Below are 72089 nucleotides of genomic sequence, written 5' to 3' on the forward strand. Positions count from 1 at the left end.
TTTTATATATGTCTGCATGTATGGTATGTGAGGAGATTGCCTCGGGTGATAGTCGGGATTTCGGGTTGAGAGTGTGAAACTTGGGGATTTTTGGTGTTTGTGCCCGCTGTGGCGGCACTAGGACAGCAATGGCGGCACCGCTATAGCGGTGGTCATGCCGCAAAAATGGCCTAGTGTAGTCATTAGTTGACCGCTGCAGCGGTCTGAGGGAACGCTAAAGTGGGACCGCACAATGGTCTCATTGTTGCAGAAGCAGTATCGGGCAGTTAGATTCATTAAATGAGTGTTAAAAGCTCTAAGTTCCTCATTTATTACTATTCTAAAAACTGAGTTATTAGGAGTATTTCAAGGCATTTCTTAAGGGAAATTCATTGTGATAAGTAGGGGTGGGCGTTCGATATTCGGTTCGGTATTTCTAAATTTCGGGTTTGGTAATTTGGTAATCGGTAATTAAAAATAGATACCAAATACCGAACCAAAAAAAAGTTCGGTTCGGTTCGGTAAATTCCGGTACGGTATTCGGGATTTACCATTCAAAAGAGAATGATCAATAATCTACTATACTAATTTAAAATGAACTGTCCAATGCTACATGAAAAAAGCAATTCAATGCTTCGTACATAGTTTTGGAAGCAAAATATGTCATGCAAAAGTGCAGTGCTATCAATTGTAGTATGTCAAAGTACAACATCTCTTTAACAGCAGTAACTTACAGGGATAACACCCAACACCCCTACTTCAACTATACCAAAAACATTTCATTCCTGTATGGGCCTGTGGCTTTGGTAGACTTACAGTCATGATCAAGTTGTTTTGCAGCAACCATATATACCCTTTGGTCTATGGAAAACATTGTGAATTGATGGGAGGCCTAGCCTATTGGGCTTGAGTTGGACTAGTAATTTAATACAGTGGGCCTTTAGGCTTTATTGATATTTATTTCGGTATTAACTGAATTACCGAACGGTATAATTATAAATACCGAATACCGAAATCGAAATACCGAATTTTATACTTTCAGTCCCGAAAATCGAATCGAAAATTGAATTACCAAATACCGAAATAGCGGGTTCGGTTCGTTAATTCGGTCGTCGGTATTTTATGCCCAGCCCTAGTGATAAGTCCCTTAACTTTCCTTTCCATTCCATGATTACATTATCACCTTAGGAATCCTTTATCATGCTAGTTTCATTAAGAGCTTGAGGATTAAAAGAGGGTTCAATAGGTTCATCATGTTAGACTATTAAATCTTGATTTATTGATTGGGTTAGCTTCATTAATCATGGAATTGATGATTAGGATCTATTATTGCATGATTCTTTCCTAATTAGTGGCTAATTTATGAAATTGGAAGTTAGGGTTCATACCCAAATTTGAGGGCTTTGCCTAGAATCCGAATTTAAGTATTTTGTTAGTCCTCTTAGCTTATTATTGATGAGAATTGATCACCTAGAAATTTAATTTCATATTGAGGCCTATAGATTTCTAATTTCGTCCTTCTAGTTCATAAAACTCATTTCATAGGTTGGGGATTTGGGTCTTGAATAGAAGTAGGATTTGAATGATGTTCTTCTTGATTCTAATTTCATGATTCGGATAAGTTTAGACTTTCATTATCTCGAGGCTAAAAGGAAGGGGAAGACTAAGATTTGATTTGGAGACCTTGTTATTCGGCTCTCCAGATAGGTTACGGTTTACCTTATGGTGAGACTTTGACTAGCGAAGTGTATGTTAGATGATATTGCCAGAGAATGCATGTAAGCCTTTGGGTATGAAATTGGGTTGGATATTGTCTTAGGTTGGGCCTTGTTGTATGATTTGGGGGCTAGCCACCCCGTTGTGTTGTTGACTTATCTTGATCTATTTACTTGTTGGCTCGTTGGCACGTTGAAACATCGGGTATTTGTGACTATTGATATATCATGGCTATGATATTGCGGTACTTTACTTGATTTATATCGAGATGAGAATTGTGACTCTATTGTGGCTTGTTGTGTAGGCTTATTATTGATATTACTTGTGTGCCCGGTGTGGTACTATTTGGTATTGAATTGGTTGTTGATATTAAATTGCATCATATTCATACTCTTTCCATGATTCATTGATATTGCATGGTTATGGTACTGATGATGATAAGTGAGAGAGTATAGCCTCCGAGGTTTCTGTCGGAGAGTGTAAAAGAAAGATGAGAGTCCGATGCCCGAGGTCTTTGTCGGGATCGTGAGAGTGTCCGATGCCCTAAGTCTTTTCCGGGATCGTGAGAGTGTTCGATGCTCGAGGTCTTTGCCTGGATCGTGAGAGTGGTACATGGACTTCGCGGGTCCCTCATGGGTTGTGCTGTCGAGATGTGATATTCCATCATCGAAGTACATGTGTTTACATTGCATATGCATTGCATTCATCATACATACATTTGTTGCATTGCATTTTACCTTTGATTCTGATGACTTGTTGTGACACTATTGTGATATACTGGTTTAGATTGATTATACTGAGACTTGGCACAGTTGGGTTTAGATGCTATAACATAGGTGATGACTTGTACTTTGGATACACATTCGTGTTGACTTGTAATTATTCGTTTATATGTTTATATTGCTTTGTTATCTTTATATACGTTAGCTAGTCTTAGTCGGCGGCCTATGATACCTACCCGTACTTGTTGTTTGTATTGACCTGCACTTGCTGCATTCTTTTGTGAATGCAAAGTTCTAGATGGGATCGACCTCTACTCCTCACTGATAGTAGTCAAGGATTGTTGTTTCGAGTCTTACAGGGTGAGCATAAGGACGTTTGCCGCCTTGAAGACTTTTCTTTCATTATGTCTTTATTTCCATTCTGAGACATGACTTTTGAGACAATTAATGTATTACTATTATTCAGACTTGTAGTATTTAGTTAGACGCTCTTGTATGACCAGACCAGATACTGGGGTGTACTTCATAACTTCCGCATTTTCTTATATTATTATCGTAAGACTTATGTTATTCTATCTTCTTCCGCTTATTTATTTATTTATTTATTTATTTATTTATTTATTCATGTTTTTATGATTGTTTAGGGTTCGCTTATCGAGATGGGAAAGGTAGGCGCCCGCACGACTTAGTGAAATTGAGTCATTACAGTATTCGACCAAGTTTATCCCTATAGTCGAGTATATCGTTAAAATCACCACCGAAATACTATAGGAGATTAGATTTGTCCTTCGGGGATTTCAATAGATTCCATGATACACGTTTTTGGTGCGTGCTTGTATAACCATAAAAACCTGTAAAACGAGATGTAGGAGTACCAGATACATGTACTTCTATGTCAATAAGCTGGTTGTGATAACTAATAAGAGAGAACGAGTTCTTTTCCTTCTAGAGAAGTGCTAGCCGCCCACTGGATCCACAACAAATAATCCTTCATAATTCAATTGAGCTTGAATTTCATTTGAAGTGGTCCAACCTGTCTTCGTCTTTTAGAGGAAAATGATACTAGGTTGTTTTGAAGAGACCATGTCCTTCAATTCCTGAATTATCTGTGGGTTCCCAAGCCCACAACAATTCCAACATAGCAAACTAATTGGGACTGGCGGGCCTGGGATCCAAAACCCGCCACTAATAAGTTTTTTGAATCATCCACAACAATCAAGGCACCCAACTCATCGATTTTCCTTTTTTTATCCAAAGGAATTAAGGCATTATTACCCAAATCTACTCCAATATTGTCGTTATCATCCTCATCAGTACCTTCTACCCAATCACCCTCGTAATTTGCTCTCCTACTTATTATCGTCTGCTTCTCCTACTTACTATCCCAGTTTCCCCCATTCTCCTTACGAGTACTCTCTCTTCCCTGATTTCCCAAATATTTTTCTCTCACAACTCCCTCATCTCTCGTATTTCCCTTCTCATTCACCTTTTTCCCAAATTCCCATGATTTTCTCCTCTCGTTTTCGGCATTGTATCAGCAACATCATGCGGAACTTCCGCCTTACCATATGTACCTTCCATATTTGCCGCCCCACTCCTCTCTACCCAATCCTCCGTCCGTATCTATCTGGATCCCCGCATACTCAGTGGCTGGCGTTTAGCTCGTAAAGAAATATCAAGTTGAAATTGTGATTTATCCAGTCCCCAAGCCTAAAAAAGCTTACGAATATACTTATCAGTATGGCCTAGCATACACTAATAGAAGCAGAAGGTTCCTAGCCGCTCATATTTAAACTTGACCGCAATGCACGTTCCTCCTGGTCGCCGAATCTTCATGTTATTCCTCAAGGGATTACGCACATCAATGCTAATCTTGACTCGCATATACTCCCGCCAAATTGAGTCATGGTTTTTTGAATCAGCAGAGACAAAAACTCCAATGGTATTCCCAATGTCTCAAACAACCTTTTCAGAACGCAGGCCACCTACTAAACCATGTATTTGCACCCAAATGTTCTATCACGCCCGGAACCATGGCCTAGACGTAACACGGCACTCGCTGCCTGACTGCATGTGACTGAGCGAACCACATGGCTTGCTGAATCAGCATGGGACATACACTGACGCGGAATATAAGTTAAAACATAAAAAGTCTGAATAAAGCAAAAAGTCTGAATAAAGCATGTGATATCATAATAATACTGAAAATACTTTTAAAACATAAGTGCGAAACATCATGAATATTTAGCCGAAAGGCTAACCACCGCTGAGTATCTGACATGACATGCTAAACCAGTCTATGAAACCTCTGACATGAATCTGAATACTAAACTGTTCATCGGGACAAGGCCCCCGGCATACCTCTACCGCATGACATAACATGAAAGTAAAATAAGGATAACACCCCGAATGAAATGGGGCTCACCAATGGCTAATACGTGTGAAGTCCTAACGAGAAGATCCACGTACTGTAAATCAACGCATGAATTGTGAAATGCAGGGCAAAAGGGACGTCAGTACATTTGAATTGTACTAGTATGTAAAGCAACTGAATGAATAAACATGGCACACATGAAATAATAGGAACTGAGACTGAATTGTTAACTCAACATGAGCATGAGTAAAATCTGACATGAATATATGTGTGTATATATATATATATATATATATATATATTGTCACGACTCAATTTCACTAAGTCGTGCGGGCACCTACCTTTCTCACCTCGGTAGGCAAACCCATATCCCAACAATCATAAACATAAGTAAAGCAGAAGAAAATAGAAATATTGTAAGTCTCACAATAATAATATAAGTGCGGAAAGTAGTGAAATACAACCCCAGTATCGTGGTCTGGTCAAGCAAGAGCTCTACTAAACTATAAGTCTGAATAATACATAAAAATCTCAATTCATGTCCCGAAACAAAAAGTGAGACAAAGTGATAATGAGGAGTCTTCGGGCAGCGAACGTCATCATGCTCATCCTGAATGGAATCAATAGCAAACTCGAAAATCAACCACGAGGAGATGAAGTGAAACCTGGCAAGTACTCTGCATCCTTAAAAGAATGCAGCAAGTGTAGGTCAGTACAAACAACAAGTACTGATAGTTATCACAGGCCGACTAAGACTAGCTAACATATATGAAGATAATAAAATAAGAAAAACACGTAAATAGTAAATTATAAATCATTACTAGACAAGTATCCACAATGCCCATCACAACCTACGTTATAGCATCTAAGCCCAAATGTTCCAAGCTGTAGTATAATCACGAAGACCAAACTATGACTACAATATCCCGTCCCCATTTAACAACATACAAAGATGCCTACACAATCCATATCCAATCCAACAACAATCCAAATCACGCTTAGCACATAAGAGAGACAACAAAACGCAATAGAAATATATGCCAAGTCTCAGTATATTAACTCTGAATCCATCCAACCCCAATTGTGCCAAGTCTTAGAGATTTCAATCACAAGTCCATATCATAATCAACCAAGAGTGGTGATAAGATGTAGTGCAAGATGTATATGATATGTATGCAATGCATATGCTCATACACACGTGCTCCGTCGACGGAACATCACGTCTCTGCTGCATAACCCATGGGGGACCCGCGAAGTCCATGTACCGGTCACTCCGCACAAAGCCCAGAGATGACTCAATATCCAATATGGGTCAGATAGATAAGTGTTTTCGTAATAGTCAAGCAGCACACAGCCAGAGAAGACATAATATCCAATATGTCTCGGAAGAATACCAGTTACTCCGCACACAACCCAGAGGTGACTCGTATCAATATGTCTCAATACATCTGTATTTCCTTCTCATTTCCCATCATCAGTACCATATCAAGGCAATATCAATATATCATGAAAATGAGTATGAATACGATGTAAGTGCAATATCAATATACCAAATCAACCCCAAACAGTACCAAACACGGGCACACAAGCAATATTATCAATAAGGCTACATAATAAGCCATAACAGAATCACAGTTCTTATCTCAATATCAACAAAGTAAGGTACCACAATATCATATTGACGATATATAACTAACCACCAATATCCTATATCTCAACGTAGCGACGAACCAACAAGTGCATAGAACAAATAAGTCAACAACGCAATGGGGTAGCTAGCCTCTAAATCACACAACAAGGCCCAACCTAAGGCAATATCCATCCCAAACTTCATACCCAAAGGTTTACATGCATTCTCCGACAATATCATCTAAACATACGCTTCGCTAATCGAAGTCTCACCATAAGATAAACCATAACCTACCTAGAAAGCCGAACAACAAACTCAAACGATCAAACCTTAGTCTTGCCCTTCTTTTATGCATTGTGATAGTGAAAGTCTAATCATATCCGAATAGGGAATTAGAATCAAGAAGAATCAATACTCACAACCTTATTTCTATTCAAGTCCCAAATCCTAACTCATGGAATGCGAAAACGAGCCTTTCAAGGGTAAAATAGGAAATTCGAAGGCTAAATATGAAATTCATACTCTAGGTGATCAATTCTCATCAACAATTAGCCAATTTAACTCATAGAATAGAGAAATTCGGATTCTAGAAGAAACCCTAACTTTGATTTCACAAATTAGGCACTAGAAATGGAGGATTCAAGTTAAAATAGTCATTACCCATCAATTCCATCCTTAGTCAAGCTAAATCCACCAATAAATCAAGGTTTTATAGTCACAAGTCCATTAGAGAAGAAACCTCAAAACCCACTTAGTTCTCATGATTTCGAAGGAGATTAACAATGTATTTAATGTTAAGCTAGTCAATAATGAATCATGATTAAGGAATGGTGTTAAACAAGACTTACCTCAAAGAGTTTTCCATCAAGAATCTCTAGAAAATCTCCCAAAATGCTCTTAGGCCGAATAAGGAAATGAATGGAGGACTTAAGGGTTTTATAAGAAATTATATGCGAATCGCCCCAACGCTCCGCGCTCATTGCGGAATTGTTATATTACGGTCCCGCTTTGAGGAATAATGGGTCCGCTTCCCCGACAGGAAACATAACACACCGCTATAACGGCAGGGCCAACGCTATAGCGTTACCGCTGCCGCGATACTGGTATCGCCATAGCGGCACACAGAACCATCAATATTCCCAACTTTCAAGAACTCAACCCGAAATCCCGACTATCACCCGAGACCATCGGTTCACAAATCAAATATGCAAATTTACATAAAAATGCGACACGCGAACGCACTCCTGGCCTCGAAATTCCCATCGGGATCTCATTGACCAAGTCAACTCCCGATACCTCAACACTAACTTTCCAACCTAAGTCCCAAAATGCACCCGAGTGCATTGGGACCCGAACTGAATATACACACTAGTTCTAAATGATTATCCGAACCTCTAGGAATCGATGAATTTTCGATAAAGGTCCGTTTACCTAAAAGTGAACTTCGAGCCAAACATTTTTCACTATAAGTCTAATTTCACAAAAACCAACCTATTTCGCATCCGATGACCTCGAAAATCGTACACCCTTTTCTGCAGGTCAAATATCAGTGGGTTCAAACTAGCCTTAACAACTAAACGGATCATTACATCATATACCAATTAAACAATCGCTCGTCCTCGAGCGACAAGAAAAAGATCGGGGAAAGATACCTGAGCCCACAACAACTGGGGATATCTTGAACACATATCGACCTTCTCCTACTAGGAAGGATTCTCATCGCTCAAAACTGAATCCCAATGAATGATACAGGAACCATCAGAATGATACTTCTTCAACATAAAACCATGGAAGACTTTATGACTACCTAACCGGTCTGGTGGGAAACTAACTTGTAAAACACAGGGTCAATACAACAGATAGTCTCAAATAGGCCGATACACCTCGAGCTCACTTGCCCTCCTTCCCAAATTGCATGACACCCTACATGGGTGTAACCTTCGGACCCAACTTTACCATACAATTCTCTAAACTTAGCTCAAGCTTCCATTCTCATATCTCCGTATTCGAATTTCCCCCACAACTGATCCGAGAATAAACGAATTGATTTTGCTTGAATTCTCTAATTTGATAAAATCGAAACTCTGAACGTGATCAATAGGTCCCACAAACACTTTCCCAAATCAATGCAATCCTTTGAAACATGGCTACAAACCATAGCCCATTCTGAACCAGGAAGATATTCTGATTCCGCTAACCTTTCCTTCGCACTTGCTAAAGCCGTTTTTCGCACTGCGATTTCTTAGAAACACATGAACACAAACACCACAAACATGAAACCATGACTTACTCTCTCTAGAAAGAATTCTTGATTCATCTGAGTTCTCTACGCAATTCCATCAAAACTGATCTTACTGATAGCTAACTTGGCTAGTTTCAAGTCTTCTTAAACCTTCAAATCAACAAGAACCATACCACTGAATATCTCACCTAGCAAAGTCCGTCAGAGCCCAACTGATCACTATAAAGTCCTCTCATACAACAGTTCCTCCTCAAATCTGTACTAAGCTCATCGTAAACAATTATTCCATCCAAGTAACGGTTCTCAAAAAATATCATCAATTCCACTAGGAAACCCTGACAAAGCTCGGTAAATCTACCATACCTCAAATCTGAGCCGAAAGCATTGAATAATATCTTCCTGGAAATATAAACATAAACCATTAAGGTTAACTCGAACAATGTTGACCCTGAATGAATGCACAATTCTCGAATACCACTAATAGTCTTTTGAACTGACTTCGAATTTCTGAAACCAATCACAGTCCTATCGTATATATGTGGCGGCCAATTCTACTCTTTTTCTCACACGTAACAAATCATGTCTGTCACCCCCGGCTCCAAAAGCTAAGTCCTATCCAAGCTGTCAACTTAGTACCGAAGAGCTATCGAAGAGCTATACCTTACGATTCCAATCTACATGTTTCTCAACTTTTACTCGATACGCAAATCTGATACACTTTGAACTTTTCGAGTAAAACCTGTAGCCTTATGTAATTCACCTTTAACCATCAGTCTCCCATAGTATCACCTCGATATGCCCGTAAATTTTTCAAAAGTATCCAATCTTACAACTACCGCTCTAAATCTCATGCAACAATCCCAAGTCTTTAATAACCAAAGGCGCTTACCCAAACTGTCTAGTCAATATTACTTGCAACATAATATATTACCACGAGTACGGTCTCATCTCGAGAATATAACTCTAGCCCTCACATAATAGGGATTTCCACAATTTCTTTCTCTTAAGCCATACTTCTCATCTACTGAAGAGTGTGATGAAGTTACCCAACTGTGTACTACACAAGCCACTTCCATAAGTATTAACATGTTGGTTACCTGAAACTTGTTTCCCACTAATCGCTTATCACAAATCCTCATGAGACCTCGTCATATCGCTTGGTCCATTTCTGTAGATATCCTTCTCTAAGTGTATTCAACAATCATACTCATCTAAAACGTGTAGGATAACATCACCACCATCTATACTGACCTAAGTAGTCTAAAAAATGTACCTTATTCTTACCGATTCTCGATCAAATATGCCTTTTCTTAACTCTTTAGTTCCTTAATTTCCATCAGATCGCAATCACTGCCACAGTCCAATCATCACTTGAACCCATCTAATATCCTATAGCATAATCTCAAGTCTCGCACACCAGCTGTCCATCCTGGAGATAATAGTAGGCCACACACTCTATATATTATAGTTTCCTTAACTCACTCAACTACAAACTGAACACTCTCTAAATCCAGCGTATCACATAACGGTCTTACAAATATCCTCATGTCTCCCACTGAATCGTTTTTGCCCGAATTGTCTTACTAAATCTCCGAAATGTTATCCTGAACTTAACCCTGTTAACCCATCATTGATCTACCATTTTAAGCATCCTTGTTTACTAACCCCTTACTCAAACTCCTTAACGGTGCTAGCCCTCGAAGAATTACCTCATTTATCGAATCTAAACACCTCTAACCACTTGCACGACTATCCCTTTTATTCAATCACATAAGCCGAGTAATAACACCACCAGAACGAGATCTAGTCAAATTTACACAATGAATACAAGGCCCTTAACCTTAGTCCAACATTAGGTGCAACACCTGATTAACCCTCCCAAGTACTAAACTTTTAAACTGGCCCAACACTGATAATCGTTCCATTAGTCAATCACTGGCCCTATTAGTTCATGACACAATTGAAATTCCAACTCATCCTTAAACTCTCAAGCCCACTCTATACTGAACAATCACAACCAAACTCTCACATCACTAATTCTTGTTTTAATGATTTCCTTTATGCCCTTAATGTCGAAGACACCAATCAACATCATTGGTCATACCTTTTACTGAAGGTTATTATATAATGCCCCATGAATCCACACATGACTCAAGTACCCATACTACCTCACCTCAAGTCTTACGAACCTTGATCCCCTGAACCAGATAGCAAGATGCCTCATTGTAACCCTTCAGTTCCCGTATTTCATTTCAGATCACTTTTATCACTGTCAACCAACAAACACTCAAATCCACTCGATCCTCTAAAATAATCATCCCTCTAAGTCAAACGAACCACCAACAATATTAATATTTCCCCTCAAATCTAAGTTAAACAACCAGTAACTCCTCAAGTCATTAACTCTTCGCTTCGCCCATAATTGAAGTCATTTTCATCAGTCGATTATTAGCTCCTTAGAATCCTATAACTCAGTCAAATTTACCGATCAAACGATGTGCCTATAACATTCACTTAACAATAGATTAGTCCTTTAACATCTATTAGTTAATAACAAGAATGAGTCCTTAGCAAAGATATCCCTGAGATATTGCGTGAACCTGTAAGTACAGCTGCTACCGAACCCTGCCTAATTATTCCCACGAAATTCAATCCTCTATAGTAACTATAGTCAGTCGAGCACTCCCATCAGTACCATTCTGTCACGCCGAAACCCGCTTACCCTTCCACAATCGAATACAAAATCCGCCCTCGTACATCCCACAACCCTATCCTGACGAACGCGGCAGATACTAATTTTTCCCTTTCTAAACCGATCATATCATCGAGCAAACCACTATTGTTAAGCCTTCAATGCACTTGTCACTTCCACTGAAGCATGGAGATCATGTAACCCTCTGAACTATCTTTCTCATTTCTCACAAACCCCTCACAATAAACGAGTCTAATCGCGACTCCACACAATCGAATCCTTGGGCCATAACTAGAGACTGAACTTGATCACATGTCCGAATCTAAATAACATATCTTGTACCATACCACAACACGTCATAAATCAACCATTCGCATCAGAATTTAATGACGAATTTTCATCTTCCGAGATGATTAAGATAAGACAGTTCAGCTACTAATTAAAATCAACCAGATACTAATTTGAATGAAGTCGCACGAGAGAATGAAAGAATTGGAACTTTCCTAAATGTCTTATAGCCTCTCGCAGAAAAATACGAAGCTCATCGTACCGATCCGCGAGACTCTACTAGACATGCTCTTGTATTATAGACCGGATAACCTAGGGCTCTAATAACAAACATGTCAAGCCCCAATTTCACTAAGTCGTGCGGTCAACTATCTTTCCCACCTCGATAGGCGAACCCTTATCCTAACAATTATAAACATAAGTAAAGCGGAAGAACATAGAAATATTGTAAGTCTCATAAAAATATTATAAAGTGCGAAAAGTAGTGAAATACAACCCCAGTACCGTATTCTGGTCATACAAGAGCTCTACCAAACTATAAGTCTAAATAATACATAAAAATCTCAGTTCATGTCTCGGAACAGGAAGTGAGACAAAGTGATAAAGAGGAGTCTTTCGGCAGCGAATGTCATTATGTGAACCCTGAATGGACTCAATAACAAAATCGAAAATCAACCACGAGGAGATGAAGTGAAACCTGGCAAGTACTCTACATCCATAAAAGAATGCAGCAAGTGTAAGTCAGTACAAACAATAAGTACTGGTAGGTATCATAGGCCGACTAAGACTAGCTAACGTATATGAAGACAATAAAATAAGAATAACACGTAAACAGTAAAGTACAAGTCATTACTAGAAAAGTATCCATAATGCCCATCACAACCTACGCTGTAGCATGTGAGCCCAAATATTCCAAGCTTTAGTATAATCACTAAGACAAACTATGACTACAGTATCCCGTCCCCATTTAGCCACATACAAAGATCCCTACACAATCCATATCCAATCTTACAACAATCCAAATCACGCTTAGCACATAAGAGAGACAACAAAATGCAATATAAATATATGCCAAGTCTCAGTATATCAACTTTGAATCCATCAATCACAACCATATCAAGCATCCAAACCCAATTGTGCCAAGTCTCAGAGATTTCAATCACAAGTCCATATCATAATCAACCAAGAGAGATGATAAGATGCAGTGTAAGATGTATATAATATGTATGCAATGCATATACTCGTACACCTGTACTCCGATAACGGAATATCATGTCTCGACAGCATAACTCATAGAGGACCCGTGAAGACCATGTACCGATCACTACGCACACGATGAATCGACAGTAGATGACTCAACGACTACACAATACCGCCACACACACACACGGCCAAGATGACTCAATATCCAATATGGGTCAGATAGATAAGTGTTTCCGTATCAGTCACTACGCACACAGCCCAAAGATGACTTAATATCTACTATAACTCAAAAGAATACCAGTCACTCCGCACACAGCCCAAAGGTGACTCGTATCAATATGTCTCAATGCAGCTTATTTCCTTCTCATTTCCCATCATTAGTACTTTATTAAGGCAATATCAATATATCATGGAAATGAGTATGAATACGATGCAAGTGTAATATCAATATACCAAATCAATTCCAAATAGTACTACATATAGCACACAAGTAATATTATCAATAAGGCTACATAATAAGCCACAACAAAATCACAGTTCTTATCTCAATATCAACAAAGTAAAGTACCACATTATCATATTCACGATATATAACTAACCACCAATATCCTATATCTCAACGTAGCGACGAACCAACAAGTGCATAGAACAAATAAGTCAACAACGCAACGGGGTAGCTAGCCCCCAAATCACACAACAAGGCCCAACCTAAGGCAATATCCATCCCAAACTTCATACCCGAAGGTTTACATGCATTCTCCGACAATATCATCTAAACATACGCTTCGCTAATTGAAATCTCACCATAAGATAAACCGTAACCTACCTGGAAAGTCGAACAGCAAACTCGAACGATCAAACCTTAGTCTTGCCCTTACTTTGTGTCTCGTGATAGTTAAAGTCTAATCATATCCGAATAGGGAATTAGAACTAAGAAGAATCAATACTCATAGCCTTATTTCTATTCAAGTCCCAAATCCTAACTCATGGAATGGGAAAACGAGCCTTTTAAGGGTAAAATAGGAAATTCGAAGGCTAAAGATGAAATTCATACTCTAGGTGATCAATCCTCATCAACAATTAGCTAATTTAACTCCTACATTAAAGAAATTCAGATTCTAGAAGAAACCCTCAATTTTGGGTATAAACCCTAACTTTGATTTCACAAATTAGGCACTAGAAATGGAGGATTCAAGTTAAAATAGTCATTATCTATCAATTCCATGCTTAATCAAGCTAAATCCACCAATAAATCAAGGTTTTATAATCACAAGCCCATTAGAGAAGGAAACCCCAAAACCCACTTAGTTCTCATGATTTTAGGGAGATTCTAGCATGAATTAATGTTAAACTAGGTGGAATAATGAATCATGATTAAGGAATGGTGTAAGACGGACTTACCTCAAAGAGTTTTCCCCGAGAATCTCTAGAAAATCTCCCAAAATATTATTAGGCCAAATAGGGAAATGAATTGAGGACTTAAGGGTTTTATAAGAAATTATATGTCGAACTGCCCGTCACCCGCTTCCTCGCTCACTCAACTGCTATAGCGGTCCCACTTTAGCGCTACTGGGATCGCTTCCATAATCCTTCGAGAAACATAACACACCGCTATAGTGGCACCGCTGCCGCGGTACTAGTGTCTCCATAGCGGCACGGCAGAACCACCAATATTCCCAACTTTCATGAAATCAACCCGAAATTTCGACTATCACCCGAGATCATCGGTTCACAAATCAAATATGCAACTTTACATAAAAACGCGCTACGAATGCACTCGTGGCCTCAGAATTCACATCGGGATCTCGTTGACCAAGTCAACTCCCGATACCTCAAAACTAACTTTCCAACCCAAGTCCCAAAATGCACCCGAGTGTATTGGAACCCGAACTGAATATACACACATGTTCTAAATGACCATCCGGACCTTTCGAAATCGATGAATTTTTTATAAAGGTCCGTTTACCCAAAAGTTAACTTCAAGCAAAACATTTTTTCACTTTAAGTCTAATTTCACAACTAACCTATTTCGCATCCGATCACCTCGAAAATCATACCACCTGTCCCGTGGGTCAAATATTCCCTGATAAAGCTCAGGAAAGGGTCAACGGGGTTAAACTAGCATAACGACCAAACGGATCGTTATATATATATATATATATATATATATATATATATATACGAGGTATTTCATGAACTGAAGTATGATTCTCAAACTCTGAGGAGAAATAAGGTTTCATGAATTAATGTGGCGTGGGGAAGAAAAACAATGTTATCACAAATAGATAAAATTCCTACATACCTATAGCTCTCCAATCTAACGAACTAAATTGCTTCTCTGATAAAGAACACCAAAACCCTTTGAATCGCTTGAGAAGGATTTACCTTGGAAATCCTATGTTTTGACTGAAAAATCATGAAGTAATGTTATAATTGCTTAGAAATTGTTAGAATGATCTTACCTTGACATTGGAGGATGAGGAAAGGAGAAAATCGGTTGCTTAGGGCCTTAGAACGAAGTTGGAATGTCAAAAACGATATAAAATCATCTAAGGGTCGCTTTTATAATCCGGGGGCGAAGTACCCATTGGCTCACTGAGCAAGCTCACACTTCGCTCTGGACCTCGCTGAGAGAGCTCTAGGGCGAGCTCAAGCCTCGCTTTGGCACTCACTAAGTGAGTTCCCAGCTCGCTTTGGGACCTGCCTGGTGCGCTTCAATAAAATGGTCATAACTCTATGTACAGAGCTTCGTTTGGGATCCACAATATATCGTTGGAATGGTATTGAAAAGGGATACAACTTTCATGCTGTAAGTTTTCTCAAATGCCCAACTGATATTCACGAAATCAGGCTGGAAGATAGACCTATCAAAAACTTAGCCGATTCTATCGAATCTTATACACCTCAGATGTGCCGCAGAAATACGGCACATTTGATGCCTTTTTAAGTACAATTTTACTTGTTTTTAAGTAACTTATTGTCATTTTTTATGTCTTTTGCCTCTTTGTAGGTATTTTAGTCATGTGATGGCAATTACGTGGAAAATAGCATAAAAAAGGCCCAAAATGTGAAGTTCAGGAAGGCAGATGCAGGAAGGAAATTTTACGGTGACTTCTACAGTCCGTAAAATATTCTACAGACCGCATTACTTGTCCCACACATCAACAAAAACCTGTTCAAAATAAGTCACAATACGGTGAGGATTTACGAACTGTGAAATATTTTACAGTTCGTGAAATCTACCGAAAAGCTGCAACAGGAACTATTGCATGAAGTGTCATTCTACGGTGGAAATCTATGGACCGTATTTCTGTTTTACAGTCCGTAAAAATGAAGCGTGAAAAGAAGACCTAATTTGAAGAATTCAGATTCTAAGGTGAAGGATGCAGATTTTACAGATCGTATCCTTGTTTTAGGGTCCGTATTTCTTTCGTCGAGGTAGTTTTGTCTAAAATTATTTTTCATGTTTGGACCACTTTAAATACATTTTTTAGGGTTTGTATTCATTATTCTGACTTTTACTCTTAGTCTTGGAGCATTCAATACATAGAATATTGGTTGTTGAACCTTTTAAGAAGGAATCTTGTGCTTTTGTCATCTTCTTCATTACATCTTTTTAAGCTTTATGAATACTTTATATACTATTGTCTTCTATTTTATGAATATGAGTAGCTAATCCCATTAGCTAAGGTTGTGGAAAAAAATGTGTTAATTATGTGATTGGGTTTTGCATTCAAATTTTATTAGTTGTTAATGGTGTCTTCTATTAACTCTTTAATTAAGCTTAAATGACTTTTAATGGTGGCCAACATTATTTGTTCCTAAATACTTAAGTTTGCTTGAAAAAGAAAGAAAAAGTTAGGAAAAGAGTTAAATAACAAGAATTTGGGGATTTAACCCCCATTTAGTAGCTTGAGCTAGGAATAGTAAAGCTAGCTTGAAACAAAAATGGGTGTCCACAAATTCTTCATTCTAAGTCTTGGAAAAGCTTAGAAATGATATTTATCAATTTGGTTGGAAAACCTTTGGTAAACAAAAGAAACCCATTGTTTATTACACCTAAACAAACTAATGAATTGAATTAATGCCAATTTGCATTACTTTCCTTTGGAACCACAACCTTAGTCCTTTTATCAATTGATTAAATTCACAACAAGATTTCTCTAGCAATTAGTGTGACGAACTTTAAATCAAACAATATTTATACCCCTTTCCTTAGAAATATAGACTAATAGTCTAGCATTACACTTTATAAGTATATTTCTTCGTCGTATTCCCCGTGGGATTTAACCCCAACGTCGTTGGGTTCTATATTTGACCAACGATCGTTTTACTCCTATTTTAAGGGTGTAATTTGGGCATATCAACCTCGCTTTCCGTCTTGATTCCGAGACAACTATTTCCACCCAAACTCATCCCGATTGGACTTCAAATGGCTAAAATGTCACACTAATACTCATTTAACAAATTCACACCTAACCCAGATTTACGGAGTGTTACATTATCTCCCTCTTGGGATCATTCATCCTCGAATGATGGGTGATGGTGCTCATGGTAACATGGTTGCATTAATTCTGGACTGAATGTTTGTTGAACTGAACGAATTTACTAGACTGATTGAATACTCAACTGAATGAGTAAGCTAAATGAGTATAGAACTGAATGAATACCGAGAGCGTATGAAATGCGGGGCGATGAGTATGGAACTGAATTGATACCAAACTGAATGAATGCTAAACTGATTGAGTACTAGGGATATGGAGATTATAGCTTAAAGTCTGAATACAGAGCTGACATGAATATGTAAGTGCTGAACTGACATGAATATCTGAGTACTAGATACATGCATGTCATAATATGAGATCTGAATACGGGAAACGTGAATATTATACCATGACACTGAGTGTATGGCGACCAACTCTAGTGGAAATTTTAGCTCGTAAGCCACTTGACCGGTTCTTCATAGGATCATGTATAGTCTAATAAATATAGGACTAAGCTTCCCTTTCTTCTCAAATCGCATGACATTTTTCATAGGCCAAACTTTCAAGAAACTCCCAATCGTTGCCATGAAACTTTGAATCTCTGCGGCGCACATCTGAATAGGACTCTTGGAGACTCTTAGCCGCTTTCAAACGCTCCTGAATTGATTTAACCTTTTTCCATAGCCGGATGGACCAAGTCTGGCCCTAGCAATTCTGTTTTGCTAACTTCATACCACTAATAGGTGATCTACAACTTTTCACATATAATGCTTTAAACGGTGCCATCTTGATATTGCCATGATATCTATTATTAGAAACAAACTCAATGAGGGGCAAATGATCATCTCAATTACCCTTAAAGTCTAGGACTCATGCACTCAACATATCTTCGAGCATCTGGATAGTGCACTTTGCCTGACTATTTGTCTGAGGATGAAAAACGGTATTGAGATTTACCTTGGTACCCAATCCTTTCTGAAAGGACTTCCAAAATTTTCTGTGAACTGGGCACCTTGATATGAAATAATGGACACTGGAGTCCCATGCAATCGGATAATTTCCTGAATTTACTACTTGGCGTAGTCTTCTGCTGAATCGGTGGTCTTCACTGGCAAGGGTATGCTTTCGATTTGGGTGATTATAGAGCCATATACTAAGTCCATATTTATCATCTCCAGTCAAGAATATCTGTATTCTGTGCTAAACCACGGGGCTTCTGATGCTCAGCTTTCACTTGCTTGCAATTTGGACCACTTGGCCACAAACTCTGCTACGTTCTTTTTCATGTCTTTCCACCAGTAAATCTCCTTAAGATCTTGATACATCTTGGTGCAACCTGGGTGAATAGAATACCTGGAATTGTGTGCTTCTGACATGATTCTCTCTCTAAGTCCATCCACACATGGAACACGTAACCTGCCGTGGTACCTTAACATACCATCATCTCCCCCTTGTTCGAACGCTGTCATCTTATGCTTGTGAATCCCCTCATTCAGGTGCAATAAGTAGGGATCACTATACTGTTTTTCTTCCACTTCCATTACTAAGGAGGATTCAACTCCGTTCTGAACAAAACTCCACCATCTTCTGAGTCCAAGAGTTGAACTCCAAGATTCTCTAAACAGTGAACTTCTGCACCATGATTTTCTTGTCTGTCTCAACATGATCTATATTCTTCATACTTGATTTTTTTTTACGAGACACTTCCCCAGGGCTCAACCCTAGACAGGCGGTAGAAGCTACCAAGCTGGAGTACGGTAGAGGCAGAGGGAATTTCTTAAATACTCATAGTATTGGTGCACATTAAGCCTTTGACCAGTACCCTAAAGATTATAGTCTCGTGCAATAGCACTACCCTTGTGACACGTAACGGGGCATGATCTTATGGTTTTTCTGTGATCGCTTAATTAAATATAACTGGTCTTGACACAAGTCGATCGACGATCATGCTATTCACTTCGTGTTTCTTTGTACATGCGAGGCACATTCCTTGTGGAGACTATCTCATTATGTCCTCGTTACTAAACTGATGTTCTTCATATCTCATGCTAACCTTTCGATTTTCAAATACTCAATTGGAATTACTAACGATGCATCCATCTCTCCCTTAGACCAAAGGTTAAGGTCTTATACTTGCGAACCTTCTCTCTTGTTGGGATCCAACCAATTTTCCTTATCTTCTGCAATTCTTTGCGCTTTACGTCACTGACGACTCATTTTTCAACTCACTTCTGAGCAACCTCCCTTACTAGGAAAAACTGAATTACTTACATGGACTGGGAACTAATGTATTATTAACTGGCATATTTCATCTTAACGACTTAACTTTGCTCCTACTATCAATCTTAGGGAAAACCCCTTTTTTTTTATAACTCTTAAAGACTATTCTTCTGTTGTTTGCTTTCTTAAAGTGTAGCTGATTTTCCTCTTCCACTTTCATGGTACTTCGGGTTTAACTTAAACTAGTTGGGTTCTAACATGTATTCGGTGTCTTCAAACTGTTACCTACTCACTAGTGTTAACCTGGTTAAGGATATCAAATCGTACCTATGCTAGCTCTGCCGAAATTGCTAATTCATTGTATCTACTCAATACTCACTATTCTTCTACTAACCACCTGCTAGCATCATGTTCTCTGATTTTGCTCTGAATACTAAAGTGAAGCATAATGTTATTTCTAACTTCCCTAATCATCTGACCCTATTCTACGATCGTACACTATCTTTCCTGAATGATAGACATGGATCAAACTTAGCGCAATTATGTCTCTCCTAAATAAAACATTGAAATACCTAACTCCAAACTTTCTATACACTTTAAAATCATGTCAAACTATACACATTTGGGGTAAATACTTAATCACATAACCTAAGAGAGAACTGTCAGATCTTCTTATCTCATAGTAATACCTACTTGTTGTAGTAACTTACTAACGTAGTACTTTCTATTCTGATCTCAATAAACTTGAACAAATTAAAATTATTACCTGAAATTCAAAATCGTCTGCTCTTGGTTCTCATGTCGTACACAATCTCTTCTTAGTCATGGGCATGAGTTGTACGACAAATATACATATTGGAAAAATCGAGACAATCTCGAATCATAGGTGATTTTCCCTTAGGCTCTATTCTGTTCAAAATCATAGTGATTGACCTATGCCCACTGCAGCTAAATTCATAACGGGCTTCCCCGTGGGGTCTTACATTTGCAAAGTTTATACATCTTTATACATTTTTATATAATATTATACACTTATTTATAACCAATGTATCAACCTTGTATAAGAGTATATAATAATAAAGTACAAGAAGTGTTTCATACACAATTTTACTATGTTATACAGAATTATGCAAAAACTAGGTTTTGTCTCATTCGAACTTCTAGCCTGTTTGGTCAAGCTTCTAAAAACAGCTTATTTTAAAAGTACTTTTGGCTAAAAGCAGTTTGTGTTTAGCCAATTAATTTAAAAAGTACTTTTGAGCAGCAATTAGTGTTTGGCCAAGCTTTTAAAAAGCGCTTCTATGTGTATTTTTCTCAAAAGTACTTTTCGAAAAAGTGCTTTTAGGCAAAAACTATTTTTTTAGCTTCTGAAAAACTGCTTCTGCTACTCTCCAAAAGCACTTATTTTCTCCCAAAAGCTTGGCCAAATACCTCACTTTTTAAAAAAAAAATAAGCACTTATTAAAAAAATAAGTACTTTTGGGGGGGAAAATAAGCTTGGCCAAATAGGCTATTCAGCTTACGAAACTCCATTCAAGTTGGGTCAAAAACATCACCAAATGGATCTCAAACTTTACGACGAGCTTCACCCAAAGAATTTCACAATATTAATCAACACTCATTCCATTTCCTTCAATGAATTTTCAGATTGTGAAACAACAATATTGTTTTTCATTTTCATACATTTTGGGCCAAAAAAATTCAACTCAACTTGCACAAATCGGTCTAGAATACAGCCCAACCTCAGCCCAACTTTCTTTTACTAAAAGAAAATTTGTAAAAGAAATTTGTTTTTTTTTTTTTTTTTTTTTTTTTTTTTGGGTAGGGAAATTTATTATTCTTCCACAGGCTTAGTAAAAGAAAATGGATAGAAGTTTCTTCGTGTACGTGAACTATATGCCCACGGGCAATGCAGGAGTTGACTTCTTCATTTTTTTTCCCTTTTCCAAGTTTTCCACCGATAGGCATTTGCCCAAGTTGCATTATTTTAAATTTATAAAAGAAAGATCGATTCCAACATCAATTCACGCAGTAAACAAAATGGAATATTATACTCGTTTTTGGCCTCTTGAGTGATTGAGTCAGCTTAGTGTTTATAAACGACGTGTTTTTGTTAATTGAAAATTCATCACAATCATTTTTATATATTCTGCTGTTAAGTATACACGGATCTCAAAATATTTCTCATGCAAAGTACTTTATTATAACCTGTCGGAGCTTAAATTTACCATGTTTGCTAGTAATTAAGTAAATAACCCAAAAAGAAACTTACTCGTATTAAGGTCTATGATCAGGTGACCAAAATGTTATTGGCAAATCTGTTGGATAGCGTGAATATGATCAAAGACAAGTATGACATAGTCATGTTTCATAGTTATATGGGGCAAATACTTATTTGCTAGCCATCGTTTATACCTGACCATATCAAATGATCACTTTTAGGTAATTCAACATTATAGATTATATCAATAATCTTGATTTAACTTAAAATAGTCTATTAGCGTACGTATCATGCATTTATTTGTGTGATATCAGAAGCGAAACTAGAATTTTGAGTTTATGAATTCTAGATTTTTAAAAAAGGATAATTTTTGGAATTTTTTGATTTTACATAAATACAAGCTTTGCGCCAAAACTACTGAGTTCTGTCAAACCCATAATCGAAATACTAGCACTGTGACTGTGTAATGGAAACACCATACGTGTCAGTTTCACCGTGATGTTGTAAACAGTTCAACAGTCAAGAAGCTATTATTTTCATACATCATGTGTGAATAATAGCCTGTTTGGCCAAGCTTTTGTGAGGTTAAAATCGTTTTATTTTTTGTTTTTTATTTTTCAATGAGGTGTTTGGCCAAGCTTTTGGGAGAAAATAAGTGTTTTTGGGAGTAGCAGAAACTGTTTGCAGAAGCTAAAAGAAGTATCTTCCCCCAAAAACACTTTTTTGAAAAGGCTTTTTGAAAGAAAAAAAAATACACTTAGAAGCATTTTCTAAAAGCTTGGTCAAACACTAATTGCTTCTCAAAAGTGGTTTTAAATTTTTTTTGGCCAAACACAAAGTGATTCTCACAAAAAAAAAAAAAAAAAAACTTTTTTGAAAGCACTCTTCAAAATAAGCTGATTTTCGAAGCTTGGCCAAACATAATATAAATGAGTAGGAAAACTAATCTACTAGCAATCTGCGAGTTCGATATGGAAAGAAATTATCTTTACGCCATGTTTCTATTTTTTTTTCTTATTATTACATTCTCAAGAATCAGGACTTATGGATTTTTTGGTAAGAGAATATGTTCTGGTGTGGCTGGTCTCATCTACATCTCTATGGGTTTTTATATTGTATCTAAAATCTAATGAAGAAAAGGTTGAATATTGTGGCCATGGGATCATGACTTAGAACTTTCTTGTTAGTTCACAATCACAGGATTTATGCAAATTTTTCTCCCCGACCACATTAGTTGGGACATGGATTCGCATAGCCAAAACGCGTAGCGAAAGTTACGGAGCAATTAATTAATTAATTACAAAATTCTGTCTGGCAAGTGTTGTTAATTTCTTATGTTTATTTATTCTCCTTCTTCATTTTTTCTTTTTCAAATATTTTAATAATAATAGATGTAGAAGAGGAAAATTAACCATTTGAACAAAGATTTAAGCACCAATTGTCAACAATCAAATCATTTCCATCCTCAGACAATAGTTTCAACCTTAAAAAATTCAAGAATTTTGGTGCTCTTCAAATTCTTTTTACTGAATTTATCAAAAACAATGTATAATAACTTTAAGACACTAAACAATATATCAAAAGCAATCAAAATAGCTTGGAAAAATTACAAAATCAAAGCTACATACACAAAAGAGGAAAATAATTACATATCAGAACTGTGGCGTGCAAATTTTGACATACCCACCCGACAACTTCATGATACTTTTCCAGTGAGTAATATGAATATATTCATACTTGATCCGTTTAAAACAAATTGCTTATTTCACCCGTTTATAATTGGACAGATAAGATGGATACTATTTTTGCTATTCACTTTGCCAGTACTATATACGCAAAAAAAAATTGAACAATAACGTATTAGTGACAATGCGCAATCAATTGACGTGTAGATATGTATATTTTTGGATTTTATAAATTAAATGAAAAAATAAATACAAAAAATTACTCTTGTATAAGTCAACTGAGATATGCATGCTGATACTTAGATTAATGCTTCTATATTGATCTTGAAGTAATATGCTATAAGATATACAAAACATCATTGAAGATCTTGAGAAAACTTTTGGAAATTCGAAATGGATCTCTTTAATTTCGTCGATCTTAGCATAAATTAATGTTTGATGATCGATTTTATTGTTGCTTGGAGCTTGTGGTTGAAAAGTTTACACTTTTGGAAGAGATTGATAGTGGGAAATGATAGAGAAGGAAGTGAGAGATAATAGAGAGGCTAGTGATGCTTGACAAGAAAAGAGACGGTTATGGGGAAAAAAAAAAGTGACAGGGTTTGGCTATAACTAATAATAGAATTTCAAAATTTATACAAATTAGATTAAAACTCGTAAGAACAAGAGATTTGGGCCAATTTTCTTTAAACTAGACTAGATGGCCGAGCGGTTTTGTGCTGTAATTTTCTCAAATTTCATGAATTGGCCTTCAAATAGCTGATCTTTCATTTTTGTCATTTGGTAATCCAACTTATGCATAGTAGGGTATAATTTTTTTAATCAAGCAACGTTTAAATTGTGAGATGTTATGATGCGAAAATATAAATTTATGTGCCGCAAAAAAATTGCGTACTTGTTATGGCGGTAAAAATTACATTTTTTGTGCATATTGGCCTTCAAAAGCATTGGTCTTTAATTTTTGCCCTTCGCCTAATACCCCAAGGTTCTGGGTTCGAACCCCAACTCAGTTAAAAAAAAAAAAAAAGAATTTCGCAAGGCAGAGTTTTGTATGCCTCAGGTAGAATTTTGAATGTAAAACTCTACCTGAATGCAGAGTTTTTGCATGCAAAACTCGATATTACACCCCGTATCTTCGAAGAAGCACTTATCAAATTTGAAACATAAGTACGTTGAGTTTTGGTTAAGTAAAACCACTTTGGAAAATAAGGAGCAAGCATTATTAAGTATATTTAATGAGTGAAGGATGTATATAAGGTACACCGGAAGGTTTTATAAGGAAATGAGTAGAAGAAATGGAGTAGTACGACTTTGGAGAAAGGATGGGAAAAATTTCTTGTGAAAATTTTGGTCCAACTTGAGTGAAAAATCTCTCTTAGCATATGAAGTGTTTTGAAGTGAAACAAAAGCCTAAAATGAAATTCGTCGAGTCTAGTTTCCAACGGAACAAACCGCTCATCGATAGGACATTGGATAATATAATTTATGGACGTTACAAGCTTGGCTGATAAAGCAGAAACGAGTGCTACGAATAGCGCTACAATAACCGACACACTTTCTGAAATCGCTACGGGACCCCGAATTTGGACCTTATAAAAGGGGCAAACCCCATTTTTTTCACCAAAAAAAAAAAAATCAGATTTTAGAGCAGCAACACAAAGGGCAATTTTGTCATAAAAAAAGTTGAGGGTTTGAGTGATTTTCAAGTGGCAAAGCGTTAATCAAGGCCCGGATAACGCATGGTTGTGATTCTAGTATTGTTTTGCGGTGGATTTTAGCATGGATTCAAGTGGATATCGAGGATATTGCTGTTTTAACAAGAATAAGATTGCGACACCGGAAATAGGTGGAAGAGCCGAGACGTGAATTTTCAGGTGCAGACACTCAATTTGGTGATCCGCCAGCCTAAGACTTCTGTCCAGCTGATTAGAGAGCTCCATTGTTCCGGAGCCTGAGTCATTTTGGTACAGATCCTTTGATATAGACTTATGCATATCCAGGGGTATGGCGGGGTCCTGTACCGTGATATTTCACTGTTATACTCTTAGAGGTCCATAGACATGTATGGGTTGTATATGTGTTTTAGTCAGCTATATCGACGTAGTTCGTTCTGGATATTCCCGTATATAGTGGCAACCTTGTCGGCTTGCATATCTTGTTATGTTTTGATTAACTGTGACTCCCCAGGAGATAGATTCATTTTGATATATGACCTTATGAGTCTACAGTATGCTTTTACAAATTTCCATATTGTCCTTAGTTTCAGTCTGATTATACCTAGCAGGTTCGTATACGAGTGTTCAGCTAGGGCATTAGTCATGGCCCATGGGTTTGGGTCACGACACTCTACCTGCATCCAAAGTTTTTGCATGCAAAACTCTACTTCACATGCAAAACTCTGCTTGCGGGTAGAGTTTTGCATTCAGGTATAAGGCAAAACTCTGTCTTAAGTTAAGTTTTGACATGCCTGAAGGCAAAACTCTACCTTAGCCTCAAAACTCTACTTGATCAGGCAGAGTTTGACTCAAACTTTACCTTGAGGGAGAGTTTCAAGCTCTGCCCGAAGGTAGCAAAATTCTGCTTGAGGGAGAGTTTTGCAAATCCAAACTCTACCTTGCGATTTTTTTTTTTTTAAAATTTTTGACTGAGTGGGGATTCGAATCCAAAACCAAAGGGTTCTAACAAGGACAAAAATTAAAGACCACCAATTTAATGGACAAAATTAATGACCACCAATTTAATGCACAAAAATTAAAGACCACCCCAAAAGAAGGGCAATCCGTGCAAAAAAATGCCCAAAAAATCTAAAAGACCAGTGCAAAATAGGGGCAGTGACCCAAAAGTCATCATTGTTGGGCTTCGACTTTTTTCCAAAGTTGCCTTTGTACCGCCTGGCCCAATGTACTCAACGTAAACAGAAGCAGCTAAGTACATTTTCTGTAGCAAGAGCAAGTAGCAGTGTTTCCCAGAAACAATGGTAGAACAGAATTTGCGAATTCAAACCTTCACCGATATTCCATCACCGGAGATATTTTCTTCTCAAATTGAACCAAAAAACGTTCCAGCGGTAACTTCTCTAACTGAAAAAAATATACATATGACAGTATACATATATTTGTTTGTTGCTGGTTTCCTCAACATTGTATATTTTGGATTAGGTCTTCAAGGGATGTATAAAGAATTGGAAGGCTTTCTCAAAATGGAACCCCTCGAACGGTGGCCTAATCTACTTGCAGGTCTTTTTTTTTTTTTATCTCGTTTCGTTGCTTTACATTTAATTAGGGAAAATTACGCTCTATGTCTGCTGGGAAGAATTATTTACGCCACGTAGCCCATGTTTGGAGTTTGTTACCTAGTTTAGCCTATATTTGTGTATAAACACCTTTTATACACCAATATACGTTTTTATTCAATATTGATACATTATGTATAATGCTTTCCCCCCAGGTATAACGATGTATAAGATTGTATAAACTGATAATATGGCTAATAGCGCAATATTTTATGTTGGGCTGTATATTTTTGAAAATTTCCCCCAATTATGCTGTTAGTAACCGCCTGATTCTGTTCAAAACATTAAGCTAACTAATAAAAGGATAATTAGAACAAAAAAGAAAAAGAAAACGCGGAGGGTTGTTGGAATTTACACGCAACTTTTAACTGACGCCCCCTAATGAACTGTAGAGCTGCCCGGTGTTGAGGTTCAGAGTTTTGCGTATAATTGCAAATCGTTGAAACTGAAATTGTTTGCCTCCGATGAAGGTTTCAAGTGTTAATTTGAATTGAGAGAACGTCAACTGCTTTTGTTGTTTGATCTACTGTTTATGAAAGTGAAATCAGTTAGCTTTTAGCATCTGGCCTTGTTGTACAAAAGCATTAATTAAAAATAGAAAAACTAGAAAAAAAGAGGGCACAAGAGGAAAAGTATCTGTATTGTTCCTAATGTCCATATCGACGTAATTAGTGGTCAACAAAGTGGGCTGAGCTCTGGTTCGAATCCCAGTAGAGCAGAGACAAAAAAACATTAGGTGAGTTCTTCCCATCTGTCCTAGCCTTGGTGGACAGAGTTACCTGGTACCTATTGCTTGTGGGAGGTGGCAGGTATCCCGTGGAATTAGTCCGGGTGCGCGCAAGTTGTCCCGAACACCACGGTTATCAATTTAAAAAAGCTTGAAACTCTCTCAAGCCCCGGAACCAGTCTGTTTGCTTAGTCAAATAATAAACTGAGTCCTCTCTCTCTCTCTCTCACATTTCACTTATAAAGCATAGATGGACATGCAGAGAAGCTCGAGAGCTTGAGTGGCAAGAAGCAAGTGATCGGATTGGAAGATAATTATTTTTTTAATTGAATATTTTAAGTTATATTCTCAAAGACCAGACAAGATTCGTATTGCAGAAACTTAGCATATAATCTCCCCCTCCTAAACTCTTTCTAAAGGTCATTATAATGAAATTATGTCAGATATATGTCTATAACATGAAGTTACACCAAGAGAAAGACTCGCATATTAGCAGAGGAGGAAAACATCAGATATGTGAAATCTGAATAAGTAAATTACTTTTTCTTCATAAGACTTAACATACTTGAGATGATTCTGGGACTATTGAAGGATTCTATGAAACCCATCAAATCTATTAACAGGTTGAGACTTGCCTCGTTCTGCTAAACTAGCCAAAAGAATAAAAAGATGATTTTATCTGTTCATACTAATTTTCTTGTCATCAAATGCCCTTCCTCTGCTCTCCGCTCGGTCCCTGTCGTTTAATAGATAGCATGTGCGATAGCCCTCCTTCACCTGATTCTGTTCGGTTTGGAGCACTTCCAAAAGTTGCAAGCTGACAAGCTGATAAACACTTGCCATGGTTTAGTTGCAAAACTACAGTGCTGTGGGAGGTGGAAACCTCTTCACTTTCCTCTTTACACATGAACGAGCTGACATATATTTACTTCTTCTCTGTCAGGCTCTTGCAGATAGAAACCTTAAATGCTTAAATTGATCCTATCCACGGTTAATTGTGCATGAATTGTTGGAGCAAACTTAAATAAGATCAATAATTTATTATGTAGTGACTAGAAGAAGCAAAGAGACAAACTTCAAAGGCATTTTTGAACAATTAACGCTGAAAGAGTAAAAGATAAATGATTATTTGCATAATAGAGGAGCTTTTCTATGCTACTCCCTCTTTTTCAAATTATGTGATACACTTTCCTTTTTAGTCTGTCCCAAAAAGAATGATACATTTCTATATTTGGAAATAATTTAACTTAAAACTTCTTTTTCTATCCTTAATGAAATGATTTACAGCCACACAAATATCTATAGCTTGTTTTAGACCACAAGTTTCAAAAGTCTTCATTTCTTTCTAAAACTCCGTGCCTAGTCAAACTATATCACATAAATCGGGACGGAAGGAGTATTTCTTATCAACTTTCTGGGCTCCCCCTGGCTCCAGGCCAGCATGGGAGACAAACTTCAAAGGCATTTTGGAATAATGAAAGAGTGAAAGATAAATGATTATTTGCATAATAGAGGAGCTTTTCTATGCTACTCCCTCTTTTCGAAATTATGTGATACACTTTCCTTTTTAGTCTGTCCCAAAAAGAATGATACATTTCTATACTTGGAAATAATTTAACTTAAAACTTCTGTTTCTACCGTTAATGAAATGAATTTTTTTTTTTTTTTGAGAAACTGGTACTGTAACCTTTAATGAAATCATTTACAGCCACATAAATATCTATGGCTTGTTTTAGACAATGTTATCAAAAGCGAAAAGCGCAAAAAAGCTCTAACGTCAGCGGGGGCTTTAAGCGCAAAGCGCAAATAAAGCATGGGCTTTAGTGAAAAAAAGCGCAATGGTGCAAAAGTACAAATATATATATGTTTAGTCCAAGACTAATAATAATAAGCATGAATTACAAATATATGGACAAAGAAATTGTAAAAACATTACGATAAAGGGAGATATCATTCATCTAGTGTCACCTCTTCAAGAGAGGCTCATTGGCAAGAAAAGTTATGTCTTAGAGCCTTGATGACAACACTGAAGCGCAAGCGCGCCTTTGACAACACTGGTTTTAGACCACAAGTTTCAAAAGCCTTCATTTCTTTCTAAAACACCGTGCCTAGTCAACTATATCACATAAATCGGGACGCAGGGAGTATTTCTTACCAGCTTTCTGGGCTTGTACGGGGCTCCAGGCAGCAGGGGAGGATTTAAATCATTGTATGGGGGTTCCCGGGAACCCCCAATACATTTGCGCGGATCCGATTTTTGTATTGAAAAATTCAGTGAACATATAAAAAATACAACTTGGGAACCTATTAACAAAGTGTGTTGTCAGTCTAGTGGCAGAGAAGGAACCCTTTAAGCTTTGCTTCTCTTGGTCAAGGGTTCAAATCAGAGGCGGATCTACAGCCTGTTGAGGGTGTTCACCCTAACACCCTCGGCAAAAAATTATACACTATATATAAGGTAGTTTTGTATTTTTTATGTACATATATAGATTTTGAATACCCTGAACACAAGAGTAGGGGTTGGTTTAGTGGTTTAGGGGGTTAAAAATTCACGTTGAGGTTCCAAGTTCAAACCTCAAGACACTATATTTTTATTTTTCGAACCCCCTCAGTGAAAATCCTAGATCTGCCACTTTCAAATCCCCTTGGTCACCATGTAAGGAAAGAAAGGAATTCAAGACATTTTGAGGATACTAGCAGTTCCGTTCAGAAAATCAGGATGGATTGTCTTAGTTTGTTCTTTTTTTGGTGTAAACAGAATTTGTGGGGGGATATATGAGAATTGGTAGATTTAATTGGCAATGTATAAGTTTTAGCTTTTGAATAGGGGCACTGACTTTTTGCTGTAAGTATGTTCTGTAAAGTTCTTAACTTAACATTTTTTAGGTGTCAAGTTATGGTTAATACAAATGGTTACCTTTGACTCAAAAAAATGTAGGCTTTTGTTTTGTTTTGTCTTTTTTTTCTTTTTCTTTTTTCATTTGAAACGGATGGGAACCCACAAGCTTAAAATCCTGGATCCGCCTCTGCCTGCACGCACCTCAACTAATTCCACGGGTTACCTGCTATCTCTCACCAAAGACAGGTACCGGGTAACTCTATCCACCAAGACTTGGACAGATGAGAAGAAATCACCTAGGTTTTTTTGTCTCCGCTGAGAATTGAACTTGAGACGTCATGGTTCGACCCACTTTATTAACCACGAGGCCACACCCTTGGGTGCAAAAAGTCTTTCATTCTCTTCACCAGTATTCTTTTTGGATGTGCTAGATGCCTCATCTGTACAATGCATCAGAAGAAGGAATGTTCTTAATCACATTCTGTTCTCCTGAAAGATAATTACTTGAACTCCTACATTATCAAAAAAAGAAAAAAAAAAAAAGAAAAAAAGAAAAGGAAAAAAAGAAAAAGGAAATAACTTGAAAAGTTTTTCTGTCTTGGAGATTCATGAAGCAGATGCTAGTGACGCTTACACTTATCTGATAGGCTTAAAACTTTCACATAATATTTTATGAGACTTTAACCGGATTCCATGCTCACACAGTTTTTTTTGCAGGACAGTAAAAATGCAATCATGTGAATGAGGAGTAGTATTTGTGTAATTCATATACTCCACATATATTTCTAAGATAATAGTGTCTGATGTGCTTTCTCTGGAACTTCCATTTACTTATTGTAGGAACGTGTAGGCTCAGTAGTCGTGGAAGCTATGCTGTCCAGATCTGCACCAGTCTTTTATGGTGATATTAGAAGTCATGAAAGGGTAAGTCTTTTGTTTTTAGGTATTTTAAGAGCATGAAATGCAAACATCGTACTCTTGAATGATCTGGTTCAGCTGACCCTTTAACTTATATCACCCTCCTCTTCAGGTCCCATTGAGCTTCTCTATCTTTATCAAATATTGCTTGTGCCTAATGGAAAATAGGGATGGAAGGCGAGACGATCGTTTGGAATCTCAGAAGCATAGTCTTGCAGTATCTGACGCTGAGCAAACTGATTTACTTTTTGGAGAAGCTCCTCAGCAATTTTATTTAGCACAGGTGACATTTTCGTTGGCGATAGGATATTGGGATGTGCCAATGGCTTGTGTTCTTTTAATATCTTGGCCTGATGATGACTGAGTAGTCTCATTGCTTTCTTTCTAACGAAGGCTACTGATCCTGGATAAAATCTTTTCTTGTTCAGGTACCAATTCTGAATTTTGAGAAAAAGGAACACATTCAACTGGAGTGCCTTGGAGAAGATATTCAAACGGTGTGAGAATGAATGCATTCCCTCTGCCTGATCAACCCTTTGCTTTCTGGGTGCAGTATTTCAATTTAACTGACATGTAAAGCTCTACGTTGCAGCCTGTACCTTTGGAGACCAAAAGCCTGGCTTCTGTTAATTTGTGGATGAACAGCATGAAGGCTAGATCTAGCACACACTACGATCCGCACCACAACCTCTTGTGCGTAGTATCTGGATGCAAGGAAGGTCAGATATTTCTGTATTTTACTGGAAAAAAGGTTCATTATCATGCTATGATATTCCTTCTTGTGGGAGGTTGTGGGAGCAATACCAGCACTGTCTGTCTGTCTGTCTGTCTGTCTGTCTGTCTGTCTGTCTGTCTTTCTTTGTCTCGCTCTCCTGAGTGTTGATGGGTGGACGGAAACAGATTAGCTATGTCAGTGTACTTCTTGGTGGAATATTCTGTGCTACCTTGCATTTCTGGGAGTTACAGATTGTAGTTTTAAAGAAGAAATGAAGAAAATAGGAAGATAATGGGCCCTTTTATTTGTTTTCCAAAATAAAGGATTACCTCTGGCTATTTGTTCTTGCCTGCTAGTTACAAGTACAGAAGTACTAGTCGAAGCTACCAAAGTTGTCAGTTTTTAGGATCTGGTTTTGATTTTATGGCTATTAATTATCCAAAATAAAGGATGCCTCTGCCTGTTTGTTCTTGCCTACTAGGTACCATTACTAGCAGGGGCTACCACAGTTATCTATTACATTATGATCCGTTAGCAATGAACTATTTGTTTCCCTCTTGTCTGTTTTGTCTGTATATCAACTACACCATAATATTTCCTTCCTGAGACTTTGTTGGATTATTCAAACTTACTCAAAAGTTTTATTTGGTTGGCAGTTACTTTATGGCCACCTTCTGCAACTCCTTACTTATATCCACTACCTCTGTATGGGGAGGCTTCAAATCACAGGTATTCAATTTCCTATGTGTAATCTATAAGTACTTTTTGTGCTCTTTTCATTTATGGATTACTATAACATGGACAATTCAGATGCATGCCAATTTGCAACTTTTATTCTTTGTTTCCTTGCAGCTCTGTTACTTTAGAAGAACCAGATCTTTCAGTCTACCCAAGGGCAGCGTGCCTAAATGGCTTTTCGCAAAAGGTTGTTCTTCATGCTGGTGATGCCCTGTTCATTCCTGAAGGATGGTAAGATATTACCCTGTCTTGTTTGTTGCTTAAATATGCATGATATGTTTGTTTCGTCTTTTCCCTCTCTCTGAATATTGTAAGCCTGCATTTCTCTGGGTATGGATTATATCATAAAAAAAGTGTTCATGCTATATGGTCTTAACTGGTCTAGGGAAGGAAATGTTCATCTAAGTCCATGGCATAAGTTCTGAGGCCAAGATGGGACTCTTGGATTTCTAGTAAACGTACAATTTTGACACTATTCACAAGATAATAACTTATTTTATGTTTGCTCCAATTCTAGATTACTCATTTTCGATAATTTCTCTGTTGCATCGGCCACATGTGTTCTGTAATTCTTCCTTGGATTTCTGTGTGTCTGCATGTTCTGAGGTTCCAATTTGTAGTTTGTACCTACTTATTCTGTCAATTAAGAACTGGATATATTAATAGTACTGTTTGGTGAACCTTGAAAGTACTGGAGTAGTGGAGTAGTAATTCTATTGAAGTGCTTTCCTACAGAAGCATAAGTTGCACCGAGTCTTCCCAATTGCTTTTCAGCATGTTCTGTAAATTGCTCCAACAGTTACACCTGGATTTCTGGTAGATTACTGGGGATGCGATTGATTTTAATCGTAGAATGATTTTGTTCTTCAAAAAAGATGTATTATATCTTTTGTTTACACTATTGTTGGATTTTAATCGTAGAATGATTTGTTCTTCAAAAAAGGTGTATTATATCTTTTGTTTACACTATTGTTGGAGATGGAAGCAGTATATACTGTGGGAAACTCTCCAATGTAACCGTATGTCTTCCGATGTTTTTTCTTTTGAGAAGGAACCATATGTCAGATGCTGGTCGCTAGATCTATCAACTCATTCTGGATGATGTGTATACGTGGTTGTGTTGCAGCCATTTTAACTTTCTCCTCTTTCTTTATCAATTATTGAATATGCCCAGTCATTATCGTTGATTCTCTAGGTTTCATCAAGTGGATAGTGAAGTTTTAACCATCGCTGTTAACTTTTGGTGGCGGTCCATGACAATATCTGGCATGTTGGAGCATATGGATGCATATTATTTGCGTAGAATATTAAAAAGGTAAGTTTTGTCCCCTCATCTCCTAGTTTGATCAGATTTATTTTTGGTTTTTCTGTGTTGTTCACGAAGAACAATAATAATTGTGCTCATTGTTGCTTTTTCACCTCTTCGCTGGAAACTGAAGATTGACTGATAAGGAAATGGTTAGTTTTCCTAATCTCTGTGTTTCATTTTTGAATTATGTGAATTCAAAAGTTTATTATTTCAGTGACAGAACACTTATATTAGTCTTTGTCACGTCACTTCATGTGCGACACAGATTATTTTGCTTTAGACGAAGCACATGGGAATTCTTTGATGATGAATGACGATGAGACTCGAATCTGGGACCTTTACTTGCATTTATACTATATTAAGTTTTGGAAGTACATCATCTAAAAGTTTGAACTGTTAACAGGAAGTATTTTTATTTATTTCTAATAAGGGAACAAGTCCAAAGTTGCCCCTCAACTATTCACTTTCACTTAACTACGCCCTCCTGTAGAAGTTGCCAACAAAAACACCCTCGCCGTTATAAAAATAGACCATTTGGGCTTTCACCTAACTCACCAATCGGAATCCTTGTTTTTATTCACCATCCTCCATGTAAACTGGCACATATCATCGAACATTGCTTTGACTCGATTCTGTTGCCCGTAGATTCATCTCATTTTGTACAATTTGTCTCACTGGCATTTTGTATATTGGGTCATGATGTGTCTCAGCTAGCTTATATGCCAATTTGACCATTATTAGACGATAATACGATTTCTTCCACTTCTGATCCCAAACAATTCAATTAGGGGTCAATACACAAAGATTAAAGGTCATTTCTTCAAATTGCTCTTCATTTCTAACTTCATACTCCATTGCATTCATGGTAGCTTCGTCTATGTTACCTATCAAATAAAAGGCCCGTTCAGAAAGACCGTCTGATTATCCAGAAAAGGATCAATTGAAATCCTCTAATTGTTGGAATTTGTTTCTTTTTATGCCTTACTTTCTCACCACATTTCCCCCCTACAGCCAACTAACGTCCTCTACTCCAGTACACAACACACGTCATTCTTTGCTAAAATAAATTTAGTAAGTTTTTGGCAAATTTACCTTTCATAAAAAAATTAGGCTGCAAAGTCTTTACCTTTGCCTTCTTTTCTTGCATTTGATCTCTTCTTCTCTGCATTTTCTTGTTTCGTTCCGTCAGCCATCTGTTTCTTTCCTTCTTCTTTCTCGTTATCCCTTTGCTTGGTTTTATATGTTCTCATTGGGGCCTCGAAGATGACGTGCTATTTTTATTGTCCCCTTCAGTGGGATTGACTCAAGAAATTCCTCCTAATTTTCTCCATCTTTGGCTCTCCCGCTGAGAACATGCCGATGAGGGTAAACTTACAATCTTCAATAATCTTGGCGAATTAATCCTGAGCTGAAAAAAAAAACATGGCGGGATTTACCCATTTGTTCCTTTTTTGATTTCAATCGACTTGAAATTTGAGCTCTCAGGCAGATTCACCTTGACAATTGCAGCAAAGGAGGGCTAGGGGGCTTCATTGTAGTCTGAGCAGGTCTAGTAGAGTACTGTATTCTTGTTTTTGTTGTTGGGTGATGGTCGAATTTTGTGGTCGGTGAGCTGGGTTGTTTTGTCCGGCTGAATTTTGTTGATTGGAGCTGGATTTGATCTGGAGATGTTTGGAGTTGGTTGAATGGTTTGAATTGGTCAAAAATGGCTGCGTGCTGCTGGACGGGGGTCATCTGAGACTGTTTGGGCTGGGTTTGGTAGGGTGGGTGGGGCCGGGTGTGTGTCATCCATGTGTTCTGACGTGTCAACATACATGGAGGAAAGTTAATGCCAACAAGGATCTCGTTTGATGAGTTGAAGACAAAAGGCATAAACGGTCACTTTCATAATGGGGATGGTGCATGACATCATCTTACGGAGGGCATAGTTAAGTGGAAGTCAATAGTTGAAGGGCAAATTTGGACCATCATTTTGGAATCAATGGTGTCAAGATGTTTCGGTACTTCATTTGTAGGGTGCAGAGTAGACTATGTTATTCCAGAATTAGATGAATCATATATCTTTGTGTTTGACATAAGTTCATGCTCAATGACTGGATTGCCATGAAAAGAGATGAATAGTATAGTACCATATATTGTTAGATTAAACCGGTTGCAAGTGAGAAGTAATACATTAAGCCTTTCATCGGCTTTAACTCCAATGGCCAGATGTTGGTCAAACAAAGGAATAAATAAAACCAGAACTTTGATTGGTATTTTGGTGGTTAAGACTTCAAAGAAATATTCAAGATTAACTTCATCAAAAAAGAAATATTCAAGCGTTAGAGATCCATCTGGATAAATATGAAATGCGTAATGCGAGGAGGACAGGATAAGCAAAAGAAAACTTTGATGAGTTGTAATAAGATAGTAAATCTGTGACTTGAGATAACATGGCAGACTATAGTCTGAGACCATGTTAATACCTCATGCCTAACACAACCACAAAAGTTAGTTCATGAGATGAGAACTTCTCAAATCATATCAAGATTACAACCGATATCTTCAAGTAATGTGGGAATCTGACAAACAAGAAGAAACTTTCAAGTGGGGAAGAGCTGTTTGGTAACATTTGAATACAGTTGGTGATGATAGAGGCTGATAAAGATTATGATTAAAGATGGATTAAAGGAAGCAATTCTTTCAACTTCAAAACAATTGATGTAGTATTATCAATTTCTTCGGAGAAATGTTGGCTTTCTTAGAAAAAATTTGGTTGTACTTTTAATTGGACTGAATTGTTAATGCAAAAGATGGATTTACCATGTTGTTGCATAACAAGTATATATGTGATTATTTTCATCTCTCCCTCTTTGGTGACCAGGACAGAATAAGATGCTGCATTTTCCTTCAGGCAGCATGGATGAAACTATGACCTCCCAGCCTCATAATGCATATAGAGGTAAATCATTTTCTCTATTTACCAGCTTTCAGTTTTCACTTTTGGGTCTTCTTTAATACCTATACAGAAGAAAGTTTTTGACATATATATGCTACTCCTGTGCTCTGAGTACTGTTCTTCTATTCACTAGATCACGGACACCAGGGAATCCGCACGAATTGTGGCAAAAAAAGTTCAAATGATGAGCTTAGGTCGAAAGTGATGCTACAAGATTTGGAGCCTAGTGCATCGCAGTCTCTGAATGAAGTTATTTCGTTGGTTCATGACCGTCTCAATCCAAGAAAGCTGACGGGATCTACAGATAATTCATGTGCTGGGGAGAATGATGAGACAAATAAAAGAAAAGAGGAGTCATGTGGCATCAACGATGATCCAGTTGCTAATCTTATTTTGACTCTTCATCCACTTACAATCCACAGTGTCTTTCTTGCAATGGCGGTGAGTTCATTCTTAACAATAGTTTTGATGAATCTTGGTTATCTTGGGCCCAATTTTATTTTTCTTAATAACTGCTTCTCTTTCCTTTCGACGTGACTATATTTATGTTTTATCTGCATCTTTTAATTATCAGAGGAGATGCATACACTATAGTCCAACTGGGTAAGACAAAAAGTTTGAGATGCTGTTCTGTTTCTTTGAGGTGAAAAGTAGGGGGAATGCTTGTAAGTAGAACCATCTTCTTGGCAGATTGATGATTAGTGGTTATTTGGTTTATACTACCTTTTCCTGGTAAATTGTGATTCAATCTATATCATTAGCATGCAATAGTACTAATGCTATAATTTAAGTTCTATTGTTGACATTTTTGCAAGCTTAAATGTGTTTGCATCCAGATCATAAACTTTCTATGGGTTTTGTCTTAAAGCTCCCACATAAGTAGGCTGGATTCCCCAGTGTGTATTAAAATCAAAATTGGTGGAATCTATCTTTAGCTATATTGGACAAATATTTCCTGCCCTTACTTGATGAGTGAGCCCTTATCCCTTAAATGCTTTAGCATCTGGAAGGTTGGACAAACTTTTGGAGTACGCGGTTTGTTTTTATCTTGCTCCTTTTTTCCTGAGACCACTTTGTTTTTTCTAGTCAGCTGTTGTTTTATTGAGGGTTTTTCAATGCGTTATTCATCTCAATCGCTTCAGCTCTCTGTGGTAGTTTCCATTTTCCCCTTCATTGCTTTAATGAAGCTAACTTCTCATTTCCAGAAAAATTTTCCAAGAACATTAGAGGCCTTGATGTTGCATGGACTGACTCCTGTTGGATCAGAGATCCTCACTCGAAAATTTGAAGAGATGGATCAGCTAATTTCAGGAGAAGACCAGTACGTTCCATCTGCATGCGTTTCTATGGACTATAAAATTTCTATTGCTTTTAATATCCTATTTAACTATGATGTGTACAGGAACCAATTCTACCAGGTCCTTTATGGCGTGTTTGATGACCAGTCTGCGGCTATGGATGCACTTCTGAATGGGAAGGAGTTATTTGCTCGTCAGGTGCGACTATTAAATCCTTATCTTTATGTGCTACTTATCTGCTATTCAACTCTTACATCTTTTTTGAGAAGATATTCAACTTTACATGCAAACTGTCACTTTGATTATTAAGGTATCCGTATTTCCTGGTGAAAGGAATGAAATCTATATTTATTCTCATGTATGTTGTTTTTCCTCTATGATGATATGAATAAATATCATTGTTGGACTCTTCATGTGTGATATTTATTTATGGACTTGTGCATACTGCATGAAGCAAAATGTCGGTTTTTTTCTAGCGTCAGCTTCATTTTTCTCTTACTTATGTATTTATATGTGACGTCAATGCCAACTGTTAAGGCTGGGTTTACTTCAAGAGTTCTCGTCATTAGTCACTGTAGCATGAGGAAGACTACAATGACTTAACCTTGCTTATCATGACATTTCAGGCATTTGAAAATGTGCTCGATCAGTACGTGGGAATTAATCTTGATGGACCAAAGCCACAAATCAAATAGATATCAACTGGCCCTTCAGTAAGAATATCGGCCCCTTTGGATTGGATGACCGACTTCTCCCTCTCCACCCTTCTCCTCTTCTTTTGGTACGGCACGTATGATGCTGCTGTAACCCTACATTACTGAGGCCCCTACTAATTTAGCTGCCATTTTATTGCGTGCTTTTGTAGACTCTGTCACATAATTTCACATTGATGTTTAGAATTCTTTTTGTTTGTATAGTATAATACCGATAATATTCTGGATTTGGGAGTTGCGTTGTTTAGAAGCGATTTTTACCAAGGGAGATTCTTGATATGGCAGTTTCTGTGTTTTCTTTCCGCTCAGGTTGAATGTAAGATTGTTCTAGTATATTTCAGCGTGGTGTTGGGGTAGGAGGGGAGGTTTTGCAAAAGGAGATTTAAGTGGCTTCAAGGTAGCTAATAGGCGATTCGCTTGCGTCAGTGAGTTAACAAGCTTCAAAAATATAGATTTGGCTCTCAACATAAAGAGAGTTTATGGGGTCAATACTTTATTAGGAATCATTCTTGACATTTTTGCCCAATTCATGTGAGAGTTGAGATAGCGCTTACTATGATTATTTAGAACTTTTTTGTAATATATGGAGAAGCTAATATCATTTTGACTCCAAAGCCAGGCAAGTAATGATATAGTTCTTTCCTCCCATGTTATTTTGTTCTCTGTAAATCTTTAGCAGCAAGGCAAAAGAAAGTTATGGATCATGCAGATTCTGGTGCTACTAAAGACCAAGTTGGAATTAGCCATGCATATGTGCATTGATTTTTTCTTTGGAAACATGTGTCATATACCTTTACCTTTTGCATGGTACTTAGGGGTTCTCTAGAAAAAAAGCACTTGCTTTGCATGGGGATTCGAAGTTCAATGGAAAAGAAACTATGGCATGGTAAAGAAGGTTTGGTAATTATTAGTTTTGCAAGGACGAAAGGAATAAAAGGTAAATGTTTAAAGATGGGATGGGTGGGGGATAGAATAGAAGCTTTTATATCTTGTTGTGACCTAGAGCAAAAGATGAAAAAAGAGAGTATCTTTTTTAGTAGGCAAACGGTATATAATTTACCTTAGAACTGCAACTTATATAACTTTCTAAAAGCTTGGATATACCATAATACCCTGTCACAACTTTTATTAATTCCTTAAGGCCCACTGATATATCTCCAGCTCCATGTGCCTTTGGATGCTGAATATACTTTTGTTGACACTAACTGTTTTTTCCCAAATGGAATGTGATTCTTTCGTCTTTTCTTTTGTGACGTTCATGTTTTTACTGGGTATGTCTTATTATGAAGTGTTGAGATTCATTAATCCTCGTAGCTTATCATTAAAGCATCAAGTTCCTGCCATGTTTCAGTTGGATGTCATTATATTTCCAGTCTTTAAACACAGATGATGCACTTAGCAAAAAATACAGAAATCCTTGGAGTCTGGAGTAGGATATATAGGAAGAGATAAAATTCGACGAGGCACTTGCTGCAAAATTAGATTCCAATTGATATTTGAGATAACGATCTGCCCAAAAATGACTAATTTTGCTTCGACTTGTTTGGTAGAATAGAATTCTCCTACTATGTCAACTATCCACAAAATTGGAGAACAAATATAATAACAACATACCCAGTGCATTGCCACGAGTGGTGTCTGGGGAGGATAGAGTGTACGCAGATCTTATCCCTGCTTCGTGGAGATAGAGAGACTGTTTCTGAAAGATCCTCGGCTCAAGTAACGGCATAACAAAATAATTTGAAAAGGAAAATACAAGAGTAAATAAGGCATTGCAAATGATAGGGAGAGCGTAACATAGCATAACAAGCGAAACAATGCAATAATTAAAGTACAAGAAACAACAGGTAATAATAGAGATGAAAAGCAAATATAAGATGTCTATTAATGTTTGTAATTGTAACAATTTGTTGTACCAGTTTAAGCTTAACTATAATCTATATTTCTTTTGATCTTGATATTGCTACAAGAAAATAAAGCCACAATTGAAAAAGAAAAAAGGGAAAAGAGGTCGCAGTTTTGGATCTTTTTCCTCGCATGATTTCGAAGTTATTGTTTAGTGGTCATAGAAAACGTAATAATTTTCTTGTCAGAATTGAGGAGCTAAAATAGAAAGGGGTGTAGAGTGTGCTGCACAAAAATAAAGAAAAAGAGTCTTGAATGGAAAAAAGAAAGAATCCTAATGGAATTAATGTGCCCACAAAGAGCCTCAAAGAGTTTTATGAAGACATAATCTTTATGAAAATCGTTGACATTTTGCTCTTCTTTTTAATTCAACAATTCCCTCTCTATCTCCATCTTTAGTTTTTAACCTTCTTTTCTTTATCTTTTGTTCTTTGTTTCTACCACTAATTCAAGGACCACCACTGTTACACACACAGGATCAACTAAGTGGCCTTTTATATTCACGCTTATACGCAGGTTTTTTACACCCTTTAGAAAAGGCCTACATCTTGCTTCGATTGCAACACTAATATGTTTTTTTTTGGGGGGGATATAGTTGAAGTTGTAGTTCTAGTTGTAAAATTGCATAGTACTCGTATGCATGGGAGTTCTACTTTAAACAAAAAGACTGATGCATGGGAAATAGGAAAATTTACAATAATTCCCAGAACTCAAAAGAGAGGGGTCCGCTGTTCCATATTTCCATCCCAACAATTTCCCAATTCCCACTACTTGCGTATATTTTTACCATTTCCAGCTTGGGGTAGATATTTGCTTTTCTTTAGGTTGCGTGGACAGTGACAGAATTTTCACTAAGGGAATACAAAATATAAAGAAATAAACACACGAAGAAGCCAATGAGATTCAACATATAGTATATGTACATAAAAAAATTTTGCTCAGTGTAATTTTTCGATTGACAAAGAAGTATCAATTGACTCCCTTGTTCATCGGTGGTTCACCATTAATTTGGATTCAAGAATTGTTTAGTAACTCCACTAAAGGTACATACTATACTTTGGATAGGTAGTTTTGTCCGAAAGCTCCTAATGAAAAGACGACTTAAAAATAACAAGATTTTGAAAGAAGACGAGGTTTGATTAAGACACCTAAAGCTAGGAATTGGTAGGTTAGAGTGACTAGTAATTCTTATATGAAAGCAATCAAGACAGCAAGGGACGTTGCAACTCAGTTGTTGGTTTCACGATGGGTTCTTTTTTCGAGTGTATCAACCTCCGGCTGATTAATTAGGTTAAGAGAAATATGATGCGATCTTATTAAAGAAAAGCATTAAGGATTTAACCGACTAAGCGTACCAAAGAATGATACAAGAGTGATGGCATTGAATATCTTGTTCAAAGATTGTTGCTCTGAAGTTGGATCGGTAAATAACAGAATTCATAAAGATTATTCATTAGTTCATTTGCAGAATGAACCTGTAAGCCTATTTACATATAGTTTACGTTGCTAATGCAGTCAATTTTGGGGTTAATTTTAAGGATATAATAATTATCTAACTTTTGCTTAACTGTACCGAAGTCATTAAATTATCTTTCTAACAAAAAATTCACTTAATTCTACCTAGGTATCATTAGTCACTAAATTAACTATTGTAATGCAACTATGACTCAACTATGCCTAAGTAGAAAAGAAAGTCACTAACTTGTAGGACATAACGTAGTCATTACAAAAAAATAATTTAGTAACTTTTGTGATACTTAAATAAAATCGAATAACGTTTTTGTTACAAAGAATAGTTTAGTAATCTTGGTGCGGAAAAATAAAAGTTAAGAGACATCCCTCAATTTTATGGCCAGTTCTCTGACATTCAAGTATCTTACTGAAGATACATAGTACGTATATCTTAAAAGTTTATCCCTAATTTAATGATGTTTAAAGTAACCTACGTACGGCCTCGTATTTGTTTTCTTTGGAGATAAAATTCATGACTTCAATCAGCAAATAAAGCTGATCACGTACCAAATTATCTCATGTATATGCCAGGGCAAGATAAACACTCCTTTGAAGTGTTTTGTCCCTTCTAAAATTGGAACTCGAACTTTTTATAATTTGAATGTGGTAAATCTTACTTCAACAGAAAAAGTGTAAAGTTGAGGATAAACCAAAAGTATACACAGCATGCGGAGTACAATTGCTTTTCCTCAACGAGTCATCTCTTACCAAAAGGTCCTAGTACTCACTGACTGTTTTTCTAGTGAAGAATATTCAATTTCAAAGCAGAGTCGGATTCGAAATTTTAAGTTTATGGATCTTGAATTCATATATATATATTTTTTTTTACTGAATACTGAATAATTTATTTATGTATTAAGTGAATTTTTTAACACAAATACAAAATGTACGTTAAAGTTATTGAATTCTGCCGAACTCTTTAACTTCAAGGGTAAATCAACCCCCATCTCCAAGCATGATTAATCCTTTGAATCCTCCCATACTTTCTTTTGGCAGGGGCAGAGACATGATAAAATTTATCTGTAATTGATATTTATATCAAAAGATATTAATTTATCATGATTAAGTAACAGAATTGAGTTTGAATGTGTATTTAAAGATAACAACGTACACAAAGGACACACATGTGTTTCATTAAATTGGTATAATATCATATGTGGTTAAATTTTCTCTGAGGACATAATCCTACTCTCGAAAAAGCTTGTCCTTTTTTTCAGACAAGTGATAGAAAATATTTACAATATTTTAACCAGTAATTTTGATACAAATAAAAAGTATTAATGTAGTAACTGGTAGTAACTTGCATTATCTAGCGCACACTAGTGGAGAGATTTCATCTTTCTTGTTAGTATTCAGGTGATTCTAACTCATTTCAATCTCATCACTTCTATCTTATGAATAATATATGTTTTGCAATAATGACGAGAGATATTTATGATAAATGCGCAACAGACGATTTTTAATTTCCTTTTTTTTACAAAAATATTATTTCAATTTGTGTTAATGCATCACGGTTATTATGTTTACTAGCAAACTATGCCCGTGCGATGCACGGGGCCCAACATGATTAATTTGGTTACTCACTTTAGTTAGTCTTTATGGTTTGTATATTTTGCAAATGGTACTGCGATTCTCCTTAGTGAGTCTCTAGATTTTTTTTCCTTTCCTCTTATTTTCCTCTCAATTTCTCAATTGTTGGTAAAATTTGTCTTATTTTGGTTATGTTCGCCTCTTTTTATATTTAGTAAGTTGACAATTCAAATATCCTACATGTTAAGTTTGTAATCACAAGATTCAAAGGATATTTTATTATATTATACACATTTTTAATTTAGAACCACAAGATTCAAAAGTCTATCTTTATTTCTTAAACTCCATGTCTAGTCAAACGTAGACACTTAAATTGAGACAGAGGGAGTATATGCCAAATGAAGGAAATGAAAGGACAATTGAGACACTGCGGACACGTGCGGACTTAAAAAGTAAACATGGGAACTTAAAAAGTAAACACACAAGAGGTAGTATTAATGTTAAACTTTTGAAATGTACACATGTTAGTCCCGACTCTTAGAGTGCAATTTCAGTTGCTTTTTGTACAACTTATTATTGTTGTGTTCGTCCACCTTGGGCGTTTGTTGTTAAATAAAAAAAATTGTCTTATTTTGGTTATGTCCGCCTCTTTTTATATTTAGCAAGTTGACAATTAAATTATCCTACATGTCAAGTTTATAATCACAAGATTCAAAGGATATTTCATTATATAATACACATTTTTTAATTTAGAACCACAAGATTTGAAAGTCTATCTTTATTTTGAACGTCGTGTCTAGTCAAACGTAGACACTTAAATTGAGACAGAGGGAGTATATGCCAAATGAAGAAAATGAAAGGACAATTAAGACACTGCGGACCTGTGGGGACTTAAAAAATAAACACACAAGAGATAGAATTAATGTTCAACTTCTGAAATGTACCCATGTTAGTTCTTGCTTAGAGTACAATTTTAGTTGCTTTTTGTACAACGTATTGTTGCTGTGTTAGTCCACCTTGGGCGTTTATATATAATAAAGAAAAATATAGAATAGAAAAATAGGCATATATTTTTAGTAATGTAGCCAAGTAATATGAGACGAAGGGAGTACTTCATTTATTAATTCTTAAAGAATGTGAAAAGTCGAGTATAGTAATTTGGCCAAGTAATATGGGACGAAGGGAGTACTTTACTTATTAATTAATTCTTAAAGAATGTGAAAAGTCAAGTATAGTAATGTGGCCAAGTAATATGAGACTAAGGGAATACTTCATTTATTAATTCTTAAAGAACGTCATGAAAAGTCAAGCAATGTGGCCAAGTAATATGGGATGGAGGGAGTACTTCATTTATTAATTCTTAAAGACCGTGAAAAGTCTAAAGTGAACATGTAAAAGTGCATGGGGGAAATAAATATGTGTCGGAGAATTAAAATTGAAGTGCATACATGTATACATGGGAAGAAAATAAATATTCAGCAAGAACGTGAAAAGTCAAAAGTGTACAAGTAAAAGTGCACGGAGGAAATAAATATGTGTCGAAGAATTAAAATTGAAGTGCAGACGTCTATACATGAGAAGAGAATAAATATTCAGCAAGAACGTGAAAAGTCAAAAGTGAACAAGTAAAAGTGCATGGAGGAAATAAATATGTGTTTGAAGTGCATACGTGTATACATGAGAAGAGAATAAATATTCAGTAATATGACATATATCCACGTGGGATTTATTAATTCTTAAAGAACGTGAAAAGTCAAAAGTGAACAAGTAAAAGTGCACGGAGGAAATAAATTTGTGTAGGAGAATTAAAATTGAACTGTATACGTCTATATATGAGAGGAGAATAAATATTCAGCAAGAACGTGAAAAGTCAAAAGTAAACAAGTAAAAGTGTATGGAGGAAATAAATGTGTCAGAGAATTAAAATTGAAGTGCATACGTCATGAGAAGGAAATAAATATTAAGTACTATGACATATGTCCACGTGGGATAAAAAAACAGTTAGGTAAAGTGTACAAGTTATATAGCTTATGGTACAAGCATTCATTGCGTGTACAATTTGTAAAGCTTACAATTTGGTGATGCTGTGTTAGTCCTCCTTAGCCGTTTATACATGGAGGAAATAAATGTGTCGGAGAATTAAAATTGAAATGCATACATCTATACGTGAGAAGGCAATAAATATTAAGGGGGAATTAAAATTGAAGTGCATACGTCTATACATGAAAAGGGAATAAATATTAAGTACTATGACATATGTTCACGTAGGATAAAAAAGTAGTTGTGTAAAGTGTACAAGTTATATAGCTTTTGGTACAAGCATTCATTGCATGTACAATTTGTAAAGCTTTTGGTACAAGCATTTGATGCGGTGTTAGTCCTCCTTAGCCACTTACATATAATAGAAAAATATTTGGTAGCAAAAAAGTCATGAGGATTTCCTCTTTCGGCCTTGGTTGATCCTAATACCATGTTTCTTCTCACACTAATTATGCAAAGTTGTGTTTTAGTAGGCGTTTGGACATGTGATTTCATGTCATGATTTCAAGTCATGAGATGAAATCAGCGTTTGGACATGCGATTTCATCTCACAAATCATCCAAAAAGACATGATTTCAAAAATTTTAAATGTAAAACTTGACCCATAAGTTTATATTTTGTAAAAAAAGACCCATAAGTTGGTAGGTACTTTTAACAATTACTCCCAACAACCATTTACCAACCGTTATTTATGTTCGTACCATTTGGAAGGATTATATTAAAGAGTAGTTTCATTACTATTCATGTTAAATTTTCTTTTTTATTGAACTAAAGTTTGATCAATTGATTTTGTATTTTTTAGAAAGGTTTTCTAGTAGAGTATTAATTTTGTTATGAACTATCACTTGCTCATTTGGTAAGGTTGTATAAGAATTGGAAAAGTTTTGATAGTTTTCACAACTTGTGAGGTTTTTATGTCTATAAGAAAAAATACAACTTAAGATATCCAAATTGCACGTACAAACATGATTTCACCTCATGATTTCAAATCATAATTTCAAATCATGTCCAAACGGCTTAGTATATGTCAAATCAAACAACTCAAGTTATGTTTTCTTTTCGACTGAGAATAATAGTATTAGATCAGAATACACATATAAAAAGATCAAAATATATAATTTGATGAAGACTTCAAAAGACATGTTATTAACTGTTCTTTTATCCCACAAAAAAAAAAAAAAAAAGGAATATAAAGGCAATAGGAATAGTAGTTGATATTTGGTCATATATGGAATTTAATTGACCCCCATCGCAATTTGTCAGTGTGTCACTGAGGAATATTCTCAGTTTCAGAAGAAGAGAGAAAAAATTCAAAAATTGCATCGACCTTAGAAGTTACATCCAAATACATATAGTCATATAGATTACACCCTCTACTTAAAATGGTTACTCTCGAAAAGGTGGAAGTATCTAGTCAAAGGAAGGAAAACAGCTACTTGGACCAATTTTTCAAACAAAAATTATTTCTCTTTAGCATCAGATGCTAAAAAGTTTTCATCCAATGCTACTTCAAGGAAGTTAAGAAGAGTACTTAAAACTTGAGTTGATTTTTTAGATGACCTTTCAACTGGTAGTTATTATATTAGAAAGTCACTTTTTTTATTGAAGAAAATTGGAATCAAGAAGAAAAATGACTTTGTAAGATTATAATTATTAGTTGAGTGACCATACGAGAAATCAACCCCTTAAAACTCTTGTCCTAACTGTAGAATACACTTGACAACCATTTGACTGAAAATTTTCGTTGCCTTCAGGTTCATTGATAGATTAGGAATTACTCACTTGGTTCAAGTTACGCGATGGAATTCATAGTACGCAAGTTGAAACATTAAATTTTAATTATGAACTCGAGTATAATTTTTTTTTTTTTTGAAAAGTTTATATATATTTAAAAATTATATAAAAAGTACAATAAATCAGCACAGTTGATGATTAAAAATAATTTTTTAAAATAAAATATTATAATGAAAGGATTTTTTTTTTGATTCCCAGAACATTATACCTTCACTTAAAATAGATCGGAGGAGTATTCATTTTTAGCCATGTAGTGTGGCGGCAATTGGCAATTGAGGAGGATGAAAATAATGGGCGAATATGTTCAAATTTAATTGAGATAAAAAAACCATTGTACTTAATTAGTTATTTCTTTTTATTTGCTTAACTTTTGATGGACAAAACTAATAGGAGGTTAGTACTCCCTCCGTTGTATTTATGTGACTTGATTCGGAATACGAGGGTCAAACTAACTTATTTAATTTCAGTGTGAATTTAGAGATTTCAAATTTTAAAATAAAGCTTACATATTTAGAAAGTACACAAAAAGTATTATAAATTACATAATTAATAATTTAAAATATCTAAAAAGTATTTAAAAAGATATCTTTTGATTCTCCTAATCTATACTATATTTAAAGCATGAACCCCTAAACTTAAAAGTTAAATTACTAAAATATCCTTCTTAAAACCATATCAAAAAGAGGAAAAGAACAATTGTTGCACGCAAACAACCCTTAACTGAACAGATGCATTCTTTCGAGAAAGAAAAGACATATCTATCAGTGTTTTAAGAGGCAGGGGCGCGAGGCGAGGCGTTTTACGCAGCACGGGGCGAGGCGAAAGCCCCGAGACACGGGGCGTATGTCTCATGTATCTTCAATTTTATAATTTTATTATTAAAAAATAAGCAAAAGTAAAGTTTTCATTAAAATTCTGCAAATAAATTCAAATAAATCACCAATAATAAGAATTATTATAAATATTATTTGAGAAAGGTAACAACACAAAAATGATAATAGCCTAGAAATTTTTTAAAATGAATTCTTCATTCACTTCATCATCGATCTGCAGATCTATTCGTCCTTCCCGACCTCAATTAATATTTGCACTGACTTTTATTTATATATTCAAATAAGCAGAAGGGCAAAAAGTGTAAGAGAAATGACAAAAAATGGTAAAGTTGCTTCAAGAACATAGTACTATGAAATCTCTATCATATCAATTTCAGGCGTAATCATCTAAAAAAAAAAACTATTTAGAGCAGTGCTATTTTCAATGAGAGTTGTTTTCTTTATTTATATATTTTAGGAAAAATCACTACAGCATGATAACATAAAGTATAAATATTATTATACTAATAATAAAAATCATAATCTATAGCAATAATACTTTTAAAACAATAAAAATTAAATTTAATGCCCAGGTCGTAGGCCTTTAAGCCAGGGGCTTACGCTTTTGCGCTCGGGACTTACGCCTCAAATTCTACGGCATATGCCCTATGGATCTACGTCTTTCATTTGCGTCCCGGAGCGTTTTTAGTACGCCCCGCCCGGAAACTCGCCCGGAAAATGCCTTTGAAAACACTGATATCTAGTATTTCATGTTTAATTTGATTTAAGTGGCTTTTATTAAAAGTTGAGTTTGTTCTTAACTTCTTATTAACAACTACACTTTCTATCTAAATTAGTTTTAACCGTTCTCTAAAATTAAAAGGTTCAATTACACTTAAATGCCCTTTTAAATATTTAAAACGTCATTTAATAATAAATACTTATTAAGAAGGAAAAAAAATAAATGTGATTGAAAGTGTCTATTCTAAAAAAGTGTGTCCTTTTAATCCTTTTAAAGTCTATGGAATCATTGGTTTTAGTAATAGTTTATATCTACTCAAATGTCAATGATGCCCTTTAACCGGATGCACACAACGCCCTCTTCAAAATTTTGGCTTTAATCCCTTCTGAATTATAATATTTCAACTTTTTTTCCCCTTCATAAACAACAAAAAAGGTTGTCCCCACTTTTTTGGTTTTGTAAAATGATTTGGAGAAATAAAGAAATAACAACGGTTAAAAAGCGATAGACCATGGCTTCTTAAAAGTGAACCATGCAAACAATGGAAATAAATTAAATAAAGAAAAATCTTTATATAAAAACTCATGTTCTTTTATTATCCGACATACAATACACAGTACATCAGAAATAAAGACTATACTAAAACATAATTTTGATTTTGGGACTATCTAACTATTTAATATTGTTTTATTTCCTTACAAGTGAAACAAACTGTGAACGAGATAAATTTTTGATGTTATATTTATCAAAAGAGTGTTATCGTTGGTGTGTCGATCTATATATCAAACTTAGAGTGCATTTGGATATAAATTGGTTAACATTTGAAAAAATTGTATTTAAAGTCAAGTTGAGAAAAACTATTTGAAAGTTGGAGTTGTGTTTCGATGTAAAAGCATAATTGAAGTTTTATCAGTGAAAACTTGAAAAACTCCTAAAATGTGATAAGCAGACACTTATCAGAAGTATTCTTCTAATATGTTTTCAAATTTCTGAAAAAAAAAGTTTTGTATGAACAAAGGGGTGCTTTCCTTTATATTAAAGCAATTTATGGTGGCAAGAGATTCAAAATTTGATTCATGTTGTTACTGATCAATTTGATCCATAATTTTGTAATACCTAAATGGTGTTTGGTTTCAAAGGGTATCTACCTATATTTACATATAAAGATAATTATTCAATCAAAAAAGATGTCAAAGTTAAATTCCACAACATAGGTATATTCAATTCTATATTTATCATCTATTTAGTTAAATAATTCACTATAAGTTTAAGACATGAAACATATAATCATGCATATTGACATTTAAATTAATGGTGTTGTTGAATATATAAAAAAACAAGGAAACAGTTGAACTTTTATCATTCAAACATTACTTTGTTGCATTTGAGTTTTATTCAACACAATATTACCAATATAATTTGTACAACAACGTACAGTGGTAAATCAAAAAATAAAAGTGAGAAAAAGTGATACCAACTCAGTTGATTGTGTACAATTACACACTAAAATGGTGACCGAAACTACTAAAGACACACTTTTCTGACCCAGATTTAAGCTGTGATTGTTCATCTCATTCATACAATATCCAATCATTTGGACATAGGTAAATAAGTCACTATATGAAACATTAATCATTTTTCTATCGGCAAACAAGTCACTATATGAAGATTGGATTTAAGAGATTTTTTCTCGAAAGTTTTCTAGGAATTTTTTTTTCCCGAGATTGTTTATTCTAGAGAGCAACATAAATAAATAAAAGGGGATACACTAGAAAGATCGTAAAGATCAATTATATAAACTTATGCTTAATTCTTTCGTGTATAATTAGTTACTAAAAAAGCTCTATTTCACTAGAATTGCTATTATTTTATAAAATAATAGACAACATAACTCGATGTACATGTGCAACGCACGTGACGAGAAAGTAGTAGTAATTAAAATACATAAATCAAAACGAAGGGAGTAAAAGATTATCGATAGAGTAATTGAAGTAACAACAATTTGGATATCACCGTTATAGAAGAAATAGAATTACTGCATATATTTTGTTCTATTGATCAGATTTCGAGCATCATCACATGCACCAAGATGAGAGAAGAAATGCAATTACGATAACAAAGTGCAGAACCCAATAAGAATTGTGGTGGAGCGGCAAACACTTCTTCATTCTTAATCATAATCAGAGGTCTCGACAAGTCTCTGGATACAGACTCGTCTTTGTTAGGAATCGCTTTGTCTCTAATGTGAAATTGTCCGGCACGAAATCCAAATTTAATCGAACTCCAATACAAATATCAGACGCACAAGGAAAATTTTAAAACCCATAACAAAGTGCACAAGTAATATAATTAAAAAAAAAAAAAAACTTTTTTTTTTTTTTAAAAGAACATGCATTACCAACACGAAAAAAGGTTTAACTAAAACAAGAATGATAAAACGGTTCTGCAAATACGAGAAAGGAAAAGATATTTTTACATTGTCTTTTTTCTTTTTTTTCTGTCCTCTTTTTCTACTTTTTTCATTGCTTCTTCTTGCTAGTCTCTTTCTTCTCTCTGTTCATGATAGAGATATCTCCCTAAAACTCCAACAGTGAATCTTTGAAAATTCACCCATTCATAGCAAGTTTCCTTCATCAGCAATTCCCCCATGTTCCTGTTGCAGCAAAACCAAAGCCCAATGGATGATGTTTCAACACTGAATTGTCACGCTCATAAAATGTTTCTTGATAGTCCTGCATCCCATACATCACCCCATTTCGTCCATTTCCATTAGCCATTAGGCTTCCACTACCACTAGCTGAAGACTCGTTATGATCATGATCTCCTGTTAATCCTAGAAAATCCCTAGTCAGATTTTCGCTTTTCTGCCAATGGGTCGACATATTTTCCGACCCAAAACCTAGATAATCCTCTGGAGACATAATCTTGGGTGTCACGTGACCAAGAGTGGTTCTGTTAAGGCGGGCCATGGTTGAATTTCCGTGACTCACAGTCGAGTGTGTACCTATTGAACAACGATAAATCAGACAATAAAAAGAACTATACTAAAATAAACATAATATTCTAGTATAACTAGATTATGGATGTCATTGTGTTGTGCATGAGAGAAAAAGATTTTCTACTTATAGAAGTTCAAAACTTCTCCTCCAACAAAATGATAAATATTTTTTTCCACCAAGAAAACTTTTTTGCAGTAAAACACAATTATGATAGTATTCAAATAAGATAAGAAATGCAGCACAAACCCTAACATACCAATACTAGCTGCTTTCTGGAGCAATGCTGTAGCAGAGAGTTGAGGGGGAGTAGGGATGGAGAAAGAACTCTTGTGAAACACTGGATGACGATCATGATCTTGGTAAAATGGCAGCGAAGATGAAATTGGGGTGTAAATGGATTCAGTCTTGATAGGAACAGGGTGGACAATGTGGTTATGATTATGATTTTCTTCATGAATAGTAGGGTTAGGGTTTAAGGGGATTTGTGGTTGTGGATCCCATGGGTTGAGGGTGATATGAGTTGTCACCGGTGAGACAACGGTGGTTGGTGGTGGTGGTGGAGGGTTAGCGAAATGGCGTTGGTTGGTGGGAAAAGGGAAGAGTGATGATTGGTTGAGATGGAAATTGGGTTCAATGGTGGTGGTTGAGTTTGAGATTGTGGAGGCAATGGTGGCTCTATGCATTAGAGCTGTGTTTGCTGAGACCCTGGCACTTTCTTCAGCCAAAGCATCGCAGAATGCTCTGTGTGTAACAAAGCTATCCTTCCTGCCAAATGCATTGCAATAATTAACACATCATTAGGGACTCATTTAAATTCATTACGTTTATCTCGAACTATATTCGAGTAAAAACAAAAATATTGGAACATTTATAAAGATCAACAAAACTCATTAGATTTAAATTCTGGATATTTCACCTGTGTCAACAATGTTGACAAGAGATAAAACTATTGTGAGGTAGAAGTAGAGATTTGATTCATTGTCGTACCTCAATATAAATTTTAAAATGTGCGTGTAAGTCAAATCTTTGTAAGATAATTCTATGTACCGTCAATATAAAAGAATTTTTACCTTCATTGTGCACATAGAAAAAATTATGAATGACATTTAGTAAAGGATTTACTACAATTTACTAAAAAATTACATTTCATCAAAAGTAAATTTCTATGGACAATTTAAACATATAAAGCTATGTACCCTACATAACTGTTTCCTTAAACTTAATCACAGTATACCCAACACAATTCTGTAATGACAAAAAGAATATTGATATTTAAAAATCTTAATAATGAACAGCCAAAAGCCCAAAAGTACGAACATATATAACCGATCCACAAAATTTGCAAACCATTTTCCGCTGAGATATATGCACCATAAAACTTTCCTGATTTAAGAGAAAAAGATAAAAAGTAAAAAAAAAAGTTTCGGGACAACTAATTAAAAATATTGTGCATGCGTTATGGGCGATGTCATAAATAAAGCTTGAATAAAAGGTAAAGAATTCACATAAAAATGGAGTCACGGAGGGTCAAAATTAAAAGTATGTTCGTGTGATAGAGTAATAGGTATGATTGTTGTGAGTGAGTGAGAAAGGGGATAGAGACAAGACAGTTGACTGATGTTTCAACAATTGCATGCAAAAGCAAACAGAAAAATAGTAATATTGGCAGGGATAACATAATAGCCTCACCTAAAAGCCTTCTTTGAAATCTGAGCTCTCATGCACGAACCCAACTCTAAGTCACACATGCACTAATCGTCTAATCCACCCAAGAATATACATAACCACTTTTCTTTTAATTGAATTTAATTAATCCATACTAGCAATATATAAACAGCATTATATATACAGAAATATGTTGCCAGTTTAATTTTTAAGGTTAGTAATTTAATCGCCAATTATATGTATTATAAAAGTTAAATTCTTTCAAATATTTTCTTTTCTTTTCTTGTCTTGTTCGTCATTTGTTTGTATTGGTATGTATATAGTAATTTTATTTGTACATACATCAATATACATTTTATCAGTAGCTATGATGACTTCAGAAGTACACAGGGTATCTGCAAGTGAATAATGATACCTTCCATTGAAAGTTTTGAAAAACAATGGAGTTTCAAGATTCTCAACCATGAGTCACAAGAAAGTATTCAACCTTTTTCTTTGATTGGTTTTTAGGATGTCATTCCATTAATTATTTATTATTTAACAAAATTGAACAAAAGTAGCTTTTGCAGCAAATATATCTAACCGGGGCATTATTTTTGGAGTGAAACAAACTTTGTCTCTTGCTTCTCTCTCCTATCCGCATTTCTTAATTCAATCCCCTTAAAGGACAACAAATTAGACTGGTAGTGTAAGAAAATTTACAGTATATGGTCATTTCATATAAATTAAATCCTTCCCAAAAAGGTACTAACATATAATCCAAATTTCTTGGTATTTTAAATGAAAATTAATCTTTTGGGTGCCAAGTAAATCAAAACCCCTGGCATGTTCAGAGGTATAATGCATTCAATTGTCCTTGTTAGATATCATCCTCTGTCAACAGTCAACAAGGACTAGTTGTATTTAATTGCATCCGTTGCTACACTAGCTACCTGCCACAACAATTTAAAATAAAAGAACAAAGAAAAACACACACTCCATTCCATGCAGTGTTCACACTGCTCTTGTGTAAGAACAGCCACAAAACAAAAACTAAGTACTGATAATAAAACAAACACAAACTGAGTATGTGACATCACAATTTTTGTAAAAACAAAAAAGATTTAAACTTAAAGACAAAAACATACACACTAAAAAAAATATAATGTAAATATTTTTTACACTAATCAACACGCATCTGTCGACATTTTTAAAGAATTCGAGCAATATAACTGTCACTATATGTAAATTAAATCGTGTGAAAATTACCTGGCGAAGACGGTTCCACAGTCACATCTATACTCTCTTGTACCACAGGTTTTAGAGTGAGCCTTCCAATCAGACTGAACAGCATAAATCTTGGAACACTTGTCACACTTCCATTTTTTCTCACCGTGTTTTCTACAATAATGTTTCTTAATTCCAGTGAGGTCACCAAGTGCCCTAGAAGGATGGTGATGAACACATGTAGGCTCAGGGCAAACATATGCTTTTTTTCTGTTCTCTTTACTGCTCCTTTGCTTCAATTTCCATGGAAGGTTATGACCTCTCCTATGAAGCTGAAGATTTTGATCCCTTTGAAATCCCTTGTTACAGATCTCACACACAAATCGATTTGTTGCTAAAAGGGTCTTTGGTGATAAAGCAATCACTTCAGCACCTGGATCTGTACATACCAAACGATCAGCACTGAAATTTGTAACACAAAATCATTAAAAAAAAAATATCAATCTAAGTTATATTCGTAATTTTTTTTTTTTTTTTGCACCTAGTGACAAAAATCATGGGATATCAAGATTTAAATCCCGAGACAAAAAAAAAAAAAATCAAATCTAGGTTATGTATGTAATCTTTTTCTTTTTTTGCACCTAGCGGTGAAAAATCATGAGATATCAAGATTTAAATCACAACTGAGACCAAAAAAACATTTAAAAAAAAATCAATCTAGGTTATGTATGTAATTTTTTTTATTCTTGTTTGCACCTAGCCGTGAAAAAACATGGGATATCAAGATTTAAATCGTAGCCGAGACCAAAAAGAAAAAGAAAAAAAATCAATCAAGGTTATGTATGTTATTTTTTCTTTTATGCACCTAGCGGTCAAAAATCATGGGATACCAAGATTTAAATCGCAATTGAGAAAAAAAAAATCAATCTAAGTTATGTATGTAATATTTTCTTGTTTTTTGCACCTAGCGGTGAAAAATCATGGGATATCAAGATTTAAATCGTAGCAGAGACTAAAAAGAAAAGGAGAGAGAAAAAAAAAAGCAATCTAGGTTATGTATGTAAATTTTTTTCTTTTATGCACCTAGCGGTGAAAAATCATGCGATATCAAGATTTAAATCCCAATTGAGACGAAAAAACAAAAAAGAAAACGTTAAATGGTTTCTTCATTTTTCTAAAAATTTGATAAGCAAACAAAGTTACTTGATACTTGTGCTGGTCTAGCCGATGAAATAATCGAGGTGCGCACCACAATTGTTAAAAAAGAAATGACTGTAAATTTAATTTTTTTTTTTTTTTTTGAGTACCAGGATTTCCAGGGAGGCTTCTCTTCTTCTTGATCTTTTGTGGCTGCTGCAGTTGCTGATTTGAGATGTTTTGAGCCATTGAAGAAACACTAGCTTCTTCAGGGAACATAACAGCTTGATGAGAGAGTACTGAAGAAGACTCCAATAAAGAAAAGCAACCGCTGTTGCTCTGGTGATATATTTGTTTGTTGCTCTCTTGTTGGTTCATACTTATAATAATAAATACAAATCTAACACCTACTTCTTGTAACAAACTTTGGTTTTAAGAACCAACAAGTGGAGCAAAAGCTAATTCAGATACAGAAAATCCAAATTATGGATTACAACACAACTAAGCATGGATTTTGTTTTGGAGTAAAAGTGCTACAAACAGGTGGCAATGACAATTAGCTACTAGTAATTTGTTAAGAGTAAAAACAACGCCAATAAAGAGAGGAAAAAAATAAAATAAAAAAATAATAGTAATAATAATAAAGAGAAGAAGAAAGAAAGAATAAAAGAATTGTCTTGTGAAGTATGAAGATGATGGGTGATTCTCGAAGTCACTATCTAACAATGGATATATAGCTTGTTCTGGCCAAAATTTGCAGTAGCAAAAATGTAAAGAAAGAGAGGAGAATGGACAATAGGTTGGGTTTATATGTAGCACTACTTGCTATATACTCTCTCTTTCAATTTATGCAATGGTGTTTGACTTAATTCAGTTAAAGAAAAAAAGAATTTTTAAAATTTATAGTTTAAAATGAGTCATTGTGGTTATAAATCATATTACTAATGATAAAATGAATATTTTAAAATTAAATTATTACATAATATAAAATGTGTTATTCTTTTCGGAATTGACAAAAAAAAAAAAAGGCCGTCACATAAATTATAACGGACCGAGTACATATTATACATCGACCCCACACTTTGGTTGTTTACCCTTACGACCCCACAAAGTTACGCAGTACTCCTCTTTTTGTAGCTATCAATCTATCTATATATGTAAATAAAGGGAACCATCAAAATTCATATATATCAGTATAGAAGGAAATTATCAACAGTAGATAGAAATTTTGTACAGTTTACAGAACGTGATGATTACTATGGCAGACTAAGTTTGAAGGGTTGGAAAATCATGAAGGTCAGAAAAAAGTTAGAAATTATAAAAATTGGATTTAACTTATATACGTCATTATACGCTAATGATTAAACTTTTTATGTGTATTTTAACAAGGTTTAGCAGATAATTTGTCTTATCTTTCAGGTTATCAATATTGCTTTTTATTCATGGTTCACGCCGTTATTTTTTAGGTGATACGATAGTTGTATAAAAGAATAAGAATTAGCTATAAAGTCCATCATGTTGTTGCTTAATAGCCCGTAGCTAACATAATTTTTGTAATCTATAGCTAATTTATATTAAATAGAATTAACAACATTCTTTTTATATTTAGCGGTCAAAATTGTTCATAGCTAAAATCGAGCTATTGCCTCCTCACCTGCATAATGGGGGACTACGAACAATTTTCCTAATTTTTTTATAGTTGTAAAAATATAAGATAAGATAAAACTATAAGATATTTAAAAAAATGTTAAGAAAAAAAATAAAAGGATTCTTCTCGAGAGTGGGGACAGAGAGAATCCCCTGTATTTTCTTTTTTCTAATTATCCAACTAAACGTTTTTCCTTCTAATTATTTTCCTGTTAACTTTGAGTCTGACATTTTCACTTTCTGTCTTTTCTTTTATATGCCTGTTATAAAACACCCAAATCCCAGAAAGAGTCTTGATTTTAACAATATAATGAACAGAATGATGATAAGTATTGTATAGTAAAAGGGAGGCTTAGGGCTTAGAAGAATGAGAAGCTTAAAAGCTTGAGAATATTGGGATATGCATATGGTGCTACAAAAAGCCTAAAGGCAAATTAAAGGTGATAGCAGCTAATAAAGTAAGCATCAAGATTATCTCGCGCACACACACAGATTTAAATAAATATTCTCCACATATCTTTTCTCTATAACCCACGGGCCACTAGGCTTAAATCATCATGATTGAAAATTACCAAAGACAAAAATCTTAAGTAAAGTTGCTCCGAGGTGTAGTAACTTTTTTTATTAGAGTAGTGTCCGAGTCACCCACGCACACCGATTAATTTCATCACATATTTGTTACCCTTCATCAACATAGATATTGCATAACTCTATCCATCAAGACTTGAACAGATGACAAAAGAAATTACCTAATATTTTTATTTTGAATTTAAGTGTGAAAACCTCCACTACGAAAAAATCACTATTTTCTTACTAAAAAATATTCAGTGGAAAATTCTCACTGAATGTTGGTGAGAAAAATCTAAATAGTAGTGTTTTCACACAGAAATATTAGGAGGTTTACACAGAAATATTAGGAAGTTTCCTTAACGTTTCAATGGAAACCTGTTTCCCATCATGCATTCTCCCAATGAGCTACTTCGGTGGGAATGAAGTGGAAAAATCATGTTTTATAGCATAAATTTCCCACTAAATATCGGTGGAAAATACCTACATTTGTAGTAGTGCTCATGATTCTCAATTACTCACTTCCTCACCCCTCTAGTCTCTCTCTGAATGGAAGTGTATAAATTGAAAAAAACACATAAAATAATTTAGGGAAAACATCACTAATTGCCCGCCCAACCCAAACTAATTACCTGCCCATGCACTCTCCCAAACTATTTTTGCTTCTGCCCAGCCGAACCCAAAATAATTACCCGACTTGCCCCCTTGCCCAAACTCCTTCCTCCATGATATCATCGCAAAGATATTTATATATCATGATGATATCATGAAAGACTAAGAGAAGGACCGAAGCAGTTCTCCATGATACCATCTCAGTATATTTATATACCACGATGGTATCATGGTCTTGAGGAGTGTCTCATTGAAGGACTGAAACAGTCCTCCATGATACCATCACAGTATATGTATATAAGCCGATGGTATCATAGAGGTTCTTTTTCGAGAAAAGTGTGTCTTTTTAAATAAATGAACATGATCATCCATAATACTATCTTAGTATATTTATATACCATGATGGTATTATAAAGGACTAAGAGAAGGACTGAAGCGGTCTTCGATGATATCATCTCAGTATATTTATACTCCCTCCGTTTCAATTTATATGAACCCATTTGACTAGGCACGACATTTAAGAAAGAGGGAAGACTTTTGAAACTTATGGTTCAAAATAAGCCTTGAAAATTTGTGTGGCTGTAAATCATTCATAAAGTGAATTTGTTTCCAAATTAGGAAAGAGGTCATTCATTTTGGCACGGACTAAAAAGGAAATAGGTTCAAACAAATTGAAACAGAGGGAGTATATCATGTTGGTATCATAATTTGGGGACATCTCGGGTAAATAGTTTTAATTTTTTATGGGGGTTACGAAAGTAACAGAGGTATAGGCGAATATTTATTTTTGTTTGAGGGGGCACACATGTTCTTTCCCCAATAATATATTACATTTAAAAGTAAGCGCAAATATTTAAGTAACAGGAATTGGGTGAAAATAATTTTCACCCCTCAACTTTGCTTTAAAAATCAAACTCCCCCCTCAGCTTTGAACAATAAACATTCTCCCCCCTTTATCCTATGCAATGACTTTTTCACCCTTGTTTTTTTAATCCTCTATTATGTAATACATTTTTAGATTATATATAATATTCATTTTTTTGATCTAGGTATTTATAGATTCTTATTTAAGTTCATTAACATTATAAGTAGAAAAATATTTTTATGAATTTGTGACAAAATCTAATGCTATTTTTTATGATTGTTATTTCAATATTATATGCAGTAAGTATGTATGTATGTACATGCATGTGTGTATATTTAAGTTTCACTTCTCTCTTATTCTCTAATGTTTATATAAATAAACAAGTTTTGGTCATCACTAATGAAATATTTCTTAAATATACAGTCAGCATCCGCATATAACAACACCTCTCTATAACAATCAAGTTTTTTCGGAACCGATTTTTTATGTTATATTTTGGTTCTCCATAACACAGATTTTACCTATAACAGCAACAACCAACTTTATAACAGTACGCTCTTTGTAAAATTACCCCTATATAACAACTATCTTTTTTTTTTGGTAATATAATAATTAACCATCTTTATAAAATAGAATATCTATGATTACTAATAATAAGTGTAGAGATTTTAACCAAATATTTGATCCTTTAATACACTATTTATGACAAAGAATATTATATGAATATATATATTTTCATCATTAAAAGATTTTCCTTCGTTATACAAAGTGTGATTAAGCTTAAAATTTGGCAATTAAAAATAAAAAATTATATTTTATGCATCTTTTTTGCCTATAATAGTGAAATATTATTTAAATGGCAATGCTGTTATAGGTGTATAACAGTCATTCTCTATAACAACCAAAATTTTTTGGAATCAACGATGCTGTTATAGAGAGGTTTTGACTGTGTTAAAATTCATTTACATTATAAATAGATAAATTTTAAAAATTTGCCTCTATTCTTTTAATTGTTTTTGCATCACCTGCATAGAAACATATTTATAAAGTTATTATGACATGTTATTTTTCATTTGTATAAATAAATATTAAAGTTTTGGTTTTTGTTATTAAAATTAATTTTTTGTTTATTCTGCTAATTTATTTTATTATAGAACATCATTAACTTATATACGCAACTAGTATTTCTCACTTTTTCATTCGCCTAGGAGATAATATTTATTTTTTATAAGAAATTTGTAACATGAATTAAAAAAATGAAAAATATCATGATATTAAAAAATTAAAAAAAGAAGACAAAAGTTGATAATGTAAGGGTAAAATAGGCATTTAAAAAATTTAATTAGGATAAAAGGGGGAGAATGTCTATTATTCAAAGTTAAGGGGGGAGTTTGATTACTAAAGCATAGTTGGGGTGTAAATAAATTTCACCCAATAGGAATTTGGTGAATATATATATAAACATTTTAATGCGAAGCTTTCAATATTTAAAAGGTGTCTCGGCCAAAATAAACGAAGTTGGGAGGTCTTTTTGCATTTTGCAAAGCTGTCCTTTTTTGTTTTAAGTGATTTTTTTTTTTTCAAATTTAAAAGTACTAGTATATGCTATTATGTATAAGTTAAATGCTTCATTCTCCATTGTCATGATCCTCCCTAGAAGTATATAAGCCAAAAAAAAAAAAAAAAGTTGGGCTACCCCAAATTTTTTTTTTTTTTTTTTTGGCTTATAAGACTTTTTTAAAATTTAAGCCAAAAAATGTAGCCCAATTATTTTTTTGCTTATTTTAAGCAAAAATGGCTTATAAGTTGGTAACCAAACACTCAAACAACTTATAAAAATTTGTTTTAAAGAACTTATAAGCTAAGCCAAACGTAGCCTCATAAACCATTTTTAGAACATAAGGTCTTTTTTAAGCCCATCCAAACAAGCTCATATCTATCAAGAAACAGTAATTAATATTCCTTCTAAAAGACTTGCACATTCTTGAATCATTATTTCTTGAGAGAAAATTAAGGTATTTGTAGAATCTTTACTATAGTACTCTCTCTCTCTGTCTGTGTTATTTAATTTCTTGTTTCCAATGATATATACTCGTGAAGCCTTTTTTTTTTTCCTTTTTATGTTGTGTCTTTTCATGTCTTTTTATTCATTTTATCCTCCTCGTAAAAAGCATGCATAGTTTCTTAAATTAATAAATCAACTTTCTTCTCTGTTATAAATATATATAGTTTAAAAATATTCAACTATATATACATTTCGAATCAAAGATACTGTATAGACAGTATATACTGACATTGAGTCAACATGTAATATAATAATTTTAAGGTCTCTGCTTTTTTCTATTGAACCTTTTTCTTATTCCAACCCGAATAGCAAAAATTGCTGTAGGAATATAATGAACCATCTTGATCATCCTCATCCTTCGAATTTTCAAAGCAGCACTATTAATTAAATCATGAAATTAGCATTCCCCAGAAATAGTATTGCTGCAAATGATGATTTCTTAGATTGGCAGAATTATTGATGAAGTTCCAAGTTAATGTGTTTTGCCTTTCTTTTCTTTGGATAAAAATCCAAATATACTTATGAATTATGCAAAATGATCATTTATGTCATCCTTCGATTTAAATGAGGTGATTTGTGGCGCTAATCATTGTATGTTAGTGGAAGATGACAAATGTAGGCCAGTTTGGTAACGACGGGAGCAATTTCTATTAAAAGAAGCACAAATAAATAATTTCGTATGATTCAGGAGCAAATTTACACCTTGACCGCTTAAACATTTTATACTTTTATCTTCTTCCTCATCTCCCCCCCCCCCCCCCCCCCTTTTTTTTTTGGTTCTCAAAGAAGATGGGGTGAGGAGATTTTTTAAAGAGTTAAAAGTACTCTTGTGAAGTTATGATTGCCATATCTCAAAATGCACTTTGACAAATATTGAAGAGGTTATGATTCCAATTGAGTATACACAAAAGGCGGGGGTGGGGGTAGATATCATACCTATTAATTATTTCTTCCGTCCCAATTTAAGTGTTTTAGTTTAACTTGACATAAAGTTTAAGGAATGAAAAGAGACTTTTGAATTCTGTAGTCCTAAATTAAAGATGTGTGTAATGTACTAAAATGTTATTTGAATCTTGTGATTTTACACTTGCCATATAGAATATTTGAATTATCAACTTACTAAATATAGAAAAAGACACTCTTTTTTTTTAGACAAACCAAAAATAAAAATAAGACACTTAAATTGGACGGAGGGAATAATTATCATATACTCCCTCCGTTCACTTTTACTTGTCACGTTTTGACTTTTACGCTGTTTAAGAAACAATGATTAAGATAAGTGTTTTACCACAATACCCCTATTAAGTGGCGTATAATTATATTGGAGTTGGGAAAATGATTTGAAATGAGTAATAAATGCGAAAGGTAAAACATAAATTTTTTTTTTGTCTTACCTTGATATGTGAAAATTGACAAGTAAAAATGAAAATTTATAAAGAAAATAGTGGACAAGTAAAAGTGAACGGAGAGAATATCATATTGATGGGCTAGAAAGAATAAGAGGAGAAGGGCCCATATTTGGTTCACGGGTTCTTCTATTACAAGATTCTCTCATGCAAGGGTCCTTGTTTCTTCCTTCTTTTTTCCTTATGCTCTCATGTAAAAAGACATTATTGCTCCATGCAGATGCACTTCATCTTTTTGCTTGACCTCTAATAAGCACAACACCAACACTTTTTCTTCTTTTTCATTTTTTTTTTTTAAAATGATATCGTACGAGTCCCATTTGCACGTACGTGAGCAGTTCTATCGGATAACTTTATTATGAAATGTGGATTCCGAATTTTAATAAGTTCTAATTTTAGGACATGACAAGTTGTTGAAGTTGTTGGACTCAAGTAATTTATATATATATATATATATATATATATATATATAAGTGAATTTCTTAATACAATTATAAAATTTATGTCAAAACTACTGAATTTTGCTGAACTCATAAATTATACTGTATTATACATCAGTCCTTTGTCGATTATCAAAGGCTTAAACATATGGGGTGGTTCATTGACTATTAATAGCTTATTTGATCAAGCTTCTAAAAAGTTAAAAGTGTTTTTTTTTAAATGCATACTTTAAAGATTTGAGGTGAAGCTTTTTTAAAAATGTGTTATTGAGTAATTAAAAAAATTGTTTTTTAGAGCCGAGAGAAGTATCTTTTCCCTAAAAACACTTATTAGAATTTTGGTCAACACAAATTGCTACTCCGATAAAGGCAGTAATGTTTTTAAAATTAATTATTTAAACACAAACTGTTATCTGTACAAATATCTTTTCGAAAAACACATTTTCAAGATAAATTGATCTTAAAAATTTGGCCAAACAGCCTATAAACCACATAGGTGCGAGTCCTCTTCTGTTTTGGATTGCATGGGGAAAAAAAGTGTCATTTGTCAATTTGAATTTCCAACTTCAATTACTTTGAGTTATTGAACTCTAATTGGAGCTACACGAGCTCAACATATCATTGAGAATCACAGAATATGAAGGACATATGTCCCCTCAGTTCATGTGAGTTTGGATCTATATATGGTAGGGACTTATCTAATCACAACTTTTGTAGGCCAACTTAATTATTTCCTTCTTTGAAAGAAATAATTATTTCCTTCCTTCAACTATACATATAATTTGAACTTTTGAAAGATTTAAAGTTGTTTTAGTTTCAGACATATTAACTTAAATCCTTGGTCTATCTCTGGCTGACCACACCAACAAAGTGACTTTAATTTTCCTTTATCAAAAGACACATACTCTACTTTGAATTAGTGTTGCAATTTTAATGGACTAATTGTAAAATCTTACCGCATTCTACTGTTTCTTTTTTCCTTTTTCAGATTTGGAGAAGAGTATTTACTGTAAGCCTCAACCTATTTATAAATAAAGTTCTGATGTACCAAAAAAGATAATCAAAATCAATTACTACTATTAAAAATGTTTCCATACACTCTACCCTCCTGACCCCACGTTGTGGGATTTCACTTCGTATGTTATTGCAAAAAGGAAAAAAAGGAGGTTCCAATATTACTTCAGTTGACCTTAAAAGTATTAAGTGGATTAACTACAATTTAAAGTCGTAATTAGGCTAGTGATTCTCCAGATTCGTTTCAAATTAAACTGGTCAAATTTTATTTTGGCTAAGTATAAAACCTTCTTTTAATCAAATCTAGTACAGGGAAAATGCATGCATGGACAAAGATGATGTGTGATGCATCTCTTGGTAAATTTTCCCAAACTTAACAGATGCTATCCATTAATTTAAACATAAATATTTCCTGAAAGATATTTTCAACTCATTGGAAAATATTTCAGAAACCCACTTATTCTATGTAAGCACTTCCCACGGAATATTCTTGTTTCATACCCAACATTATATTGTTCTCCTTTTTCCATCAGATATTATTTATCACTTTTTCCTTATAGTTAGATCAATTTGATCAACATTATCTAGAGCTAAATCTAACATTGGGTAATTTTATTTTTTAAAATAAAATATAATATTCAGAAACTATTTATGAACTATATAAAGTTACACAATTTTACTCATTTTATGATAATGACAAGCTAAATTTTGAGACGTAATGATAGGACTATGATTTATTCAGTTTTCCATAAATGTGACAGAGGAAATGAGATATTTTACCCTCTTATAATTTGAATAAAAGAAAACGGTCTTTTTAGATCTCTTATATATATTTTTTTTCATATTTCTTATGTGTAAAAATGAACATCTCTTATAAATATGTCGTAAAACTAAATAAAAATAAATAAAAATTGTAAAGGGCTATAAAATCATTTCTCCCAATGAGACAACTACTTTGGTGTGCTGTTCCATCCAACTCACAATTCAGTTCTTCAGCCCATTTAATTTAGAGTACAGTTTCTGCTATAAAAGACCGTCCAGATCTGCATATTCTTCTGAACATCAGCCCAGATATATTAAGTATATAAGACAGCCCAAATTCTTTGGACCACTGTAAAGCTCATTAACGGATTCGATGGCAGTGGCCATTCAATATGATGCCAAAGTTTTGCACAAAAATGACACTTCGTGGGCCGCTATTTAAGCTTTTCTTCCATCTGACTAACAATATTTATCCCGATTATCAATTTTCACAAACAGCTACCTTTTAGTTCCTTCTACCAACCTATAACTACATGTTCTACATTTACAATTTGTAGCTGGAGGACCTATATTTAGTTAGTAGACGCGTCGACTTAAATATAGGATAAATATATAAAATACACACGCCGAGAAAAAGCGAAAGTGCTATATTTATGGAAACAAAATCTATTCCAATTTAAATTAAAATCGAGTTTTTAATGTTCCACGATTCACGCAAATATCCTCCCATTCCATATCTGATCTCACATCTCATTCAAACAGCTAACAAATTAAAAAAAAATTGAATTCAAAAAGTACATTCATATTTTTAACCCAAAAAAAAAAAAGGTTCAAAAACTAGTTCATCAAAAAACTTTGAAAAATAACAATATCAAACCAGTGAACAGAGCTCGTTTTAAACGACGAATATATATTTGAATTCATCTATTGAAATATCGAATTCAAGTTGAGTTCATAATTGAGGTAACAACGTTTTCACTGCAACTTTTTTTTTTCCTGAAATTTTGAAAAATATAGTCAAAATATATGAAAAATATATCTAAAATGTAGTCAACAGAAACCAGAATAAGTAATATTGAACATAATAATCAAAATACAATTAAAATATAGCCAAAATATGAGATAATAGTCAAAATACCCCCCAACGTTTTACCAAAATGCCAACTACACACCGAACCTGCCGGGGTCCTATGCCCCGCAGACAAATTTTTTCGATGTAGAAAATGGCCGCACTTTTTTCTTTGATGTGGCGATCAATCTGCCAACCCCCAAATATTAAATGGCGGTTGTCCACACGCGCGCCGGCCCGCGTGCCACGTGTTTAATTTTGCCCCATTTTTTTATTAATTTCCCCCTCCATCCATCTACTCTTCTTCAAAAAAAAAAAAAAAATCTCTCAATTTTCCATACTCCATTTTTATTAAGGATACGAAAACCCATACCCATTCTCCTTCATCTTCATCAACATTATCATCATCATCATCATCATCTTCACTAGGAGTTGAAAAAAAAATCACACCAACTTGCTCAAATCTAATCCAAACAAACCCAAATGTGAAAGGAAGCTTCCTAACACCAAATAGAACAAAGTTCATCCATTAATTTGATTAAACAATGGGCAATTCGCGGAATTGCCCTTCTTTGGGGTGGTCTTTAAATTTTGCCCTCATATTTGCGGTCTTTAAATTTTGCCCTTCATATTTGTGGTCTTTAAGTTTTGCCCTTAGCTTGGATACACCGAGGTTTTGGGTTCGAACCCCCGCTCGAAGCATAAAATAAAGAAATAATTTCGCAAGGCGGGGGGTGGAGGGAGTGTACGCCCCCTCGCATAACTTCCTTAAGGAAAAACTAAAGTTATGCGGAGGGGGCATAACTTTCCTCAAGACATAGTTTAGTTATGCCTTATGGAGCAAAACTTTTCCTTAAGGAACTATGCCTTATGGGGCAGACTTTTAATTAAGGCATAACCAAAAGTATGCCTTAACTAAAAGTATGCCTTAACTAAAAGTGTGACTTGAAAAGTTAAAAAAAAAAAAAAAAGTCTCAAGGCAAAGTCTGCCCCCTCCGGCATAACTTCCTTAAGGAAAAACTAAAGTTATGCCGGAGGGGGCATAATTTAGTTTTGCCTTATGGGGCAAAACTTTTCCTTAAGGAATTATGCCTTATGGGGCAGACTTTTAATTAAGGCATAACCAAAAGTATGCCTTAAAAAAAAAAAAAATGTCTCAAGGCAAAGTCTGCCCCCTCCGGCATAACTTCCTTAAGGAAAAACTAAAGTTATGCCGGAGGGGGCATAACTTTTCCTCAAGGTATAATTTAGTTTTGCCTTATGGGGTAAAATTTTTTCTTAAGGAACTATGCCTTATGGGGCATACTTTTAATTAAGGCAATTAAGGCATAACCAAAAGTATGCCTTAACTAAAAGTGTGCCTTTAAAAGTTAAAAAAAAAAAAAAAAAAAAAAAATTTCAAGGCAAAGTACGCCTTCCTCAGGCATAACTTCCTTAAGGAAAAACTAAAGTTATGCCGGAGGGGGCATAACTTTTCCTCAAGGCATAATTTAGTTTTGCCTTATGGGGTAAAATTTTTTCTTAAGGAACTATGCCTTATGGGGCATACTTTTAATTAAGGCATAACCAAAAGTATGCCTTAACTAAAAGTGTGCCTTTAAAAGTTAAAAAAAAAAAAAAAAAAAAAATCTCAAGGCAAAGTCTGCCCTCGGCATAACTTCCTTAAGGAAAAACTAAAGTTATGCGGAGGGGCATAACTTTTCCTCAAGGCATAATTTAGTTTTGCCTTATGGGGTAAATTTTTTTCTTAAGGAACTATGCCTTATGGGGCATACTTTTAATTAAGGCATAACCAAAAGTATGCCTTAACTAAAAAGTGTGCCTTTAAAAAGTTAAAAAAAAAAAAAAAAAAAATTCTCAAGGCAAAATGCCCCCTCCGGCATAACTTCCTTAAGGAAAAACTAAAGTTATACCCGGAGGGGGCATAACTTTTCCTCAAGGCATAATTTAGTTTTGCCTTATGGGGTAAAAATTTTTCTTAAGGAACTATGCCTTATGGGGCATACTTTTAATTAAGGCATAACCAAAAGTATGCCTTAACTAAAAGTGTGCCTTTAAAAGTTAAAAAAAAAAAAAAAAAAAAATTCTCAAGGCAAAAAAGTCCGCCCTCGGCATAACTTCCTTAAGGAAAAACTAAAGTTATGCGGAGGGGCATAACTTTTCCTCAAGGCATAATTTAGTTTTGCCTTATGGGGCAAATTTTTTCTTAAGGAACTATGCCTTATGGGGCATACTTTTAATTAAGGCAATTAAGGCATAACCAAAAGTATGCCTTAACTAAAAGTGTGCCTTTAAAAGTTAAAAAAAAAAAAAAAAAAAAAAAAAATTCTCAAGGCAAAGTCGCCCCCCTCGCATAACTTCCTTAAGGAAAAACTAAAGTTATGCGGAGGGCATAACTTTCCTCAAGGCATAATTTAGTTTTGCCTTATGGGGTAAAATTTTTCTTAAGGAACTATGCCTTATAGGGCATACTTTTAATTAAGGCATAACCAAAAGTATGCCTTAACTAAAAGTGTGCCTTTAAAAGTTTAAAAAAAAAAAAAAAAAAAAAAAAAATTCTCAAGGCAAAGTACGCCCCCTCCGATAACTTCCTTAAGGAAAAACTAAAGTTATGCCGGAGGGGCATAACTTTTCCTCAAGGCATAATTTAGTTTTGCCTTATGGGGCAAAATTTTTCCTTAAGGAACTATGCCTTATGGGGTATACTTTTAATTAAGGCATAACCAAAAGTATGCCTTAACTAAAAGTGTGCCTTGAAAAGTTAAAAAAAAAAAAAAAAAAAAAAAATGTCTCAAGGCAAAGTGCCCCCTCGAATTTAGAATTTAGAGAAACCCATTTAGTGTTCTTCATAGCTTTCTCCAAATTCTTAGCAATGGAGTTTAATTTTCTCCCCAAATCAACTCAAAGAATTAGTGCTTAAATAACTCCAACCAAGCAACAAGTAGCAACTCCAAACAAGCAACTTCCAATCAGATTTTCTTTAACAAGATTAGATTTTCATCCTTATTTTTTTTTCCGAGATTTTTCCTTTTTCTTTCTTGATTTTTCATTTTTTTCTTGATTTTCGTTTATGGTGGAAAGTTGTTCTTTAACAAGTTGTTCGGAATCATATGTGGATTTTCTTCGGTTGAGATTTTCGTTTATAATGGATATTATTTTGACAACAAAAAATGGGGATGGATATTAAATAGGGTGAAGATGAAGATGAAGTAGCCTAAAAATGGAGGGAGTTCAAATTTTATCTACTTGGCATCATATGTGGCGGCTTAGTTGGCGTCCAAAACGAGGTCGGATGCGGATTTTTAAAGGCCGTCACGCGCCAGGGCGGTGTATTCACGCTCTCTGCCACATCGCAAAAAAGGGCCATTTTGCTACTGAAAAAATTTGTCCAGGGGGGTAATAGGACCCCCGCAAAGGTTCGGTGTGTAGTTGGCATTTTGGTCAAACGTTGGGGGGTATTTTGACTATTATCCCGCCAAAATATAGTCATAATTGAGTTCATAATTGAGGTGACAACGTTTTCACTACAACTTTTTTATTTTTTTTTATTTTTCTGAAATTTTTCTAAATATAGTCAAAATATATGAAAAATATATCTGAAATATAGTCAACAGAAACCAGAATAAGTAATATTGAACATAATAATCAAAATACAATTAAAATATAGCCAAAATATATATATGAAAAACAACTATTAAAATATCAATCCAAAACATTAGGAATTGAAAATTCAGGAAGTAACGAAAAAAAAACGAAAATATAGGTTAAATACAAGGTGAAACGTAAAAATCAGTATAGAATCTTACCTTTTTTGGGAATTAGATTTGAATTATCAGTGAAATTAATGAGTAGTTAATTAGAGATAAACAAGAAAATTGAACTATTGTAAAACTGATTTAAAATTGGAGAAAATTAAAGGATTTTGGGCATAATGGCGTGTATTTAGGGGATAAGAGAGAGGGACCTTTTTTTTTTTTTGCTTAAATTTAGGGGTGTGGGAAGTTATCAGATGAGTTGTAAAAAAGTGATAGCTATAGAAAGTAAATATGTTATATTTTAGCTACTAAATATAATTATTGTAAAGTTTAGTTATGTTCCATAAATAGGTAATAATGTAAGCTATGCCAAATAAATTTTACTTTTTGTTATGGGATAAGACTATTCGATCTAAAATTGGCCCAATTGTTATCGGTTCAGTTTAAGCCTATCAACCGAAGTTTATTTTTGCATTTTAAAAAAATATTTTGACCGGTAACGGCCATGAAAATTAGTAAAAATATAGTTTTTGTTTTCCGGTCTAAAAACCGGACTTTACCGGTTCCGGTTTCCTTGTTTTAAACTAAAAAACCGGACCGGTCCAGTCCAAAACGGTACAAAACCTCTTTTTTTATTTTTGTTTTTTGTATAGTGTATATATATATATATATATATATTATAGTATTTATTAATATATTGTAGGTATATTTACATATGTTATATAAGTTTATAAGTAAAGTTTATATATTTGAGAAAGCCCATTCGACTAACGATATATATATGTATATATATATTAAGTTATATGCTTAAGTTATACTACATATACCTAAAATATACTAAGAATATACTTATATATATTAATATACTTATATATATAAGTTATATATATATATATATATATATATATATATATATATATATATATATATATTTAAGTTATATGTATACTATATATAGTTATAAGTTATATATATATATATGTTTAAGTTATATGTATATATATATATATATATATATATATAATTATATATATATATATATATATATATTTAAGTTATATGTATTATAACTTATATATATATATATATATATATATATATATATATATATATATATATATATTATATATTTATAAATTAAGTATATTTATATTATAAGTATATTCTTAGTATATTTTAGTTATTTTTCAAGTATATAACTTTCTAGTTTTTAATTTAAGTAGATGTATATTATAAGTATATTCTTAATATATTTTAGGTATATTCCTAACTTAATATAAGTAAAAATATGAACACAAGTAAATAGAAGAAAGCTCAATGAGCCATATATTTTTTTCATTCATGGATAACATTTATTTGCAAGTTATAATTTTTTTTAACTTGCAAATAATACATGAATTGCAAAGAAATAGTAGAATAATAAAATCACCAATTGAAAATCATTTGATTAATATCCGCCATATCATATTCGGTCATGGAGATATCTTCAAAGTCTTCCATTTGGTCCGCTCCACTTGCTATCAAATCTTCAATCTCTTCCTCTTCGCCTTCCACCGCTTCTAAGTTTTGGTTGCGCCGCTCCGATCTAATCCAATCGCAAAT

The 72089-nt window shown here is 34.5% G+C and overlaps 2 protein-coding genes across 2 annotated transcripts; one reads left to right on the forward strand and one right to left on the reverse strand.

Moving 5' to 3' along the window:
- Positions 1–26350: 26350 nt before the first annotated feature.
- LOC132063123 (lysine-specific demethylase JMJ31) lies at positions 26351–39220 on the forward strand. The gene is made up of 15 exons (XM_059455561.1): positions 26351–26523; positions 26615–26692; positions 31155–31238; positions 31345–31515; positions 31661–31729; positions 31825–31951; positions 32604–32676; positions 32800–32916; positions 33881–34000; positions 34125–34143; positions 36863–36935; positions 37045–37373; positions 38138–38253; positions 38335–38428; positions 38857–39220. Exons 1-15 carry the CDS (start codon positions 26431–26433, stop codon positions 38923–38925), a joined length of 1632 nt encoding a protein of 543 aa, XP_059311544.1. The 5' UTR covers positions 26351–26430; the 3' UTR covers positions 38926–39220.
- Positions 39221–51672: 12452 nt separating this feature from the next.
- Positions 51673–57075, reverse strand: LOC132051547 (zinc finger protein GAI-ASSOCIATED FACTOR 1-like). Its single transcript, XM_059442684.1, has 4 exons — positions 56456–57075; positions 55191–55587; positions 52534–53042; positions 51673–52282 (listed from the first exon to the last, which is right to left on the reverse strand). The coding sequence occupies exons 1-4, from the start codon at positions 56661–56663 to the stop codon at positions 51912–51914; spliced, it is 1485 nt and encodes a 494-aa protein (XP_059298667.1). The 5' UTR covers positions 56664–57075; the 3' UTR covers positions 51673–51911.
- Positions 57076–72089: the final 15014 nt, after the last annotated feature.

This window comes from Lycium ferocissimum, chromosome 1, assembly GCF_029784015.1.
Source record: "Lycium ferocissimum isolate CSIRO_LF1 chromosome 1, AGI_CSIRO_Lferr_CH_V1, whole genome shotgun sequence".
Taxonomy (NCBI): domain Eukaryota; kingdom Viridiplantae; phylum Streptophyta; class Magnoliopsida; order Solanales; family Solanaceae; genus Lycium; species Lycium ferocissimum.

Bases quoted from the DNA above. Each gene is read 5' to 3' on its own strand.
- LOC132063123 (XM_059455561.1), top strand. From the start codon at position 26,431: ATGGTAGAACAGAATTTGCGAATTCAAACCTTCACCGATATTCCATCA. The intron at 32,917-33,880 runs GTAAGATATTAC...TTGATTCTCTAG, and splicing joins CTGTTCATTCCTGAAGGATG to GTTTCATCAAGTGGATAGTG. The intron at 38,429-38,856 runs GTGCGACTATTA...ATGACATTTCAG, and splicing joins AGGAGTTATTTGCTCGTCAG to GCATTTGAAAATGTGCTCGA.
- LOC132051547 (XM_059442684.1), bottom strand. From the start codon at position 56,663: ATGAACCAACAAGAGAGCAACAAACAAATATATCACCAGAGCAACAGC. The intron at 55,588-56,455 runs GTACTCAAAAAA...TGGTATGTACAG, and splicing joins AAGCCTCCCTGGAAATCCTG to ATCCAGGTGCTGAAGTGATT. The intron at 53,043-55,190 runs GTAATTTTCACA...TGCATTTGGCAG, and splicing joins TGTGGAACCGTCTTCGCCAG to GAAGGATAGCTTTGTTACAC.